This window comes from Triticum urartu, chromosome 2A (assembly GCF_056163025.1).
Source record: "Triticum urartu cultivar PI428250 chromosome 2A, HENAU_Tu73, whole genome shotgun sequence".
Lineage (NCBI taxonomy): Eukaryota > Viridiplantae > Streptophyta > Magnoliopsida > Poales > Poaceae > Triticum > Triticum urartu.
Genome location: NC_141874.1, coordinates 221,379,098 through 221,451,186, shown reverse-complemented (window position 1 = coordinate 221,451,186; position 72,089 = coordinate 221,379,098). Strand labels below are relative to the sequence as shown.

Below are 72,089 nucleotides of genomic sequence, written 5' to 3'. Positions count from 1 at the left end.
GTAGAAACTTTTATTTTTGTTACGATGATTCTCCACTTCACTCTGAAATTCTTTGAACTTTTCAAATGTTTCAGACTTGTGTTTCATTAAACTCATATCTGCTCAAATCATCTGTGAAGATCAGAAAATAATGGTACCTGCCGCGAGCCTCAATATTCACCGGACCACATACATCAGTATGTATGATTTCCAACAAATCTGTTGCTCGCTCCATTGTTCCGGAGAACGGAGTCTTAGTCATCTTGCCCATGTGGCATGGTTCGCAAGCATCAAGTGATTCCAAAAGCCCATCAGCATGGATTTTCTTCATGCGCTTTACACCAATATGACCTAAACAGCAGTGCCACAAATAAGTTGCACTATCATTATTAACTTTGCATCTTTTGGCTTCAATATTATGAAAATATGTATCACCACGATCGAGATCCAACAAACCATTTTCATTGGGTGTATGACCATAGAAGGTTTTATTCATGTAAACAGAACAACAATTATTCTCTAACTTACATGAATAACCGTATTGCAATAAACATGATCCAATCATATTTATGCTCAACGCAAACACTAAATAACATTTATTTTAGGTTTAACACTATCCCGAAAGTATAGGGAGTGTGCGATGATGATCATATCAATCTTGGAACCATTTCCAATACACATCGTCACTTCACCCTTAACTAGTCTCTGTTCATTCTGCAACTCCTGTTTCGAGTTACTACTCTTAGCAACTGAACCAGTATCACATACCAAAGGGTTGCTACGAACACTAGTAAAATACACATCAATAATCTGTATATCAAATATACCTTTGTTCACTTTGCCATCCTTTCTTATCCGCCAAATACTTGGGGCAGTTCCGCTTGCAGTGACCAGTCCCTTTGCAGTAGAAGCACTTAGTCTCAGGCTTAGGTACAGACTTGGTCTTCTTCAATTGAGTAGCAACTTGCTTGTCGTTCTTCTTGAAGTTCCCCTTCTTCCATTTGCCCTTTTCTTGAAACTAGTGGTCTTGTCAACCATCAACACTTGATGCTTTTCTTGATTTCTACCTTCGTCGATTTCATCATCATGAAAAGCTCGGGAATCGTTTTTGTCATCCCTTGCATACTATAGTTCATCACGAAGTTCTACTAACTTGGTGATGGTGACTAGAGAATTCCATCAATCACTATTTTATCTGGAAGATTAACTCCCACTTGATTCAAGCGATTGTAGTACCCAGACAATCTGAGCATATGCTCACTGCTTGAGCTATTCTCCTCCATCTTTTAGCTATAGAACTTTTGTTGGAGACTTCATATCTCTCAACTCGGGTATTTGCTTGAAATATTACCTTCAACTCCTGGAACATCTCATATGTTCCATGACGTTCAAAACGTCTTTGAAGTCCCGATTCTAAGCCGTTAAGCATGGTGCACTAAACTATCAAGTAGTCATCATATTGAGCTAGCCAAACATTCATAACGTCTGCATCTGCTCCTGCAATAGGTCTGTTACCTAGCGGTGCATTAAGGTCATAATTCTTCTGTGCAGCAATGAGGATAGTCCTCAGATCACGGATCCAATCCGCATCATTGCTACTAACATCTTTCAACTCAGTTTTCTCTAGGAACATATCAAAAATAAAACAGGGGAGCTAAACGCGAGCTATTGATTTACAACATAGATATGCTAATACTACCAGGACTAAGTTCATGATAAATTAAAGTTCAATTAATCATATTACTTAAGAACTCCCACTTAGATAGACATCCCTCTAATCATCTAAGTGATCACGTGATCCAAATCAACTAGACCATAACCGATCATCACGTGAAATGGAGTAGCTTTCAATGGTGAACATCATTATGTTGATCAATCTACTATATGATTCACGCTCGACCTTTCGGTCTCAGTGTTCTGAGGCCATATCTGCATATGCTAGGCTCGTCAAGTTTAACCTGAGTATTCTGCGTGTGCAAAACTGACTTGCACCTGTTGTAGATGGACGTAGAGCTTATCACACCCGATCATCACGTGGTGTCTGGGCACGACAAACTTTGGCAACGATGCATACTCAGGGAGAACACTTTTATCTTGAAATTTAGTGAGAGATCATCTTATAATGCTACCGCCGAACTAAGCAAAATAAGATGTATAAAAGACAAACATCACATGCAATCAAAATATGTGACATGATATGGCCATCATCATCTTGTGCCTTTGATCTCCATCTCCAAAGCATCGTCATAATTTCCATCGTCACCGGCATGACACCATGATCTCCATCATCTTGATCTATATCAATGTGTCGTCGCATGGTCGTCTCGCCAACTATTGCTCTTGCAACTATTGCTATCGCATAGCGATAAAGTAAAGCAATTATTTGGCGCTTGCATCTTATGCAATAAAGAGACAACAATAAGGCTTCTGCCAGTTGCCGATAACTTCAACAAAACATGATCATCTTATACAACAACTTATATCTCATCACGTCTTGACCATATCACATCACAACATGCCCTGCAAAAACAAGTTAGGCGTCCTCTACTTTGTTGTTGCAAGTTTTACGTGGCTGCTACGGGCTTAGCAAGAACCGCTCTTACCTACGCATCAAAACCTCAATGATAGTTTGTCAAGTTGGTGCTGTTTTAACCTTCGCAAGGACCGGGCGTAGCCACACTCGGTTCAACTAAAGTTGGAGAAACTGACACCCGCTAGTCACCTGTGTGCATAGCACGGTGGTAAAACCAGTCTCGCGTAAGCGTACGCGTAATGTCGGTCCGGGCCGCTTCATCCAACAATATTGCCGAACCAAAGTATGACATGCTGGTAAGCAGTATGACTTATATCTCCCACAACTCACTTGTGTTCTACTCGTGCATATGACATCTGTGCATAAAACCTGGCTCGGATGCCACTGTTGGGGAACTTGGTAATTTCAAAAAAATTCCTACGCAGTCGCAAGATCATGGTGATGCATAGCAACGAGAGGGGAGAGTGTGTCCACGTACCCTCGTAGACCGAAAGCGGAAGTGTTAGCACAACGCGGTTGATGTAGTCGTACGTCTTCACGATCCGACCGATCAAGTACCGAACACACGGCACCTCCGAGTTTTGCACACGTTCAACTCGATGACGTCCCTCGAACTCCGATCCAGCTGAGTGTTGAGGGAGAGTTTCGTCAGCACGACGGCGTGGTGATGATGATGATGTTCTACTGACGCAGGGCTTCGCCTAAGCACCGCTATGATATGATCAAGGTGGATTATGGTGAAGGGGGGCACCGCACACGGCTAAGAGATCAAGAGATCAATTGTTGTCTCCTTGGGGTGCCCCCTGCCCCTGTATATAAAGGAGTGGAGGAGGGGGAGGGCCGGCCCTCTATGGCGCGCCCTAGGGGAGTCCTACTCCCACCGGGAGTAGGATTTCCCCTTTCCTAGTAGAACTAGGAGCCCTTCCATGTAGTAGGAGTAGGAGGGAAGGAAAGGGAAGGGGAAAGGAGAAGGAAGGAAGGGGGCGCCCCCCCCCCCTAGTCCAATTCGGACCAGCCCATGGGGAGGGGTGCAGCCACCCTTTGAGGCCTTTCTCTCCTTTCCCATATGGCCCACTAAGGCCCAATACGAATTCCCGTAACTCCCCGGTACTCCCGAAAATACCCGAATCACTCGGAACCTTTCCGATGTCCGAATATAGTCATCCAATATATCGATGTTTACGTCTCAACCATTTCGAGACTCCTCGTCATGTCCCCGATCTCATCCGAGACTCCGAACTCCTTCGGTACATCAAAACACATAAACTCATAATATAACCGTCATCGAACTTTAAGCGTGCGGACCCTACGGGTTCGAGAACTATGTAGACATGACCGAGACACGTCTCTGGTCAATAACCAATAGCGGAACCTGGATGCTCATATTGGCTCCTACATATTCTACGAAGATCTTTATCGGTCAAACCGCATAACAACATACGTTGTTCCCTTTGTCATCGGTATGTTACTTGCCCGAGATTCGATCGTCGGTATCTCAATACCTAGTTCAATCTCGTTACCGGCAAGTCTCTTTACTCGTTCCGTAACACATCATCCCGCAACTAACTCATTAGTTGCAAGGCTTGCAAGGCTTATAGTGATGTGCATTACCGAGTGGCCCCAGAGATACCTCTCCGACAATCGGAGTGACAAATCCTAATCTCGAAATACGCCAACCCAACAAGTACCTTTGGAGACACCTGTAGAGCACCTTTATAATCACCCAGTTACCGTTGTGACGTTTGGTAACGGGAGTTGCATAATCTCATAGTCATAGGAACATGTATAAGTCATGAAGAAAGCAATAGCAACAGACTAAATGATCAAGTGCTATGCTAACCGAATGGGTCAAGTCAATCACATCATTCTCCTAATGATGTGATCCCGTTAATCAAATGACAACTCTTTGTCTATGGCTAGGAAACTTAACCATCTTTGATCAACGAGCTAGTCAAGTAGAGGCATAATAGTGACACTCTGTTTGTCTATGTATTCACACATGTATCATGTTTCCGGTTAATACAATTCTTGCATGAATAATAAACATTTATCATGATATAAGGAAATAAATAATAACTTTATTATTGCCTCTAGGGCATATTTCCTTCAGTATCAAGCATCCCCAAGCCTAGTTCCTTCTCGTCCTCGAGTAGGTAAATGATAAAAACAGAATTTTTGATGTAGAATGCTACTTGGCATAATTTTAATGTAATTCTTCTTAATTATAGTATGAATATTCAGATCCGAAAGATTCAAGATAAAAGTTTAGTATTGACATAAAAATAATAATACTTCAAGCATACTAACAAAGCAATCATGTCTTCTCAAAATAACATGGCCAAAGAAAGTTATCCCTACAAAATCATATAGTCTGGCTATGCTCTATCTTCACCACACAAAGTATTTAAGTCATGCACAACCCCGATGACAAGCCAAGCAATTGTTTCATACTTTTGACATTCTCAAAACTTTTTCAATCTTCACGCAATACATGAGCATGAGCCATGGATATAGCACTATAGGTGGAATAGAATGGTGGTTGTGGAGAAGACAAAAAGGGAGAAGATAGTCTCACATCAACTAGGTGTATCAACGGGCTATGGAGATGCCCATCAATAGATATCAATGTGAGTGAGTAGGGATTACCATGCAACGGATGCACTAGAGCTATAAGTATATGAAAGCTCAACAAAAGAGACTAAGTGGGTGTGCATCCAACTTGCTTGCTCATGAAGACCTAGGGCATTTTGAGGAAGCCCATCATTGGAATATACAAGCCAAGTTCTATAATGAAAAATTCCCACTAGTATATGAAAGTGACGAAATGAGAGACTCTCTATCATGAATATCATGGTGCTACTTTGAAGCACAAGTGTGGTAAAAGGATAGTAGCATTGCCCCTTCTCTTTTTTTCTCTCATTTTTTATTATTTGGGCCTTTTCTCTTTTTTATGGCCTCTTTTCTTTTTTTTATTTTTATTTTTCATCCGGAGTCTCATCCCGACTTGTGGGGGAATCATAGTCTCCATCATCCTTTCCTCACTGGGACAATGCTCTAATAATGATGATCATCACACTTTTATTTTCTTACAACTCAACAATTATGACTCGATACTTAGAACAAAATATGACTCTATATGAATGCCTCCAGCGGTGTACCGGGATATGGAATGAATCAAGAGTGACATGTATGAAAGAATTATGAACGGTGGCTTTGCCACAAATATGATGTCAACTACATGATCATGCTAAGCAATATGACAATGATGGAGTGTGTCATAATAAATGGAACGGTGGAAAATTGCATGGCAATATATCTCGGAATGGCTATGGAAATGCCATAATAGGTAGGTATGGTGGCTGTTTTGAGGAAGGTATATGGTGGGTGTATGATACCAGCGAAAGGTGCGCGGTATTAGAGAGGCTAGCAATGGTGGAAGGAAGAAAAGTGTGTATAATCCATGGACTCAACATTAGTCATAAACAACTCATATACTTATTGCAAAAATCTACAAGTTATCAAAGCAAAGTATTACGCGCATGCCCCTAGGGGGATAGATTGGTAGGAAAAGACCATCGCTCGTCCCCGACCGCCACTCATAAGGAAGACAATCAATAAATAAATCATGCTCCGACTTCATCACATAACGGTTCACCATACGTGCATGCCACGGGAATCACAAACTTTAACACAAGTATTTCTCAAATTCACAACTACTCGATTAGCACAACTTTAATATCACCATCTTCATATCTCAAAACAATTATCAAGCATCAAACTTCTCATAGCATTCAACACATTCATAAGAAAGTTTTTACTATTCTTGAGTACCAAGCATATTAGGATTATTTAAGCGAATTACCATGCTATTTAAGACTCTCAAAATAATCTAAGTGAAGCATGAGAGATCAATAGTTTCTATAAAACAAATCAACCACCGTGCTCTAAAAGATATAAGTGAAGTACTAGAGCAAAACTATATAACTCAAAAGACATAAGTGAAGCACATAGAGTATTCTAACAAATTCCAAATCATGTATGGCTCTCTCAAAAGGTGTGTAACACCCAGGATGCGACTATATCTCCCACGTGTCGAGGCACGACTTAGAGGCATAATCGCATTGAAGGCATATGTCGCAAGTTAGGCAATCTTCACAACATCCCATGTAATATAGATAATAAAAGGGGAGATAACATAGTTGGCTTACACTCGCCACGTCAATCAAGTACATAAATAATATTACATCATCCAAACACTCATGGCCCGACTACGGCGCCAAAATAAAAGATAACCCAACATGCAACACGGTCCCGATCACCCCCAACTGGGCACCAGTACTGATCATCAGGAAAGGAAACATAGTATCGTTGAGAGTCCTCGTCGAACTCCCACTTGAGCTCAAGCGCGTCACCTGGAGCGGAATCATCAGGCCCTGCATCTGGTGTAATAGTAATCTGTGAGCCACGGGGACTCAGCAATCTCTCACCCTCGCGATCAAGACTATTTAAGCTTATAGGTAAGGCAAGGTAAATATGTGGAGCTGCAGCAAGCGACTAGCAAATATGGTGGCTATCCTGTTCGCAAAAGAGAGCGAGAAGAGGAGGCAAAACGCGAGCGAGAAACTAAAGAGCAACCTGCACAAGCATTACTCCAACCCCGTGTCCACTTCCCGGACTCCGCCGAGAAGAGGCCATCACGGTAACACACTCAGTTGATTCATTTTAATTAAGTTAAGGTTCAAGTTATCTACAACCGGACATTAACAAATTCCCATCTGCCCATAACCGCGGGCACGGCTTTCGAAATTTCAAATCCCTGCAGGGGAGTCCCAGCTTAGCCCATGACAAGCTCTCACAGTCAACGAAGGAATAGACCTCCTCCCGAGACGTTCCGATCAGACTCGGTATCTTGGTTCTTCAAGACACTTCGACAGGTTAAAACAAGACCAGCAACACCGCCCGAATGTGCCGAAAAATCTCTATGTTAGATGCCTTACCAGAGCGATGAGGAGACTGGGAAGTAAAAAGAATTCCTAAACTCTCCGATATATAATTCCTAAATGACTCAAAACATTTTTCTAGACACAACTCGGCTGCTAAAAACGATCAAGCAATGGGGCTCCTAAGGTCGGGGAAGGCTCTGATTACCAACTTGTAACACTCTCGATGCGACTATATCTCCCACGTGTCGAGGCACGACTTAGAGGCATAATCGCATTGAAGGCATATGTCGCAAGTTAGGCAATCTTCACAACATCCCATGTAATGTAGATAATAAAAGGGGAGATAACATAGTTGGCTTACACTCGCCACGTCAATCAAGTACATAAATAACATTACATCATCCAAACACTCATGGCCCGACTACGGCGCCAAAATAAAAGATAACCCAACATGGGACACGGTCCCGATCACCCCAACTGGGCGCCACTACTGATCATCAGGAAAGGAAACATAGTATCGTTGAGAGTCCTCGTCGAACTCCCACTTGAGCTCAAGCGCGTCACCTGGAGCGGAATCATCAGGCCCTGCATCTGGTGTAATAGTAATCTGTGAGCCACAGGGACTCAGCAATCTCGCACCCTCGCGATCAAGACTATTTAAGCTTATAGGTAAGGCAAGGTAAATATGTGGAGCTGCAGCAAGCGACTAGCAAATATGGTGGCTATCCTGTTCGCAAAAGAGAGCGAGAAGAGGAGGCAAAACGCGAGCGAGAAACTAGAGAGCAACCTGCGCAAGCATTACTCCAACCCTGTGTCCACTTCCCGGACTCCGCCGAGAAGAGGCCATCACGGTAACACACTCAGTTGATTCATTTTAATTAAGTTAAGGTTCAAGTTATCTACAACCGGACATTAACAAATTCCCATCTGCCCATAACCGCGGGCACGGCTTTCGAAAGTTCAAATCCCTGCAGGGGAGTCCCAACTTAGCCCATGACAAGCTCTCACGGTCAACGAAGGAATAGACCTCCTCCCGAGACGTTCCAATCAGACTCGGTATCTTGGTTCTTCAAGACACTTCGACAGGTTAAAACAAGACCAGCAACACCGCCCGAATGTCCCGACAAATCCCGATAGGAGCTGCACATATCTCGTTCTCAGGGCACACTCAGATGAGACATCCTACGAGTAAAACCAACCCTCAAGTTGCCCCGAGGTGGCCCCGCAGTCTACTCGGTCGGACCAACACTCAGAGGGCGGCAAGAGTGGAACAAAACACTAGGCGAGAGGCCGAGCCTTCCACCCTTTACCAAGTATATAGATGCATAAAGATAACATGGCAATATAATGATATCCCAACAAGAAAATAATGTTCCACCAAGGAATAGTCTCCAATCTTCACCTGCAACTAGCAACGCTATAAGAGGGGCTGAGCAAAGCGGTAACATAGCCAATCAACGGTTTGCTATGACATGGTGGGTTAGAGGTTTGACATGGCAATTTGGGAGGCTTAAAATCAAGTGGTAGGCATCGTAGCATTGGCATAGCAAAAGAGCGAGCATCTAGCAAAGCAAAGATAGTAGTGATTTCAAGGGTATGATCATCTTGCCTGCAAAGTGGTCAGAGTTGACTGGATCCTCGAAAGCAAACTCAACGGGTTCCTCGTTAGCGAACTCGTCTCTCGGCTCTACCCAAACAAGACAAACAAGCAACAAGGACACAATCAACCACGTGCAAGGATCAAACAATATGATGCAAGGATGGTATGCTATGCGGGATGCGATGCGGGATGCATATGTAAGATTTGACAAGGGATGCATGAACCTGGCCTCAACTTGGGTATCCAAGTGTGCCACTGGAAAGATGAGATGAAAACTCTTGAAAACGATATAAAGGACGCCGAATCGGAGTTATGGTTTGGAAATGGCAAGCAATTCAAATATGACACCGGTCTGCAATTTACAGCAAGTAGCCATCTAAATGCAAAGATATGAACAAGCTACAGCACTCAAACATGACATAAAAATACATGGCAGGGATGCATTCAAGATGCTTAACAAAAGTCTAGCACTGAGCTACGGCCAAATCATCCATTAACAGGTTCAAGCGAGCATGGCAAAAATGCATATGGCAAACAGATTTCAGACTTTGTGAAATTAGCACTTGTCTGGAATTTCAGCTCAGGTAGCACACTTCAGAGCAACAAACTACATGCTACAGGACCTGAACATGGCAAGGTAAAGCATGGCATGGAGCTACTCAAAGAGCTTAACAAAAGTCCCTTAGTGACCTTGAGCCAAAAGGGATCAGAAAATACAATTGCAAGCATGTGAACATGGCAAAAACATAATCAGTTCTCAGACTTAGTGAAAACTGGAGCATGCTGAAAACAGATATCAAGTAGGCATGTTTACGAGCTCGATGCACTCACCACGGAGCAAGTCGTGATAATCTAAGCATACACCCATCAAGAGTACACAAAATGCAAGCTAGACATGGCAAGAACAATAGCATAGCATGCACGGATCAACTACAACATCATCGGCAAAATCGCTAACAAGTAGACAATCTGCCCAGATTCACGAAGTAGCAAAAGTAGAGCTCGATTGACTCAAGCTAGGGTGCTCCATAATTGCAAACAAAGACATGGATGGATAGAGCACTACAAGATTAACAAAACATCCTTACTGACCATCCTCAAAAGAGGCACGGATCACTAGGAAACAACATGAACATATGGCCATATGAGATAAACAGCTCAAAGACTTAGTGGAAATGCTAAGTCCCTGAAATCAGCTTTACCAAGTGCCTCACTTTGCAAGCTTGTGCTAGTCACCACACACATCACAAAAACACATGGGTTGCACCTCTGGAAAGATGGCAAAACCCTTAACAAAACATATGCAGAGCTCATGGGCATATCATGCACATAATAATCATGGCAAAAAATGACAAATATCTAAATGGAGCAGCAGATCTGGCAATTATCTCAAGTAGCCCTCTTCTAACAGCATTTCGGGCATCAAGATGAACTCAAATGAAAAATATGCAATGGAATGAAATGATGTGTGCTCTGAGCCGAACATTTTGATATGCTATATGCCCAAAATGGAGCTACGGATGCGGAGATATAGCATGATGAACAGGAGCACATGAACTAGGGTTTCGGGCAAAAAGTCAACCCAATCCAATCTTCCAGATCCAGATCCGGCGCATTTTACGAGGTTTGCCGGAGAGGTCCCTGTTCGCCGGAGTGAGACGGGGGCGGCCGGATCCATCGAGGAAGGAGCTCGGGACGTCGCCGGACTTGAGGACTCCGGCCGGAGAAGATTGACGACGGGGCGGCGACCGCGGCAAGCTTGGAGGCGACGGCCGGAGCAGCGCGAGCTCGGCGGGCGGCGGCGAGCGTCGCCGGAGACGAGCGGCGGACGCGGCGAGCTTGAGGCGGAGCGGGGTGGAGGGCAGCGCGGGCGCGCGCCTGAGGCGGCGGCCGGTCGAGGTCGCGGGCCTGGAGGGCCGGCTCCGGGCTCCCGGGCCGCGCGGCGGCGGGGACAGGCGATGTGGGGCGATGGCGGCGCGACCAACGAGAGGACGCCACGTGGTGGCAGACGGCTAGCTGGACATGTCCGGCTCGGCGGATTTTGTCCGGCGGCGGCGGGTGGGGATGGATCTAGGGTTTCGGGAGGAAGGGGAAGGAGATTTTCGGGGATGTCTTTAAATAGGCATAGAGGAAGCTAGGAGTGTCCAAATGAGGTGCGGTTTTCGGCCACGCGATCGTGATCGAACGCTCTAGATGATGGAGAGGGTTTTGGTGGGTTTTGGGCCAAATTGGAGGGGTGTTGGGTTGCAACACACACGAGGCCTTTTCGATCCCTCGGTTAACCGTTAGAGTATCAAACGAAGTCCAAATGGTACGAAACTTGACCGGCGGTCTACCGGTAGTAAACCAAGGCCGCTTGGCAAGTCTCGGTCCAAACCGGAAATGTTTAATCCCCACACACAAAAGAAATCTAGAAATGACCACCGGAGGATAACGGAGCGCCGGAATGCAAAACGGACAACGGGGAAAATGCTCGAATGCATGAGATGAACACGTATGCAAAAGCAATGCATATGATGACATGATATGAGATGCATGACAACGATAACAACACACGAAGACAAAAACCCGAACCCGAGAAAATAAAATAACTTAACGCCGGAAACGGCAAGAGTTGGCGTACAAATTGGGAAAGTTACATCCGGGGTGTTACAGGTGTGTACAGAAAGGATGATTGTGGTAAACTAAAAAATAAAGACTCAAATAATACAAGACGCTCCAAGCAAAACACATATCATGTGGTGAATAAAAATATAGCTCCAAGTAAATTTACCTATAGAAGTAGACGAAAGAGGGGATGCCTTCCGGGGCATCCCCAAGCTTTGGCTTTTAGGTGTCCTTAGATTATCTTGGGGGTGCCATGGGTGTCCCCAAGCCTAGGCTCCTGCAACTCCTTGTTCCATAATCCATCAAATCTTTACCCAAAATTTGAAAATTTCACAACACAAAACTCAAAGTAGAAAATCTCATGAGCTCCGTTAGCGAAAGAAAACAAAAGACCACTTCAAGGTACTGTAATGAACTCATTCTTTATTTATATTGGTGTTAAACCTACTGTATTCCAACTTCTCTATGGTTTATAAACTATTTTACTAGCCATAGATTCATCAAAATAAGCAAACAACACACGAAAAACAGAATCTGTCAAAAACAGAACAGTCTGCAGTAATCTGTAGCTAGCGCAAGATCTGGAACCCCAAAAATTCTAAAATAAATTTCTAGACGTGAGGAATTTATATATTAATCATCTGCAAAAATAATTAAATAAATATGGCAGCAGTTCTCGTGAGCGCTAAAGTTTCTGTTTTTTACAGCAAGATATTAAGACTTTCCCCAAGTCTTCACAACGGTTCTACTTGGCACAAACACTAATTAAACACAAAAAACACAACCAAAACATAGGCTAGGTAAATTATTTATTACTAAACAGGAGCAAAAAGTAAGGAATAAAAAAAATTGGGTTGCCTCCCAACAAGCGCTATCGTTTAACGCCCCTAGCTAGGCATAAAAAGCAAGGATAGATCTAGGTATTGTCATCTTTGGTAGGCAATCCATAAGTGGCTCTCATAATAGATTCATAAGGTAATTTAATTTTCTTTCTAGGAAAGTGTTCCATGCCTTTCCTTAACGGAAATTGGAATCTAATATTTCCTTCCTTCATATCAATAATTGCACCAATCATTCTAAGGAAAGGTCTACCAAGAATAATAGGACATGAAGGATTGCAATCTATGTCAAGAACAATAAAATCTATGGGCACATAATTCCTATTTGCAATAATAAGAACATCATTAATTTTTCCCATAGGTTTCTTAATAGTGGAATCTGCAAGGTGCAAGTTTAAAGAGCAATCATCAAAATCACGGAAACCTAGCAAATCACACAAAGTCTTTGGAATCGTGGAAACACTAGCACCCAAATCAAGCATAGAACTCATGATCTTTAATCTTAATTTTAATAGTTGGTTCTCACTCATCATAAATTTTTCTAGGGATAGAAACTTCCAACTCAAGTTTTTCTTCATAAGATTGCATCAAGGCATCAACAATATGTTTAGTAAACGCTTTATTTTGACTATAAGCATGAGGAGAATTTAGCACGGATTGCAACAAGGAAATACAATCAATCAAAGAGCAATTTTCATAATTAAATTCCTTGAAATCCAAAATAGTGGGTTTCGCAACATCTAGGGTTTTAATTTCTTCAATCCCACTTTCATCAAATTTAGCATCAAGATCTAAAAACTCCGAATTTTTGGAATGTCTTCTAGGTAAAGGTGGATCATATTCAGTCCCATCATTATCAAGATTCATATTGCAAAACAAAGATTTTAGGGGACACATCAATAACTTTTAGATCTTCATCTTTATTTTCATAGGAACTAGAAGAACACGCTCTTATAAATGCATCTTTCTTAGCACGCATCCTAGCGGTTCTTTCTTTGCACTCATCAATGGAAATTCTCATGGATTTGAGAGACTCATTGATATCATGCTTAGGAGGAATAGATCTAAGTTTCAAAGAATCAACATCAAGAGAAATTCTATCAACCTTCCTAGCCATCTCATCAATCTTAAGCAATTTTTCTTCAATCAAAGCATTGAAATTATTTTGCGATGTAATAAATTCTTTAATATTAGATTCAAAATCAGAGGGCATCTTATTCTAATTTCCATAAGAATTGTTGTGGGAATTACCATAATTATTAGAGGGATTACTAGGATAAGGCCTAGGATTAAAATTTCCTATATACGCGTTGTTACCAACATTATTCCTACCAATAAAATTCACATCCATAGATTCATTATTGTTCTCAATCAAAGTAAACAAGAGCATATCATTAGGATCAGAAGAAACACTCTTACTAGCAAATAATTTCATAAGTTCATCTATCTTTCCGCTCAAAACATTAATTTCTTCTATCGCATGCACTTTTTTATTAGTAGATCTTTCAGTATGCCATTGAGAATAATTAACCATAATATTATCTAGGAGTTTAGTAGCTTCTCCTAAAGTGATTTCCATAAAAGTGCCTCCCGCGGCCGAATCTAAAAGATTTCTAGAAGCAAAATTCAATCCGGCATAAATTTTTTGTATAATCATCCACAAATTCAAACCATGAGTAGGGCAATTACGTATCATTAATTTCATCCTCTCCCAAGCTTGTGCAACATGTTCATGATCAAGTTGCTTAAAATTCATAATATCGTTTCTAAGGGAGATGATCTTAGCGGGAGGAAAATACTTAGAGATAAAAGCATCTTTGCACTTGTTCCAAGAATCAATACTATTTTTAGGCAAAGACGAAAACCAAGCTTTAGCACGATCTCTAAGCGAAAAAGGAAATAGCTTCAATTTAACAATATCATTATCCACATCTTTCTTCTTTTGCATATCACACAAATCAACGAAGCTATTTAGATGGGTAGCGGCATCTTCACTAGGAAGGCCGGAGAACAGATCTTTCATGACAAGATTCAGCAAAGCGACATTAATTTCACAAGATTCAGCATCGGTAAGAGGAGCAATTAGAGTGCTAATAAAATCATTGTTGTTGGTATTGGTAAAGTCACGCAATTTGGTGTTATCTTGAGCCATCGTGATAAGCAAGCAATCCAACACACAAGCAAACCAAAAGCAAGCGGGCAAAAAGAGGCAAATAGAGAAAGAGAGGGGGATAGAGAGAGAGAGAGGGTGAATAAAACGGTAAGGGTGAAGTGGGGGAGAGGAAAACAAGAGGCAAATGGCAAAAAATGTAATGCGGGAGATAAGGGTTGTGATGGGTACTTGGTATGTTGACTTTTGCGTAGACTCCCCGACAACGGCGCCAGAAATGGCTCGTTGTCGGGAGTCAAATCTTGACTTGCGCAAACCTCCCCGGCAACGGTGCCGGAAATTCTTCTTGCTACCTCTTAAGCACTGCGTTGGATTTCCTTGAAGAGGAAAGGATGATGCAGCAAAGTAGCATAAGTATTTCCCTCCGTTTTTGAGAACCAAGGTATCAATGCATTAGGAGGTTGCGCGCGCGTCCCTAGTACCTGCACAAAACAAATAACTCCTCGCAACCAACGCGATAAGGGGTTGTCAATCCCTTCACGGTCACTTACGAGAGTGAGATCTGATAGATATGATAAGATAATATTTTTGGTATTTTTGCGATAAAGATGCAAAATAAAATAAAGGAAAAGTAAAAAGCAAAAGAAATAACTAAGTATTGGAAGATTAATATGATGAAGATAGATCCGGGGGCCATAGGTTTCACTAGTGGCTTCTCTCAAGAGCATAAGTATTTTACGATGGGTGAACGAATTACTGTTGAGCAATTGACAGAATTGAGCATAGTTATGAGAATATCTAGGTATGATCATGTATATAGGCATCACGTCCGAGACAAGTAGACCAACTCCTGCCTGCATCTACTACTATTACTCCACTCATCGACCGCTATCCAGCATGCATCTAGAGTATTAAGTTCATGAAAACAGAGTAACGCCTTAAGCAAGATGACATGATGTAGAGGGATAAATTCATGCAATATGATAAAAACCCCATCTTGTTATCCTTGATGGCAACAATACAATACGTGCCTTGCTGCCCCTACTGTCACTGGGAAAGGATACCGCAAGATTGAACCCAAATCTAAGCACTTCTCCCATTGCAAGAAAGATCAATCTAGTAAGCCAAACCAAACTGATAATTCGAAGAGACTTGCAAAGATAACCAATCATACATAAAATAATTCAGAGAAGATTCAAATATTGTTCATAGATAATCTTGATCATAAACCCACAATTCATCGGTCTCAACAAACACACCGAAAAAAGAAGATTACATCGAATAGATCTCCACAAGAGAGGGGGAGAACATTGTATTGAGATCCAAAAAGAGATAAGAAGCCATCTAGCTAATAACTATGGACCCGAAGGTCTGAGATAAACTACTCACACTTCATCGGAGAGGCTATGGTGTTGATGTAGAAGCCCTCCGTGATGGATACCCCCTCCGGCGGAGCTCCGGAACAGGCCCCAAGATGGGATCTCGTGGATACAGAAGGTTGCGGTGGTGGAATTATGTGTTTGGCTCGGTATCTGATTGTTTGGGGGTACGTAGGTATATATAGGAGGAAGGAGTACGTCGGTGGAGCAATAGGGGGCCCACGAGGGTGGAGGGCGCGCCCCCTACCTCGTGGCCTCCTCCTTTGTTTCTTTACGTAGGGTCCAAGTCTCCTGAATCGTGTTCGGTGAGAAAATCACGTTCCCGAAGGTTTTATTCCGTTTGGACTTCGTTTGACATTCCTTTTCTTCGTAACCCTAAAATAGGCAAAAACATCAATTCTGGACTGGGCCTCCGGTTAATATGTTAGTCCTAAAAATAATATAAAAGTGGATAATAAAGCCCAATAATGTCCAAAACAGTAGATAATATAGCATGGAGCAATAAAAAATTATAGATACGTTGAGGACGTATCAGCTGGTATGTTCATCTATTATCAGGAACTCCTCTTCACATCTGAATTTTGGTGGAACAACAATTCTACTGAGACCCTGGCATTAAAAGCAGCACGGCAAAGACCGGAAAACAAATTTTGTCAGATAATAGAAATTTAGAATCATTGAGGGACATAATACCACTCTGCTATCAAATGGAGCATAATTGCATCACAAAATATTTGAGCTAGCATGTCTTCTTTTCCCAATCAAATATATGTATTTATTTTCTCAAAGCTAGTCTTTGCTGTAAAAATAACTTTATACTTTTTCTTTGCAGTTTGAATATGGTTAGCTCTTCTGCTACTTTACAGATTATGTGGTTCTATTCTATCTATGTAGCTATGGGATACTGCTGGACTGAAAAGGTCAAGAGTATTGGTGTTGCATAACAGCAGAGTATGATTATTTGTCAGTCTCACCTACAAATCTAGCTTGTGTAGGATACAGTAATTCTGATACCCAGAGACCAAAAAGTGGTGCCTGAATAATACTATGAAAAGGATGGCCTAAACAAAATTTTGCTCATAAGATTGCATGCGTAGCAGATTGCTGACAGGAAATAAATTGCACTAAAAGGATGAACAAATCCGACTTTATGGGAAGAGAGTGCAAAAGTCATGAAGAGTGAAGTATATTATACCTAATATGTGTTGTCAAAGGTAACGACTTCAAGATGAATTATCAAACTGATACTCAAGGTTGTATTATTGACGTGAAGTACCAATACATGGGAGCAATGAACATGGGGATAGTGGTCGACGACTGCACAAAGGCGACCGCCATTCAAATGAATAACACACCTGTTACAGAGACCTCTTATCGCCATCTAGAGGAGAATCATTTGGAGGAAACATAGACTGGAGGGCCGGAGGGGAGGGAGAAGGCTGGCCGTCGCCTGTCGCCAGCCGCCCTCGTTGCCGCACACGGAGGCCTGCCTTCTCACCGGATCGGGGCGGAGCAGCGTCTCGAGAGAGAAGATGCACACGGTGTCCGCCCCCTCGATCTACCTCTCCTAGCACGGCCCGTCTCGACGAGATGTGGCCGTGATGGATCTGGCCGCGCCCCGCTGACTTCCTCGACTCGATCTGGAGCCTCCCCGCTTTAAGAAAAGAAGGTGAGTGGATGGCGGCGCCGGTGGGGAAGAGGGTGGCTTTGGGTGGGTGGGCGGAGGGGGGGGGGAACAGGGCGGTTGTGCACGGGCGTTCGAGGGGGCCTCGTTCGCCTGATGAGATTTCTTTATTATGATTTACACATTAATTTTCTTAAAATCCGTTATTTGTTTCCTAATTAATGTGATTCAGTGATTTTTCTTAAAATCAATTATTTGTTTTTTAATTAATGTGATTGAGCGATTTAAGATAATATTAATTAATTTAGATTTGATTTTTAGAGATTGATCGTAATTGATTCTACATTATTAAATAATTTGCGCCAGTATGGAAAATTCTGATATGTTCAGATTTCTTTTATTGTGTAAAAGGGTGACGTGAAAATAAATCGGTGAAGTGGGAAAGGGAACGAAAAATATCTATGAATAAAAACCTGCGAAAAAACCCAATGAAAATGGAAGGTGAGAAAAAAAACCCTAAAATGATTGCGCCGATTAATTTGCCAGCCCAATCTTCTACTACTACCTCCGTTCACTTTTATAAGTTATTTCAAGCAGTTCAAAATAGGTTGTTTTGTATATTGTGTAAAATGTCTTTAAGGTCTTATAAAAGTGAACAGTTCAACAAAACCTCTTCCGCAGCCTAAACCTCGGAAAAGCCCAACCCAAACCCTAAAGCAACCTCCATGGACTTCGCTCGCCGGAAAGCGGCGGCGCTGGCCGCGCTCTCCTCGCCGGCGCCGGACAAGTCACCGAAAGGCGGCGTAGACGCCCCCATCGCCCCGCTCCTCGACGCGCTGAACTCCCACGCGGATCTCTTCACCACGTCCTCCTGCTCCGGCCGCATCTCAGTTCTCGCGCAGCCCTCGCCGCAGTCCCAAGCGGCCGACCCCAAGCCCAAGAAGAAGGCCCGGGGCGGCGGGTGGTTGTACATCTCGCACGACCCCGCTGACCCGGACGCAGTTGTGGAGCTCCTGTTCGGTGGGACTGGATGCGGAGAGAGGGGTGGAGGGGACGAGCTCGTGTTCAGGTTCGAGCCGATGATCGTGGCGGTGGAGTGCAGGGATGCTGCGGCAGCCGCGGCGTTCGTGGCCGCTGCAATCGGGGCGGGGTTCCGGGAGTCAGGTGAGCCGGTTTGTACATCTCGGGTTTACATAGTAGAGTTCAGGTGGCGTGCTTGATTGACTTATTGTGTTCCATTTGCTTGCAATGTTGATGCCTTTTTTAGGTATCACAAGCTTGCAAAGACGGGCAATGGTAGCAATAAGATGTTCAATTCGCATGGAGGTGCCTCTTGGTCTGACAAATGAACTTGTTGTTTCTCCTGAGTACATCCGGTACCTTGTTAGAATTGCCAACTGTAAGATGGAGGCAAACAAGAAACGAATGGATGGCTTTCTAGACGTTTTGCAGTCAAAGGTATGTTTGTTTCTGCATCCTAGCAGATATTATCGTTTTCTTTTACTCTTACTGGCATTATTACTCCCTTGTTTGTTTAACCATTTGTCCATTACCATGCGCTTAGGCAAGTGTTATCACGTGAAGTTTGAACATGTATTTACTGACATATATATTAGTGCATATCAAGTTTAAATGGATTTTCAGTTGTCTTTTCCCAGACAGACTAGCCATGTTATTTTTAGTCAAGTAAACTCAATTAAGGAGTTATGATATACTCAACTTGTGAACAAAGACACGGATGCACTAGGAAGAACGAGCTCACATTGTCACAGTAATGGTGCAAATAGTATGGTGCTTATCTCATGCATTGAAACAAACTGACCACAGTTATGTTAAACTTCTTATTATGAGCAACTACCATGGTTCTGCCAACAGTAATGCAATCAACTCCTCAAACCAGGTCGATGCAGACTACACTCAACCAGCTTGCAGTGTTTACACGTGAGCACTCTTATGTGCATGCGCCACAACCTCACCTTATGCATGGACTCGATGCAACTCCCCGACCAAACCCACCGGTTCCTGACCGTTGCGCCTGGGATCTAGACTGGTCCCACATACCAAGTACCAACACTAGTCTTTCCTGCACACTTTTTCCTTACTCGTGCGCACCCAGAATCAACTTCCCAGTTGGTCACCCATCCTCAAATTGCTCCAAGCCAAGCACGCTTAACTTTGGGTTTCTTTTGGTTGGGCTCCCGGAAAAGAAGACGCACCTTGTTTATATGAATAGTATATCATTCCTATTAAACTGGGATGTCACATACCCCCCCCCCCCCCTCTGAAAGGAACTGACGTCCCTGTCGGCCCAGCAGGAATGTTATTCCAGCATCCACATGTGCCCCATGTATGCATCACTGACCCGCACACACCCGTGTAACCGCGAGGGTCGGCTCTGATACCAATTGTAACGCCTCGACAAAACCCACTGGTTCCTGGCCGTTGTGCGTGGGATTTAGACTGGCCCCACATACCAACACTAGTCTTTCCTGCGCACTTTGTCCTCACTCGTGCGCACCTGGGTCAATCACCCATCCTCAAATTGCTCCAAGCCAAACAAGCTTAACTTTGAGGTTCCTTCCGGTTGGGCTCCCAGAAAAGAAGGCACACCTTGTTTATATGAGTAGTCTATCATTCCTATTAAGCTGGGATGTCACACTCAATTACTCATGCATGGCTAGTTTAAACATACCTAGAAATACTTGTGACAAGGTCACCCCCTTAATCTTGTTCTTGTTTGATCACCTCCTCTCTCTGCATCTTAGCATTGCCGATTCGTCGTCAATGAAATTAGCATGCCCCTTTTCCATCTTCGGGTTGCAGAACTTCTAAATGAAGCCTCTTTAGTCCTGGCGGTTATAGCAGCAAGCCTTTGCCTTGTCAAAGGTGCAATTTTCTTGTCGGGGTCATGTCTGCGTATTCCCATCTCTGCCCTGGAACCTCACTTGGCGCGTGCGGGTGGTAGGTGCTCACCTTCCTCCTTATTGGGTTTTCCTTGAACGCCTTTAGCTGCTAAATACTCATTTGCGCAATATCACACCCAAGTCGCTGAATTGGTTGAGGGTGCAGAGGATTTTCACTAGCATTGGTGTCAAGGCTTGCAACATGTTACCAACTATATACAATTCTTTTGTCTTCTCTTCTAGGCATGTAGCATTTACATCTTGCTTATAACAGGGATGACTCACGTAGACCCATCAAGTGACCAGCCTTCGTGCATGCAGATGTTGTAGAATTCATCCTTGGTGGTCTGCGGCTTGGTTTTCATCACTAGGTTGACGCGCACATAGATTGTCAATGAGATGCAAATGTATGTGGAGCTTGCTATATGGGATGCTGTAGTCATTCCTCAAAGGAGTCAATCATTGATTATGTCGCCTTGGCCAGCCCAAATCTTTTTTAGGGTCGCCGTATGAATTGAGCTAAATGCAGTTGAAGCGGATGCAGTTAGAATCTTTAGGACAGTCATACAGTAACTTTAAGAGGAATAATTGTTCAAAATTTCAGAAGCTATACACTACTGGGTTTGTTTCTTGTAACATATTGTTTCCTTTCAAACTGCCAGGGTCTGCCAGGTATATCTAGGTTGCAAGTTCATACCAAAAAAGACGATCGATCTTTGGGCTCTGAAGTTCAGGCATCACTCAATCAGAGTGTACAAACACATGATGAACTGTTAGTTACGGAAAAGAGACGTGGCAGCTATAATTGTGACGCTGGTACCAAAGGTGATTGTGAAATTGGTGAGAATTCAATAGAAGGGTCATATTATGAAAATCGAGATGCTGTACGCAACAACATTGCGAAGCATGGTTTTGGTAATGCTGAACGGCATGTTCTTATAACTCTCCTTTTCTCCATCTGTTCTATTTTTATTATTTCCATATAGTGACATTTTTTTGGCTCTTTGGATCCTTTAATGCATATTTGACATCATTTTGATATTGAGAAAATTATTGCAAGTACATGCTGGGTATGTATGCTTGGCCTGTCACGGCAATATTCTTTTGGTAAATATTGGCTTAATTAAGAAAAACATCAGTGCAAGGTTTTGCCGTTGTGTTTTAGCTCGCCAGCGAGTCAATTGGTTACCTGTCAGAGTATGTTACTAAGCCATGGTTGTTTTCCTGCACCAAATCATAAATATTCTATTGCTTCCCTAAAAGATAAATATTCTATCGCACAAGTGACAAGTCCTCATTCTACCAGTGGGCATCAGTTTTATTTGTATGTTTGTACTCATGACACAGCCGCTATATCACTAACCCTTTTTGTTCCTTCTGTTGTATACTGTAGATTAATGCATGAGGGAAGACTATCAGCATCATCGGGAAATAGAAGTTCCCATCTTTCTATTACTGAGTTGAAGATCAGTGGTGAACCAGTTGAGAAGCTCTTCTTATGGGGCCAATCTGCTTGTGCGTTTACTGTTGGAGGAGAGCAGCAGGTCCTAACTTTCGGTGGTTTTGGAGGACCAGGAAGACATTCAAGAAGAAATTATTCCCTTCTGCTTGATCCCACATCTGGTTTGTTGAAGGAAATAAACGTTAAAGGTTCACCTTCACCACGGATGGGTCATACAACTACTGCAGTAGGCAACCATATTTATGCTGTTGGAGGTAGGGCTGGTCCTTCAGAAATTCTTGATGATGTCTGGGTTTTGCAAAGCACAGAAAATAGATGGTCAAGAGTAGAGTGCAGTGGGGATATTTTCCATCCAAGGTACTGAAATTCCTGATGACTACACAAAATTAGGGTAGTACATAATGATAATAATATTATAAAGACATTCATTTCATGGAAGTCTTTCGTCCTGTATGCAGGCACCGACATGCTGCTGCAGCAGCAGCTTTGAAAATATATGTATTTGGTGGACTCAGTAATGAAGGCATATATTCTTGTCTGAATATATTGGACACAGAAAGCATGCGATGGAATGTGATTTCTGCTGCTGGTGAATGGCCATGTGCTCGACATTCACATTCTCTGGTGTCTTATGGGTCAACACTGTTCATGTTTGGGGGTCATGATGGTCAGCGGGCACTGAATGATTTTTATAGTTTTGATACAACAACACTTAGTTGGAACAAAGAAATCACTAGCGGAAGAACTCCCTCTCCTAGATTTTCACATTGCATGTTCATCTATAAACACTATATTGGGATACTTGGTGGTTGCCCAATCAGAGAAAACAACCAAGAAATAGCATTGCTACACTTAAAGCATAGAGTCTGGTTCCATGTCTCCATTCCAGCTCTAGGTCAATGCCTTTGTGTGCGTAGCTCATCTGTTGTCACCGATGATGATCTTGTTGTTATTGGCGGTGGTGCATCTTGCTATGCATTTGGAACAAAATTCTGTCAACCAGTAAAAATTGATCTTCATTTGCTGGAGTCAGTATTTGAACTTGCTTACAAGAAGAACGACAATGCCGTACAGAGTTGGGATGCAACATATACAATGGATTTACAAGAACGTGAGCAAAATGGCACCTTTATTAGTCATAACGTGAAGTCAATGGTTGATGCTGCCACTAATGGTATTGCTGGTTCAGATCCTCTGGTTTTCCAATTGGAAAAGAAATATGCCAAATTAGCAAAGGATATTCTAAAAAAGTTTGGATGGTTGGACCTTGCTAGAAAAGTTCAAGTGAGCCAGGATAATGTCCTTGTTCTTTTTCCTGTTAGTAGAAACTTCCACACCTTACTCACTGATCAACATTCCAAGCTGCTAGATGATGATTCATGTATCTCTAAAGGACTACTGGGATGTCCGGAAAAGAAGCTTATCGGTGCTAGCATTGCTCTTCATGAAGCATTGGAAATATTATCATCGTTTCATGGTTCTTTTTTGAAAGATGAACTAGCTCTCAGCCGAAAAGCTTATAAATCTCCTCAAATCATCATGAGAGAACTTATATCTTCTCTACTGGAAAGAAAAGGAATGCCCTCTCGGTTGTTAGAGCAGCTGCCAACTAGGTCTGTTCTCACTGACCTGCTTAGAATAGGTGAACTTATTATTCTGAAAACTAGAAGTACAAGTAGTATGGAAACATACTTGTTAAAATAAAAATATATGTCTTGTTCAGACATCTTACTTGCTGAATTTTTAATTTTTTGATGCCCAGGTGGGAAACCTTGGGTGATATCACCGTGCTTCCAAAGACTTGTTTTAAGGACCTGCTGTGGGAATCAGTTAGAGAAGAACTTTGGCAACTAGTTGCCAAGTCGCTTGGGGCGCAACGTCTTGCACGCCAAGTAAGTTACTATGAGTTTCCACTCTCTAAGTGGCAGTAAAATACTTGGAATCTGAAACTAAAACAGTTGTCCTGTCATATTATAGATTATAATATGTCGTGTCCACTTTAAGCACATACTTCCTGATGTAAGGTGCTGCTTATTGAATAACTTATAACATCTATGTGTTTCCATTAGCAGGTTAAAAGCAGTTCCTTCTTTTGAGGATGTGAATATGTGATTGACTTGGTCTTCCTGTTTTGCAGGGGAAAATCATGCCAAATGGCACAAGAGATAGTACATTAGAACTTCTTGTGGGTGATAATGGGTGGGTAACCCATTATGAAAATGGCATCTCTTATTCACTCGATGCAACAAAATGCATGTTTTCTTCTGGTAATCGCTCTGAGAAGCTTCGAATGGGACAGCTTGATTGTAGAGATGAAGTGGTTGTGGACTTGTTTTCCGGAATTGGATACTTTGTGCTCCCATTTCTTGTGAAGTATATTCTCGATGACATCCTTGGTCTTAGTTCTAAGTGATTTTCTTCCGCTGCAAAATATAATCCTTATTTCTTTGCAGGGCTAATGCGAAGTTGGTTTATGCATGTGAATGGAATCCACATGCTCTGGAGGCTCTTCAGCGGAATGTAATGGACAACCATGTAGCAGATCGATGCGTTATACTTGAAGGAGATAACCGTTTGACAGCACCAAAAGTATGCGGTGAACACATTTCATTTGTTGAGCTAAATACCTGCACTATGATTGCTGCTTACTGTTTTCCTTCCTTTAATTAGGGGGTTGCTGATCGTGTTTGTCTTGGGCTGATACCCTGCAGTGAATGTAGCTGGGCTACTGCTGTTAGGGCTTTGAGGTAATTTCTCTTCACCACCACCACGGTGCTAACTACTTTGGGAGCTTCTCGTTGACTGATTCCTTGCTGTTAGTGCTTGCAAGCTTAGTTTGGCCTACTCCATGGGACCAGCTGGGATTACATTTTAGGTCATAAAGATTAATTCAATAATGTTATTTTTCGAGAAAACGCAAATGGCCTTTGCGTTTCATTGCATTGGAAAGATAGGGAATTTACATCCTCCTAGGAGGCAGGTTTACGCAGTTGTCAGGTGATCAGTGGACATCCCATGATGATGACAAAACGACCCTGAGCCCTTGAGCCCCGGCCTTTGCCCAACATCGGGCCTCATCCTTGATCCTGTCGACAAGCTCATTGAGCGATGGGCTCACATGGTCAAAAACGCACGCATTCCTGTGTTTCCAGATCATCCACGGCACCAAAAGCGCCACGGATTTCAGCGCCTTACAGATCGCTGGCGGTGTGGAGTCCTTCGCGCGCAGCCACCAGTCCATGAGCGAGTCGTCGTGCTCGGGCGTCGGCACCGGTAAGCGCAGCCAAGCTAGGATCTCGTGCCATGTGTGAGCGAAGGGGCACGCGAGCATCAGGTGTCTGATCGTCTCCGGCTCTTGGCCGCATAGAAGGCATCGCGGGTGGTGCTGCAGGCCACGGCGTGCAAGCCGCTCCGCTGTCCAACAGCGATCTTGGCAAGCCAGCCAGTGGAAAAATTTCACTCTTGGCGGTGCCCAGCTCCTCCAAATGAGCTTCCAGGAGTGGCAGCCCGTCGCGCCTTGGAAGGTTGCCCGGTAGCAGGACTGAGCAGTGTACACGCCGTTAGCGGTCCAGCTCCAGAGCAGCTTGTCCGGCTCGTTGGACAGCTCGACGTGCTGCACAAGGTGCCAAAGCTTCAGGTACTGTCCAATCTCGGGAAGGCCAAGCAGCCCATGGATGTCGCGCACCCAGCTGTTGCCGGCCAAGGCCTCCGCCACCGTTCTCGATTTCCGGCGATGCTTGGGGATGCACTGGAAGAGCATGGGTGCAAGCTCGCGAACGGACTGGCCTCCGAGCCAGCGGTCCTCCCAGAAGAGGGCGGTCGAGCCGTCCCCAATGGCCATGGTCGTGGAAGCGTGAAAGAGGGCGCGCTCTTCCAACGAAAACTGCAGGTCCAGCCCCTGCCATGCGCGCTCAGTGTCTGTACGCGCAAGCCATAGCCAACGTAGCCGGAGCGCGAGCCCCGTGCGCTCGAGATCCCGGACACCTAGGCCACCATATTCGAGCGGGCGTCAGACCCGGCGCCAATTCACGTGACAGTGACCACCGTGGGCATCCGCGCGGCCGGCCCAAAGAAAACCTCGTTGAATCTTCTCAAGTTGCTTCAGGGTTTTCTTGGGGGTGCGAGCGCGAGCAATTGGTGAATTGGGATCGCGCTGAGCACCGACTTGACAAGCGCCAGCCGACCAGCCTTGTTCATCAGCCATGCCTTCCAGGTAGGGAGCCGGCCCGCCACCGTGTCGACGAGAGGTTGCAGCTGGGCGACGGGTGGTGAGCGGGATGCCTAAATAGGTGATCGGCAGCGTCGCCACGGGGCACCCGAGCAGCTCAAACAGTCCCGCGTCAGAATCATCGCCGTGGAGAACCGTGGCAGAACTCTTGGTGTAGTTCACCTGGAGCCCAGAAGCCGTGCCAAACACGTCCAGGATGCCTTTGACAGCGGAGACCTCGATGGTGGCGTGACAGAAGAGCATCACGTCGTCGGCGTAGAGGGAGATCGCTGTTATTGCCACGATCCTTATAAAATTTGTAAATTATGTGACTCCCTGCATGTTAAAAAACGGGCAGCCCGGTGCACGTAGCTCCCGCTTGTGCAGGGTCCAGGGAAGGGTCCGACCACCTTGGGTCTATAGTACGCAACCTTTCCGTACATTTCTGTAAGAGGCTGTTTCCAGGACTCGAACCCGTGACCTCATGGTCACAAGGCAACAGCTTTACCGCTGCGCCAAGGCTCCCCTTCACTCCCTGCATGTTAAAATCAAAAGAAAACTATTTTTCTTAACTTTGCTTCTCACTGGACCCACAGACCCGCTCAGCCCATCTGCTTTAGAGTCTGGATACGCTTGAGATGCCCAATGATGCGGCACTACCGCGTATGTGTTGTCCTGGTTCAATGGGGCCATCAACAGCTATCGTGGATACAAACGACTGAGCGCAGAAGCATCATAACATGTATCATTCCATCTATATTATGGATAACAGGAACACAAAAGTAAATACACCACCGTAAGCAGAACTCTGTAATTATGCCTTTAATCCAGCAAATTAATACAACACGAAGCACTAGATAATAAGGGTTCATTCAGTTTGGAGGAAACCAAAACGTCAAAATTAGAAGTAGTATATGAATGTGATAGGATGGCATTTCCCAATTGCCATCGTAAGGAATTGCATTGCCTCGTTCCCATGCAAAACATGAGCTTTGGGTGGATGTGTAGTTTCCTCCAAAAACACAGGAATTAGAAGTAGTATAGGGAATGTGATAGGATGGCACTTGCCATCGTAAGAAATTGCATTGCCTCATTCCTATGCAAAACATGAGCTTTGGGGGATGTGTAGTTTCCTCCAAAAACACAGGAAAAGAATAGTATTCCTGAGGAATTCCTGTACTCGTTTCCTACAAACCGAATGCGTCTATAGGAAACTTTCCTCTGGAATCCTCATTCCTGTGTTTTTCCTACGGAAATCCTCCAAATCGAATGAGGCCTAAAGAATGTAGAGCAAAACTAGCAGAGAGAGGTACCTTGTTTGCCATTTCAACATTACAGCTTACAGGTGCAAAAAATAATTCATAGAGTCTAGCAGTTTGGTGTGACCTATAATAACATCTATTTCTAGATTGTTTTTACACGACAAAAATGCCTTCATGAATATTTTTTCAATGTGCCTAGACAAAAAAAGGAAGGCTGAGCTCGGTTTTTTTTGGAGTAAAGGCAGTGCCACATATCAGAAGTGTTCTCTTTTATTACAATCAGAAGTAGTGTTGTTTTTTATTGGAGTGAACTACTGGGAAAAGTGAATGCCCCATTAATTACATCATCATCACATCTTTCGCGCAAGTGTGTAGTCTGTTATAGACAGGTTTGCCAGCGAATGGGCTGTATGGTTACATTCTTCTGCAAATGTATACTACAGAGTTTTGTCAAGTTTGTTAGTGCAGAATGAATATCTTAAGTCCTGATTCTATTATGTTCTCTACATGTACTAGGGTTGGCGGAGGCGTATTACATATACATGGGAACGTCAACGACTCAGACGAGGCGCGCTGGTTGGACAATGTTGTCGAATCTATCAGTAGCATTGCGACAGCTCATGGTACAGTGTCTTTAGTTTTCAGCTAGCAAGCATTTGTTATTCCTGTCGAAACACATAACTCTTGTCCTTACACGCCATGGGCATAACTCTTGTCTGTGTCTCAGGACTGTCTTGGAAAGTCTCTCTGGAGCATGTCGAACGAGTCAAATGGTATGGGCCGCACATTCGACATGTTGTAGCTGATGTCAGATGCGGGTCAAACTGACAAAACGAAAGCAGCTGAAGATGGTCCGTTTTATGCTTGGGGACTCTGGACTTAAGTGTAACATGCTCTCCCTTTTTGCTGTTCTTAAGGGAGGAATTTTTGTTATCCATCAGAGAATAAAACCATGTATATTGTACCCTAGAAAAGAAAAGAAGGAAGCATGTTCTGCTACTTTTTTCCCCCTTAAATCAGCATGTTCTGGTACTTAAATATACAATAAAATATCCAGTTGTGTGTACATAGAGTTACTAGCAAAAGTGCTTATGGGTTGCAACGGATCCAAAATAGACTAATATATGTTCACAAACTTGAAAAAACACACTTCAGTCTTGGTACATATATCATTCAAACTATATTAGGTTTCACCCAAAGTTTATTCCTCTAATGGTCCAGAGAGGCTTACTTTTTTTTGGTAAATACGGAGTACAGTGGTGGGGTCTTTGTAAAAAAAGTCATAGCTTACCTCATGGGCGTTAGTTGTATTGAATGATTAGAAATGATGAATTATATTGAATGGTCAGAAATGATGAATGATAGACACACACTCACCAATTGTATCATTTAATGGATGACACACTGAATCACCACCAATTGAATCTTTTATATAAGTTGTGATGATGAACTACTGTGTCTTCTATAGAAGTTGAGAGGATAACCTAAATGGTTTCAATATCCTTTGTTCATGTGCAATGGTATTTAACAATTGTTCATGGGAAATATCTAGTGTCAGGGGATCTTTCCTGCCTGGGAGCTCCCAGCTGTTGGACCATGGATCCAACGGCCCACGGGTGGATAGTTTGAGTGCATAATGGAACTATTAGCCTTCGGTTGAGAGGACATCTTATATGCTATCGTTGTGACAGGGAGGTATATGTCGATACTACTCCACTCAGTTCCGATCGCTTCTTCCTTTTAAGAGCACTAGTGGACTCGTTGCGCAAAATGACGCAGAGGCACGCTAAAGCCATGTCCGTGATGAAAAAAAAATCCATGATTTGATCCTCTCTAATTGGAAACACGCTGAAATATTCTGTATAATGATATGAATATACACGGCTTATCTTAATAGTATAGATGTCTTTCTCGGTAAAAATAGGTTTTAGCAACCACTTAGATGTAGAGTCTCATTTTAAACTATGATCGTTTTGAAAATCGATATGTGTGTGTGTATGCATGTATTATCATTACTCCTTTATTAATTAGCTAAATAAATGTGTGACAACTTGGCAATACTGAGAGCCTTTTGAATAATTAAACCTAATGTGATTTGAAAATGTTTCCCATTGTTGGTAAAATTAGAAACAATACCAAGGTAGACTCAGGGAAAACCAAAGAAGAATACTTCCCAAGTAGCAGAGAAGATTAGAAAGAAAACCAACGATTTTCAACTACCTATGCATATTGAACATATAAAGGATGAGCCCCTGCGCCCAACTAGCGGCCGTGGCCACGTCTCCTTTTTGCTTTTTGCGCGTGAATTACTGTAGCAGCGCGGAGATGGGGCGCTCGGGACTCATTCCCCTCCTCTCGCCTCCGCCATTGCCTCCTCCCCTCTCCTCTCTCCCGTCTCCTCCCTCTCAACCCTAGCTGCCACCACCCACCCTCTACTGCTCCACCACGCACCCTCCTCCCCTCTGGATCAGGTGCAGGCCAGCCGGTGCGCGCAGGCGGCGGCGCTCCACTCGAGGGCAAAGGGAGGCAACGGCGGCGATGGCCGCCGTGGACACCCGCGGCTATGGTGAGCCCCTGCGCCACCGCCCTCTCTCCTCTCCTCCCCTACTCCCTCACCATCTCTCTCCCCCGCAGACGAACCCCGCCGCCAGGAGGCCGCCATGGAGGCCCGTCCCGAGCTCGCCTCGCCGCTCCTCCGGTGACCCTCGTTGCGCCTGGATCCGGGCGGATCCGACGATTCCCCGACGCGCAGGCGGGCCAGCACGCGGCGCTAGGCGGAGGAGCCCTCCCATGGCGGTGTCAATGTACGTGTGTGTGGATAAATTTCGACGGGATATGCAACCAATCTAATTGTGGATATGTCGTATATGGAAATGATGCTATAAATCTGCTTATAATAATTTTGTGATGCTCAGATTTGTTCAGATAGGCTCATTTTTTCAGTAAAAAGTTGCTTCCCCCATTTCATTGCAGATATTTTGGGTTGCACAATAATAACCTTCAAAATAGTAATTTCTACTATAGAGTCTTCTCATGATGATTTCAGATTAATTATTAATAGATGTTGTTTGGTCATTTCATAGAATGCTTCTGGTATTAATCATATTGTCACTCGGATTGATTCATTCATTTTTAGGCAATACTCAGCTGTTCATGGCAAGATACTTTTAGGAATAAATTCAGTCGTACTGCGCACTTTTTGTATTTCATGTCTATTGAGTAACACTATGACAATAAGCTAATCTGGCACGGAAGGAGCATTTCTTACTTTTGTTTTCGCTGCCCAGTTAATGTTTATGGGTAAATCTTACCAAATTATTTTATGAGATTGCCAAACGAAACAGAACCCCAATAATATGCATGTCTTTTCGCTGTGACATAATGTTCTGATTAGCCTGTAGTTACCTGTTGCATTCCCTTCTGTGATAGATATCCCATATTTGCAATGGTACAACTCAAGGCATTATATAATCATGTGTTATTCTAGAATATAACCAAGGTGAACTTTTTCGGTTTTAGACCAAAGATCAACTTCATCTCTTCTAGAGAAAGAAGCTATTTTGTTCATATATATATATATATATATATATATATATATATATATATATATAGTGTTACTATTCATCATCCAGGGTGCATAATAAGTTATTCTTCACCCGAGGTAATCTTACGATCATTTCATAATTAAATTTCATATATAAATGATCTGCATAAATGGATGTCTCTTTTTTTAAGTATTTTCATATTTTGATTCCTGCCAATTTGATGTATCAACAAGTACTCTCAGCACAAATCAGTATACGCACCACATGAATAGGTTTTAAAAACTTTCAGACTGAATGAAGAATGAATGTGGAGCAACTCACCATGTTAACTTTGTAGGGTGGTGGGTTTGCCATAGGATATGCACTGGCCAGTGTGCGCATGCCGGTGTACGCGCACATGATGTACCTCAAGATCTCAATTCTCACTATGACCATAGGTATGCTCAATGGTTTGGCCTGAACTTTAAATTAGTCATGTGTTGCATTTGTGGTCATGCAGGTGCATCTAACAACAGAAATCCAATTGATGATTGTTGATTATGCTATTGCTTATGGGGCCTTTCTTAAGAGTTGAGAAGGTAGTTAAATTCCTTTTTTTTACCGAACCTATGATAATTGGCTCTAGACATCACACAGACTGGTTCTCAAGTGCTATGTACAAAAGGCTAGAATAGTTGTATCCCAATCTGCTTGAGCTGGAACAATACCTAAACAAAAGAACTAGAAGTACGGTTGTACAAACAATTGTCCTATTTATTCTGTTATGTTCCGCCATGGTACAAGTGGTGAGCAAAATCTGAAGTTAAAGGAGGCATTGACGGCTCTTTGTTACCATGTTCATTTTTGGTTTCAATGATTTCGATGATGAATTCGCACGTCTCAATGTCTTTCTCTGGCTTAGCATGCAATTCCAATGTTAGATACTTATTTGTACAGAAGATAAGCATATAATCCTCTGTAGTGAATAGGCAGAGCAACAGCAAAGGCCTGCCGGTGTGAATTTCTCAGAATGGGAATTGCTACAGTGGCGGCGACGACACATCAGCAGCGGCGGTGTAGCAGTATGGTACCCTGCCTCCACCTTGCCACCAGCCTCCTCTACCTCGCAATGGCGGTGTCTCCGACCTCCAACTCTGGTAACCCCATCCTCCTCTGCGACCCATGTGATATTTTTCTTGCTACGACCCACATTGTCTGCTACTTTTTACTCTTCAGTTATGTTATGTTCTGCGCTTTTGTGGCTACCTGACCACCAATTGTTAAATTAGTAATACTTGGAAACTGGTTCTTACAATGATATTTACTAGAGTAGATGAACAAGTTGTACCAGCATTGCCGTTCTGTGTACACCGCATGAGTTTTGTTAGTTGCATATTTTTTTATGCTAACGTTAGGAAGTCCAATGATGACAATATTCCCCTTAACACGATCATCTTTACAGATATCTGAATAGAACAATATTTTTATCGGCACGGAAAAGAAAAGGTTGATTTCTGCAGTCAGCTAGCTTCTTTTGTGAAGTTCCTTACCCATGCTTCATACGGCTCACTATTTGCTTTCCATTTTTGGATAGACCATCAACCAAGTTCAAATAAACAAAAACATGTGCAATGCGTTGATGAAACTGATATTCACCTTTGTTGCTGTAGGCATTCAAGACCTGGCAGGGCTGGGTCAACCGGCCCTTCGTGTTCAAGACCCGGCTCTGATGAGCCTTGGCAGCCGTGCTACCTGCTTGGCATATTCATCCTGAGCTGTGTCCGGAACCAGACCAGTAGGGGCACCCTGAGCGAGCACTCGAGGTATGCTGTCAAGTTGGACGAGTGCAACCAGGCCAGCTACAGTGTGTGTCCACGGTTCATACAGCAAGGTGTTCGCTCATCTTTGGCTAGAACGAGCACTACAAGAGGAACCCCCCCCCCCCCTACATATTTTTCATTCCTTGATAGATGGTTACATTGTTGTATGTTGGTTAAAGACAATGTTTTTCTTCTTGAATTATGAAACCTCAAACAACACTAAGATATAACCGTTTTGTTCGTTTTGCAATCAAAGCTTCCATCGAATAATGTTTTAGAATTGTGCTCCGTCTTATTCATAAAGTGTGGCTATTTTGTAGATTCATACAAGATACGGCTTTGTGTGCATTGAAATAGCAACAAGTTGGCCTCTCGGTCTCATTTCTGTATACATTTGATTCATACACGCAGCCAGCGTGTCCATGTGGTCTGAATGAATTTCTCTATCCTGTTTTATGTTGTGATGTCTTTGATTTTTGTCTCTTCCAGATTTACATATAGATGCCTCGATGAATACTCAGGAATTTTGTGTGTTCTTTTCTATTTACGGCCTTTAGGTTTTTTTATAATGATTCTAAAACGAGGTCACTCCTACTAATCTTGCTCTCCAGGCCTGGTGGCAGGATGCTTGGTCAAGAATGCAGGGTGAGCAAAAGAAAACTAGGAACACTTTTATCTCTCTGGTCATCTAGAGCATATGGAAGGAGCAAGATAGCGGGCTTTGATAGTGTCTTCACACCGCCCTAGAGGGGGTGCCACTAAGGGCTTTCTCATGGAACGCGGTGCAATGTGGTTTTATGCACGCCTATGAGCAGGCTACGCTGCACGCTGGTCTTCTACTGCTTTCTCAGGCCTATTACTCCCCCTTGAGATGCTTCCAAGGGTTCTATTATGCTCCATTGTATTTTTTTTCCTTTTTTGATTGCATTTCCTTCTCTGTTTCTTTTTTTATATGCAAGGCCATAAATTTTTACCATGCATTCTTACTCACACAGAAAATTACTTCAAAATACACATGCTTCTAAAAATGCACATCCTTTTCAAGACTATGTATATCTTATTATCAAAGGTTATAAGGCAAAATGTGTTTGCCCACGACTAAAAGAAGTAATACATTGTACTTTTTTTCAAAGCACGCGTGGAATTAGCGGGCTCCTTCAGGTATTTCAAGGGAAAAAACAGAATCTGTTTAACTAATTTTCTATATTGCTTATTTATGCATTTGTGACCATAGCTTTCCACTTTAGCTCATAAACTGGATGGCAAAATAGAGTTTGACCATTTCATATCTATGTTGTCTTATTATGAAAATAAAGTTTGTTTTATAGTTGATGCTTAATATGTTTTATCGACCGGTGAATGCTCAACTTTAGCTCATAAACTGGATGGCAAATGCTAATTCTGATGAGCCTTTTGCCACTTATTGTTTTATGGTTGTCTAGACAGCTGATGGCATGCTTCTTTCTTGCTAATTGTCAATTCTTTTGTACATGGTCCTTCAGCTACTTATGCTTTGCTAGACAATGAGAGTATGTAGATAGCATGTATGGTTTTTACATTGTTTTGCGCAGGTTGAGATGCATCACATGATATTTTCCTTTTACATTTATGAGTATTACAGAATCCTTTTTTTCCACAAGGGGCAGTAGCAGTAGCTGTGCCATTTGATTCGAAGGACAAAGAGTTGATCACAAAGGGGTGGCATTCAAGATATATACACACAAAAGAGTATAGAACCAAATTATATGATGTAATTGACCACTATTTATATTAACTTCTCATGTACACAATGTTCACAAGTTCATGTATTAAGTACATTTATTTGTGTTTACTTTTCTTCAATGCAAGTTTACAGCTACTCGGAGTTCTTAATTGTAGACTCAACAATCTTGGCCTACCGATGATCTAATTTGTGGCATTATTACCTCAAGAAAATATTTGCATTTAATTTCTTTTATATATAAGGGGTATAAGTTCTTACCAAATGTACTCAAATATACGGTTATTGAAAAAATGCAAACATTTTCAATACAAACATGGTTTTAAACGGGTCTTTGCGCCATTTGGCGCAACTGGTCATCTAATGACTACAAAGGTCATCGCCATAGCTAAAATGCAGAGGCCTTCACAAAATATCAACGTTTCATATTTTATTATGGAAGTTACTCTTTTAAAAGATTACAAAGTTTGGTATTGGTGGTAACCAGGAAATTTAAAGGTTCAAAGAAAGCACAAAATCGGGAAAAGTCGTATTCCAAATAAGTTAATAGAAAAGTCACTTGATTATCCTATATAAGTGCATGACATGCCACATATAAAAAATCATATTTAAAGACAAAGGTATATTGTCCCCACATAAATTAAAAATCCACCAAGTTCTTTATCGGCCATTACAATCAAATACATATTAAACAGTGAACACGTGGATAAGGCAGATATAAGATCAATTTAGCAATAACACAATATACATGCCTTACAGAGTTACATGAGAGAACAGGCAACTTAGTTGTCGATTTGCATTGATTAAAATTTAGAGTTGCAAATACAGTTCACTTCTTTACAAATGTATGTGCCACACAAATGAGAGAACCCAAAGTTATGTGATGGATAAGACTGAGAAAACATTTCCTTGAATCCTTCAAATTCTTTGTAGCGATCCTTTGTAATGCTCCTTAAACTATTATCAATCAGAATAATATACTTCTCAACATTTACACCTCGATGTAAAAAACAAAGGCAATATAATGTGTTTTTTTGGCTAACATGTAACCTGACCTACATCTGAACCAGCACTACAAAGAGTCAACCTGCTATATAATCTCATCTGACTTCAGAAACTCATTTGCTCTCTCACCTTTATTCCCTATACAATGGAAAATTTTAATATGGGTTACTAGGCCATGTCACTTCTTTACAAATGTATCCACACAAACAAAAGAACCCGAAGTTACAGAATAGACCGACTCAAAATAATTTACTTCTCAACATCTACATCTTTATGTAAAAACAAAGGCAATATAATGTGTTTTTTTGGATAACAGAAAAACGTAACCTATATCTGACTGATTGCAGGTGCATGCTAAATAAATGAGAATACTTTCCTCAGATCTGTATAGGAATCTATGATCGGTACATTTATCCACTATCCAGATATAGTACATCTATCCATTATGCAGAAAACATTTTACTTTGTCAAGTAATTTGCATGAATCGTAGTAATTTCAATTCATTTTTGGAAGAAAATCAAAGCCAAGTTCTTGGGGCACTGGAAAAAAACTTTCCGATGAACAAAACGGAGTCTATAAAGTGACAAATAATTTGTCAATCTACACGCAATATTATAGTTTTGATCTGAACAACTAAACCTGAATCAATAATATAACCTAAATGCAAAGACTCTGGGTGACAAAAATGTGTGCATATCTGAACAAACATGGGGTTCTTCATAACTTCAAATCCAGATAGGACTTGAAGAGAAGTTATGTAAATTAGGATTACATTATATATACATTTGCTATATTTCTACATATATACTAAAAAATTCCAAGCAATGTCATTCATTATTGATACATGCCTTTCCAATCTATTTGTTCCATTAATTCAAGAGAACTACTAAAATGATGATATATTAATTCATGAGAAGTAGGCAACTCTTGTTCCATACAAACATGAGGCAGCTGTCATTTAAATCGCAAGAAACTGTATCAACAACTATATACAGTTCTTATTTCATTCACATATTTTTCTTAAGACTAACACCATAATTCAAGCATATGTTTCATTCTTGCCTCTGATCATGATATTATATATGTTAGAATAAATCCGAGACATACCTAGATCATCCGAGAATCAAACAATCACACGAGCACGACACCGAGATTTGTTAACGAGGTTCATCGATATGGCTACATCCCCGGGTCCTGACTATGGGCGCTCCTTCCCATGACACCGCTACAATACCGCACCTGGTCGCCCTGGACATCGGCACATGCCGCCGGCTTCCCCTGCGTTCCGGTGCTATTATGTTGGCATAGGTTACAACAAGTGTCTATCCCCGCTATATATAAGAGGCCTAGGATACAAGTGTCCTACTAGAACACGATTCCATATTCTATCTAAACACAATACAACTACAAGTCCAACTGTAACCTACATTGTACACTATATTCGACACAATGGCGAATATTCTCCACCACCTTGAATTCGTCCATGCGTCAAACTTCCATGTACATTGGACTTGAGCTTATCCCATGAGTACCGCTGTTACTCCAAAGACTCCATATGACTCCACCTGCAACTTGTAGTCCCTTTTTTTCTTGACCATAGTCAACACTCGAGCAAAATTAAGTTACTCTTTACTCTAGTCTGTGCTCCCAACTTCCAGAGTATCCGTCCAACACCATCACACACTAATCATGGACCTGCGTGAAAGTGAACAACTCACATATTGGGTGTCACACGTAAGAGTTACCTGAACTCAACATCACTGCTCCTTTCTTGACCGTTTGTCTGAAACTTGAAGGAATTTCACCGTTGCTTGTAGTCATCCCGAGTCAAATTCGCAGTTGTCTCACCATATGTATGACCACCAGAGCCCTGGCCCGTCTCCATGTTCCGTGCGCGCCGCACGCCTCGCCGCTATTACCGCGTCGAGCCTCCACTGTCCTGATCGAGTCTCAGGGTCACGAACCCACACCACTCAACCCCCACTGCAGAGTACCATCGGTCATCACCGACCGCTGACGAGTTTCACGCTTCCATCAAACCACTGGGCTCCAGTCCGAATTACGTGTCACTCGCTTTTCTCCAGCTGAATAGGCTTCGACTCCCTGTGCACTTACGCCGTAGCCTCTCAATCCAGCTCCACCTTCAACGAGACTCCATGGTGGTTGTATGTGCCACCCCGCACCCCGTCGACTCTAAGATCTCATGTGCACTGTCTTGAATCAACTCCGCGCCATAGCCTTGTTGAAGCCACACAAGCACTCGAGCCTGCGCCACGTGTTTCCACGCCCCAGAAGTCATCTTTCAATCTCGCCGACTCCGAATCCAACTCGACGCTGCTCCATGCAATTGCATTGCCGCACGTATTTTCCGATTGCATCGCCGACGCCTGATCCTTCCGCGGTCTCCACCTCATCTAGATCAACCAGACAGTCACCTCACAACCTAGCTCATGATACCACTTGTTAGAATAAATCCGAGGCATACCTAGATCATCCGAGGACCAAACAATCACACGAGCACGACACCGAGATTTGTTAACGAGGTTCACCGATATGGCTACATCCCCGGAGCCTGACTATGGGCGCTCCTCCCCATGACACCGCTACAATATCGCACCCGGTCGCCCTGGACACCGGCACATGCCGCCGGCTTCCCCTGCGTTCCAGTGCTATTATGTTGGCATAGGTTACAACGTGTGTCTATCCCCGCTATATATGAGAGGCCTAGGATACAAGTGTCCTACTAGGACACGACTCCATATCCTATCTAAACACGATACAACTACAAGTCCAACTGTAACCTACATTGTACACTATATTCGACACAACTCTAACAATATAAAGGATAACTGAGAGACACGTTCCAATGGAAATAGTAGTAGAGCTATAGGAAATAGAGAAACTCATTGAGGTATGACTATGGACAAAGAAATGGGGGAATAAAGTAATCATCTCGCTTCAGAATCATCGGAATGAGAAAACACTGATACCGACTACTACACACTGATGTGGTTGCTTCTCTTCTTGGAACAATAATATTAGTCCTCTGTCCACATGAAATGAAGTGATTAATGGTCATCTAGCCTCAAATAGTGTATTTTTGAAACTAAAACACAGAAAGGCAAGTGCTGAGGTTGAAACAGAATCACCTATGTTATCACAAAGATTTGAGAAAGTAAGGAAACATCCAACATGGGAAACTTGCCATCCATCCTAAAATTCCTAAAATCTGAGTGGCATCAGATGCATGAATAACATCAGATTCAGCGTAAGGCAAAGAAAGTATAGATTGCAATCCTATAGAACCAAAAAGGAAAAACAATAAAAGTGGGGACATTGCATATATGACGAAATAGAAGTTATTGTTCATTTTTACAATTGCTGCTTTGGATTCTAATTCATACTCTAACATAGGACGGCTATATTCCTGTATTTATATGCTATAAATAAAGTATATAAGATAAGAATGAAACTATGCGCAGAAAGCTGCAAGATCGACATCCTTGCTAGCAAAAAATATGGCCTTTTCTTCTCGCTGAAAGTACATCTCTGTAAGAATCGCAAGTTAAGCACAAGTCTAACTAACAATTTATCACAGGAGCAACAACAGAATGCTGGCTACACTAAAAAAGAATGCACCTTAACCAAAGCTCTAATCAGCAACAGAAACAAAAGATGTCAGTTCCTAGACCCTAAATCCTTGCAACTCATAGACCATGTGGAATAGAGGGCAACCACAGTACGCAAAACAACCTAGAAGAGGTAAAAAATCAGACGCAGGCGGATCGAAAAGAACATAGATTACCACATGTTATGCCTTCACCTAGGCTTAAAACCTGAGAAGAGCATCATACGAACACACAACTACTTTAACTTCAAAAGAACCAACTCCATAACACAGATGAACATTAGAGCATCACTTTTCAGTACCGCCATAATGACCTCACCTAGGCACGAAACAAACAACCTAGTACTCAATCTGGGCAGAGTTGCACATAATGAAAATCCTAAATCATGTTTAAAGGCAATGTTACATGGGTTGACAAAATATATCCACATGCAGTCACGGATGCTTTAACTTCCACACCACTTCTACACTATATAAAAATTGAATATCGTGTGTGCATGGACAGCCATATACAATTTTTTTTCAAACAAAATCCACACAGAAATATCACTATTTAAGGTATTCATGAAGTTCTCAGTACGTCCGGCAACAGCAACAAATCAACAAGTAGTATAGCACCAAAATGTTTGGCAAGTGCCTTCATCAATGTTTCCTAATAAATCTCAGAACCTGATACATAATGAGATGGATAATTATAAGTAATGGTGTTCACAAAAAGCATATAAGCTGACATGGCTCAAGGACACAAATTTCATTCAACAGAGACAATATGCAATGACAAAAAATAATTTACCTGATGGACCAGATGATAAATTCGCTGGTTTATTGAAGAAATTTCGGAGAACTGCTCAATGAATCCCTTCTTTTCCAAATGTAAGAATGAACATGATAGGAGCACATCCTTCGTATTCTCGCTGCATAAATGGACATCAATAAATATATAAAGGTATAAATACGTGACAGAACATTAGTCAAGCATACAAAGAAGCTAAAAAACAGCATAAGACGTCAAGCAAATCAAAGGAACATTAAGTCAAAGCATCACCTGAGGTAGTAGGGAAAATTCTCAAATGTAACTTCAATATCACTTGGACTAATAATTATGGCCCTTCCATTTAATAGGAGCAAGCCCTTGTCTCATATAGCCTCTAACTCGCACAGACCTCCTTGCTGAATAAAAACGATAACCGATGATTATTATATACTTCCTCCGTTCCTAAATATAAGTCTTTTTAGACATTTCAAATGGAATACAATATACGGATGTATGTAGACATATTTTAGAGTGTAGATTCATTTATTTTGCTCTGTATGTAGTCACTTGGTGAAATCTCTAGAAAGAATTATATTTGGGAACGGAGGGAGTACATCAGTGAGCAACTGACAGTGCTCCTGCGCTTCTCGCATCGGAAAATCAGCAAGAAAATACAAGGATGTACCTCAACGTGCCGCAGTTTGCAAAGTATTTTGCGGACAAGTTGGTCTTTCAACGATAGATTGCGTCTTTTGTTTTGGCCAATAGAAAATTGAGGGACACAGATAGGGAGATGAGGACTCTGGTTCATAAATAAATATTTAATATCCTTGTTATGCAGTAATAAAATAAAAAATATCCTGAAGGTCACAACAACACATACTTTAACCAACAACTCGTAATGTGACATATTTGGAACAACGATTGCAATAATTTCTAGTCATCCTTTCCTTGTTCTTTTTGCTTTTAGGAAAAAGAGGGGAGAAGCCTTGTTAGCTGGGTAGAAGAAAAGAGGGAAGGGTGTCTGAACGCGCCGATGAATCGGGGCCGAGCGGAGGAGGCCGCATGGGGAGAGAAGGAACGGGTGAATCTCACCTCGGTGTGTCGGCGTCGGATGCGCTCGCCGTCGCTCGACGTGTGCGCAGCTCCCCAAACAACTCAGCCAGGTCCAGCCGCCGCCGCCATCTATCTTTTCCCCTCCCTCCCTCCCTCCCTAATAAGCAGCAGCCGGCAGGGAGATGTTAGAGGAAGAAGAGGACAAGACAAGTCGTCTCAGGCCTTGGTCCTTCCTTCGAGGTGCGCCGGAATCCTTGGGCATGCATCGGGTTGGGAAGTACGGGTTGGAGGACGGCGTCGGGCGCGGCCGTTCCTCGACGTAGACCACCTCGGCCAGCTTATGGTGTCCAGCCGCTTCCGCTGCTCTCATGCTCACCGCTGCCGCTGTCAGAAGGAGGAAGAGGCGGTGCGCAGGCAGGGGTGGGGAGCCGCCGCCGGGTGAGGGGAGGAGGAGCAGGAAGGTCTTGTTTTACCGCTTGGCTCTAGGTTTTTTTATCTGTTCCCCAATTTGTACGGTGCGACCCTACCTATCTGTTTAGGGTAAAACGGACAAACAGAGCGGCCCAGCGGCAGACTTATTTTACTTTTTCGTCCGTTTCGTGTCCGTTTCACCTTATTTTTGGATCAAAATTGGTCTCGTCTTGAGGCAAAAGCGGACACAAACGGACACTCTCTGGCCACTCCTCGTCCGCCTCGATCCGCTTGCATGTGTTGTGTGGTCCGCCTGTCATAGAAATAAAAAAGGGCCCATCTGCCCACCCATTTCCTTACTCCTCCTTTTTCTCTTTTTCCACGGCCATGGATTCATGCGTACATGCAGGCGGGGCGCGGGAGCAGGCGCAGCGGCGGCGGGGCGGGCAAGGCGCGGTGAGGCAGGCGCGAGCGAGGGCGGGGCGAGCCGAGGCAGGCGCGGGCGAGGCGCGGCCGGCGGCGAGGCAGGCGCGGGAGAGGCGAGGGCGGGAGCGAGCGGGGGCGCGGCGAGGCAGGGCGTGGGCGCGCGCGGGGCGCGGCGTGGCGCGGGAGGTGGTGATACGTCCATTTTGCATCATGCTTTTATATCAATATTTATTGCATTATGGGCTGTTATTACACATTATGTCACAATACTTATGCCTATTCTCTCTTATTTTACAAGGTTTACATAAAAAGGGAAAATGCCGGCAGCTGGGATTCTGGGCTGGAAAAGGAGCAAATATTAGAGACCTATTCTGAACAGCTCCAAAAGTCCTGAAACTCCACGGAAGACGTTTTCCAAATATATAAAAAATACTGAGAGCAAGAACTTCACCAGGGGGGCCACATCCTACCCACGAGGGTGGGGGCGCGCCCTACCCCCTGGGCACGCTCCCTACCTCGTGGGCCCCCTGGTGGCCCTCCGGTGGCCATTTTCTGCTATATGGAGTCTTTCGATGGGAAAAAAATCATAAGCCATTTTCTCGGACAAAACTCCGCCGCCACGAGGCGGAATCTTGGCGGAACCAATTTAGGGCTCTGGCGGAGCTGTTCTGCCGGGGAAACTTCCCTCCCGGAGGGGGAAATCATCGCCATCGTCATCACCAACGCTCCTCTCATCGGGAGAGGGCAATCTTCATCAACATCTTCATCAGCACCATCTCATCTCAAAACCCTAGTTCATCTCTTGTATCCAATTCTTGTCTCAAGTTCGGGATTGGTGCTAGTAGGTTGCTAGTAGTGTTCATTACTCCTTGTAGTTGATGCTAGTTGGTTTAATTGGTGGAAGATCATATGTTCAGATCCTATATGCGTATTAATACCCCTCTGATTATGAACATGTTTATGCTTTGTGAGTAGTTACTTTTGTTTCTGAGGACATGGGAGAAGTCTTGCTATTAGTAGTCATGCAAATTTGGTATTCGTTTGATATTTTGATGAGATGTATGTTGTCTCTCCTCTAGTGGTGTTATGTGAACATCGACTACATGACACTTCACCATTATTTGGGCCTAGAGGAAGGCATCGAGAAGTAATAAGTAGATGATGGGTTGCTAGAGTGATAGAAGCTTAAACCCTAGTTTATGCGTTGCTTCGTAAGGGGCTGATTTGGATCCATATGTTTCGTGCTATGGTTAGGTTTACCTTAATACTTTTGTTGTAGTTGCGCATGCTTACAATAGAGGTTAAGCATAAGTGGGATGCTTGTTCAAGTAAGAGCAGTACCCAAGCACCGGTCCACCCATATACCAAATTATCAAAGTACCGAACGCGAATCATATGAACGTGATGAAAACTAGCTTGACGATATTCCGATGTGTCCTCGAGAGCACTTTACATCATATAAGAGTTTGTCCAGACTTGTCCTTTGCTACAAAAAGGATTGGGCCACCTTGCTACACCTTATTTACTTTTATTACTTGTTGCTCATTACAAATTATCTTATCACAAAACTATCTGTTACCACTTATTTCAGTACTTGCACAGAATATCTTGCTGGAAACCGCTTATCATTTCCTTCTGCTCCTCGTTGGGTTCGACACTCTTACTTATCGAAAGGACTACGATAGATCCCCTATACTTGTGGGTCATCAAGACTCTTTTCTGACGCCGTTGCCAGGGAGTGAAGCGCCTTTGGTAGGTGGAATTTGGTAAGGAAAAATTTATATAGTGTGCTGAAATTTACTGTCACTTGTTACCATGGAAAGTAATCCTCTGAGGGGCTTGTTCGGGGTATCTTCACCCCGACCAGTAGAGTAAAGACTTGCTCCTCAACCTACTGAACCTACTGAAAATGAAAATGAAAATGCTTGCTTTGAAGTTCCTTCGGGTATAATAGAAAAACTGCTAGCTAATCCTTTTTTAGAGATGGAACAGAACATCCTGATGAACATCTGATATATGTGGATGAAGTTTGTGGATTATTTAAGCTTGCAGGTGTATCCGGAGATGTTGTTAAGAAGAAGGTCTTCCCTTTATCTTTGAGGGGAGATGCATTGACATGGTATAGGCTATGTGATGATATGGGGTCTTGGAATTATAAACGATTGAAATTGGAATTTCATCAGAAGTTTTATTCTATGCATCTTGTTCATCGTGATCGCAATTATATATATAATGTTTGGCCTCGCGAAGGAGAAAGCATCACTCAAACTTGGGGGAGGCTTAAATCAATGTTATATTCATGCCCCAATCATGAGCTCTCAAGAGAAATGATTATTGAAAAATTTTATACTCGGCTTTCTGATAACAATCGCACCATGCTTGATACTTCTTGTGTTGGCTCTTTTATGATGAAGACTATTGAACTCAAATGGGATTTATTGGAAAGAATTAAACGCAACTCTGAAGATTGGGACCTCGACAATGGTAAGGAGTCAGGTATGACACCTAGTTTTGATTGTGTTAATCTTTTATGGATATCGATATTTTTCGTAAATTTAGCACTAAATATGGACTTGACTCTGAGATAGTAGCTTTTTTCTGTGAATCTTTTGCTGCCTATGTTGATCTCCCCAAGGAGAAGTGGTTTAAATATCATCATCACATAGAAGTAAAAGTAGTTGCACCTATTAAAGTTGAAGAAAAGACTATCACTTATAATGATCCTATTGTTCCTACTTCTTATGTTGAGAAACCACCTTTTCCTGTTAGGATAAAGGATCATGCTAAAGCTTCAACTGTGGTTCGTAAAAGCAATATTAAAACATATACACCTCCTGAGCAAGTTAAAATTGAACCTAATATTGCTATCATTAAAGATCTCTTGTCTGATAATATTGATGGGCATGTTATTTATTTCTGTGATGAAACTGCTAGAATTGCTAAACCCCGTGATAAAGATAAACCTAGACATGTGGTACGCATGCATGTTATTTCTTTTAAAATAGGAGATCATTGTTATCATGGCTTATGTGATATGGGTGCTAGTGCTAGTGCAATACATTATTCCTTATACAAAGAAGTTATGCATGATATTGCAGCTGCTGAGATGGAAGATATTGATGTCACAATTAAACTTGCCAATAGAGATACTATCTCACCAATGGGAATTGTTAGAGATGTTGAAGTCTTGTGTGGGAAAACTAAATATCCTGCTGATTTTCTTGTTCTTGGTTCCCCACAAGATACCTTTTGTCCCATTATATTTGGTAGACCCTTCTTAAATACTGTTAATGCTACCATAGATTGCAAAAGAGATGTTGTTACTATCGGTTTAGATGATATGACTCATGAATTTAATTTTTCTAAATTTAGTAGACAACACCGTGAAGAAGAATTACCTAGTAAGGATGAAATTATTGGTCTTGCTTCTATTGTTGTACCTCCTAGTGATCCTTTAGAACAATACTTGCTAGACCATGAAAATGATATGTTTATGAATGAAAGAAGGAAATTAGATGAAGTATTCTTTAAACAGGAACCTATTCTGAAAAATAATTAACCTGTTGAAATCCTAGGGGATCCTCCTCCACCCAAGTGTGACCCCATGTTTGAGCTTAAACGTTACCTGATACTCTTAAATATGCTTATCTTGATGAGAAAAAGATATATCCTGTTATTATTAGTGCTAACCTTTCAGAGCATGAGGAAGAGAGATTATTGAAAACTCTGAAGAAGCACCGCGTTGCTATTGGGTATACTCTTGATGATCTTAAGGGCATTAGTCCTACTCTATGTCAACATAAAATTAATTTGGAAGAAGATGCTAAACCAGTTCGTGATCATCAACGCCGGTTGAATCCTAAAATGAAAGAAGTGGTAAGAAAGGAGATACTAAAGCTCCTTGAGGCGGGTATAATTTATCACGTTGCTGATAGTCAATGGGTAAGCCCTGTCCATTGTGTCCCTAAGAAGGGAGGTATTACTGCTGTTCCTAATGATAAAGATGAATTGATTCCTCAAAGAATTATTACAGGTTATAGGATGGTAATTGATTTTCGCAAATTAAATAAGGCTACTAAAAAGGATCATTACCCCTTATCTTTTATCGATCAAATGCTAGAAAGATTGTCCAAACATACACATTTTTGCTTTCTAGATGGTTATTCTGGTTTCTCTCAAATACCTGTGTCAGCCAAAGATCAATCAAAGACTACCTTTACATGCCCTTTTGGTACTTTTGCTTATAGACATATGCCTTTTGGTTTATGTAATGCACCTGCTACCTTTCAAAGATGCATGATGGCTATATTCTCTGACTTTTTTGAAAAGATTTATGAGGTTTTCATGAACGACTTTTCCGTCTATGGATCTTCTTTTGATGATTGCTTAAGCAACCTTGATCGAGTTTTGCAGAGATGTGAAGAAACTAATCTTATCTTGAATTGGGAAAAGTGCCACTTTATGGTTAATGAAGGTATTGTCTTGGGTCATAAAGTTTCTGAAAGAGGTATTGAAGTTGATAAAGCCAAGGTTGATGCTATTGAAAAGATGCCATGTCCCAAGGACATCAAAGGTATAAAAAGTTTCCTTGGTCATGCCGGTTTTTATAGGAGGTTCATTAAGGACTTTTCAAAAATTTCTCGGCCTCTGACTAATTTATTACAAAAAGATATACCATTTGTCCTTGATAATGATTGTGCAGAAGCATTTGAAATACTTAAGAAAGCATTGATTTCTGCACCTATTGTTCAGCCACCTGATTGGAATTTACCCTTTGAAATTATGTGTGATGCTAGTGAGTATGCTGTAGGTGCTGTTCTAGGACAAAGAGTTGATAAGAAACTAAATGTTATTCAATATGCTAGTAAAACTCTAGACAATGCTCAAAGAAATTATGCTACTACTGAAAAAGAATTCTTAGCAGTTGTATTTGCTTGTGATAAGTTTAGACCTTATATTGTTGATTCTAAAGTAACTATTCACACTGATCATGCTGCTGTTAAATATCTTATGGAAAAGAAAGATGCTAAACCTAGACTTATTAGATGGGTTCTCTTGCTACAAGAATTTGATTTGCATATTGTTGATAGAAAAGGAGCTGACAACCCCGTTGCAGATAACTTGTCTAGGTTAGAAAATGTGCTTGATGACCCACTACCTATTGATGATAGCTTTCCTGATGAGCAATTAAATGTCATAGATGCTTCTCATATTGCTCCATGGTATGCTGATTACGCTAATTACATTGTTGCTAAGTTTATACCACCTAGTTTCACATACCAGCAAAAGAAAAAGTTCTTTTATGATTTGAGGCATTACTTTTGGGATGACCCACATCTTTATAAAGAAGGAGTAGATGGTGTTATTAGACGTTGTGTACCTGAGCATGAACAGGAACAGATCCTACGCAAGTGTCACTCCGAAATTTATGGAGGACACCATGCTGGAGATACAACTGCACATAAGGTACTGCAATCTGGTTTTTATTGGCCCACTCTTTTCAAGGATGCCCGTAAGTTTGTCTTATCTTATGATGAATGTTAAAGAATTGGTAATATTATTAGACGTCAAGAAATGCCTATGAATTATTCACTTGTTATTGAACCATTTGATGTTTGGGGCTTTGACTATGTGGGACATTTTTCTTCCTCTAATGGTTATACACATATTTTAGTTGATGTTGATTACGTTACTAAGTGGGTAGAAGCTATTCCAACTATTAGTGTTGATCATAACACTTCTATTAAAATGCTTAAAGAAGTTATTTTTCCAAGATTTGGAGTCTCTAGATATTTAATGACTGATGGTGGTTCACATTTTATTCATGGTGCTTTCCGTAAAATGCTTGCTAAATATGATGTTAATCATAGAATTGCATCTCCTTATCACCCTCGATCTAGTGGTCAAGTAGAATTGAGTAATAGATAACTCAAATTAATTTTGCAAAAGACTGTTAATAGGTCTAGAAAGAATTGGTCCAAGAAACTTGATGATGCATTATGGGCCTATAGAACTGCATATAAAAATCCTATGGGCATGTCTTCGTATAAAATGGTCTATGGAAAAGCATGTCACTTACCTCTCGAACTAGATCACAAGGCTTATTGGGCTATTAAAGAACTTAATTATGATTTTAAACTTGCCGGTGAGAAGAGGTTATTTGATATTAGCTCACTTGATGAATGGAGAACCCAAGCCTACGAAAATGCCAAGTTGTTTAAAGAAAAAGTTAAAAGATGGCATGACAAAAGGATATAAAAGTGTGAGTTTAATGTAGGTGATTATGTATTGCTATACAACTCTCGTTTAAGATTTTTTGCAGGAAAACTTCTCTCTAAATGGGAAGGTCCTTACGTTATCGAGGAGGTCTACTGTTCCGGTGCCATAAAAATCAACAACTTCGAAGGCATAAATCCGAAGGTGGTGAACGGTCAAAGAATCAAACACTATATCTCAGGTAATCCCATAAATGTTGAAACCAATGTTATTGAAACCGTAACCCCGGAGGAATACATAAGGGACACTTTTCGGAACATTTCAGACTCCGAAAAGGAATAGGTATGTGGTACGGTAAGTAAACCGACTCCAAAATAGTTTTTAAGGCAATATTTCTCCATTTTGGAATATTTAGAAAAATAGAAAATAAGCAGTAGTCCGGGAAGGACACGAGGGCTCCACGAGGGTGGAGGGCACGCCCTACCCTACTGGGCGCCCCCTACCTCGTGGGCACCTCGTGTGCTCTCCGGACTCCGTTTTCGTACACGACATGTATTTTGGTCGATACAAATTCATTATATAACCTCCCGGGGGTCTTGACTCCCGTATCACGCAGAAATCTCCTGTTTGTGTTTCGAGCTGTTGCTGTTGCAGATTAGAGCAGGATGTCTTCGCAAGAGTCAGTCGGGGAGAGCCGGGTGTCTCATCCGGCACCGAGATCAACGACAAACAATCATGTTGACCCCTTTGGGCCAGCAACGGAGGAAGAGATGGAGGCTGATTTGAAGAGGATAGATGCCATGGAAGAGGATCAAGAAGTCACTTCCCGCCTCCAAGATGGAATCACAATGGGAGAACTGCAGAGCTCATCTATTCCAAACTCGGTTATCCCTTCCAATGTTAGATTTCTTTCTTATGAGATTATGAAAAAGAGTGTCACTGGTTCTCCCGCAGCTATGCAGCACCCTTGGGTGCAGGGAGCTTTGGCTGTTACAGGAAAACTCCGCAAGGAAATAATGAACCTCAAGCAGCAAGTCAACAAGCTTGAGGAGGAAAATCATATCTTGAGGGGCATCATCGCCAAGAACATCACATCACCATCCCCGAAAAGAGTGACATAATCACATGGTATGGGCACTCCACTTGGCAACTGCCAAGCTTGGGGGAGTGCCCCGGTATCGTATCACCATCACTTTATCTTTACCGTTTTTCTTAGTTCGATCCTTTTGGTAATATCTTGATCTAGTAGAATAAAAGTTCTTAGTATGATCTAGTTGTGAGTTTTGCTTTATCATCCTTCTATGTAATCGAGTCCGTGAGCTATATAATAAAGATTAGTGTTGAGTCAAGGGCTTGATTATTTTGCCATGATCCTAAGTGAATAAAAGAAAAGAGGAAGAAATAGAAAGAAATAAAGAGATCATGTGAGTCTTATGGAGAGTAATGAGCTCACATAGAAAGAGTATGATGAATAAAAGTTGTTGAGGGTTGAAAAACACAGTTTTGGTCATCGTTGCAATTAATAGGAAGTAATAAAGAAAGTGAAGGAAATATGCCCTAGAGGCAATAATAAAGTTATTATTTATTTCCTTATATCATGATAAATGTTTATTATTCATGCTAGAATTGTATTAACCGGAAACATAATGCATGTGTGAATACATAGACAAACAGAGTGTCACTAGTATGCCTCTACTAGACTAGCTCATTAATCAAAGATGGTTATGTTTCCTAACCATAGACAAAATAGTTGTTATTTGATTAATGGGATCACATCATTAGTTGAATGATCTGATTGACATGACCCATTCCATTAGCTTAGCACCCGATCGTTTAGTATGTTGCTATTGCTTTCTTCATAACTTATACATGTTCCTATGACTATGAGATTATGCAACTCCCGTTTACCGGAGGAACACTTTGGGTACTACCAAACGTCACAACGTAACTGGGTGATTATAAAGGAGTACTACAGGTGTCTCCAAAGGTAGATGTTGGGTTGGCGTATTTCGAGATTAGGATTTGTCACTCCGATTGTCGGAGAGGTATCTCTGGGCCCTCTCGGTAATGCACATCACATAAGCCTTGCAAGCATTACAACTAATATGTTAGTTGTGAGATGATGTATTACGGAACGAGTAAAGAGACTTGCCGGTAACGAGATTGAACTGGGTATTGGATACCGACGATCGAATCTCGGGCAAGTAACATACCGATGACAAAGGGAACAACGTATGTTGTTATGCGGTCTGACCGATAAAGATCTTCGTAGAATATGTAGGAGCCAATATGGGCATCCAGGTCCCGCTATTGGTTATTGACCGGAGATGTGTCTCGGTCATGTCTACGTTGTTCTTGAACCGTAGGGTCCGCACGCTTAACGTTACGATGACAGTTATTATGAGTTTTATGCATTTTGATGTACCGAAGTTAGTTCGGAGTCCCGGATGTGATCACGGACATGACGAGGAGTCTCGAAATGGTCGAGACATAAAGATTGATATATTGGATGACTATATTCGGACACCGGAAGTGTTCCGGATGAATTTCGGATAAAACCGGAGCACCGGGGGGTTACCGGAACCCCCCGGGGGGTTAATGGGCCTTATGGGCCTAATGTGGAGAAGAGGAAGGGGCTGCCAGGGCAGGCCGCGCGCCCCCTCTTCCCCTAGTCCGAATTGGAGAAGGAGGGAGGGGCGGCGCCCCCCCCTTTCCTTCTCTCCCCCCTCTCTCCTACTTGGACAAGGAAAAGGGGGAGGAGTCCTACTCCCGGTAGGAGTAGGACTCCTCCTGCGCCCACCTCCTGGCCGGCCGCACCCCTCCCCCTTGCTCCTTTATATACGGGGGCAAGGGGGGCACCCTAGAACACACAAGTTGATCCTCGTGATCGTTCCTTAGCCGTGTGCGGTGCCCCCTGCCACCATATTCCACCTCGGTCATACAGTTGTAGTGCTTAGGCGAAGCCCTGCGTCGGTAGAACATCATCATCATCACCACGCCGTCATGCTGACGGAACTCATCCCCGAAGCTTTGCTGGATCGGAGCCCGGGGAGCGTCATCGAGCTGTACGTGTGCTAAGAACTCGGAGGTGCCGGAGTAACGGTGCTTGGATCGGTCGGATCGGGAAGAAGACATACGACTACTTCCTCTACGTTGTGTCAACGCTTCCGTTGCGATCTACAAGGGTACGTAGATCATACTCTCCCCTCTCGTTGCTATGCATCACCATGATCTTGCGTGTGCGTAGGAAAATTTTGAAATTACTACGTTCCCCAACAGAAAGAGAGGTCTTCACATATAAATATAATATCTTGGACATCTTTTATGATTGTGAGCACTCATTAAAATATGACATGCTAAAAGAGTTGACATCGGACAAGGAAGACAATGTAATGGGTTATGTTTTCTTACATCCGAGATGAATTATATTGTCTTGAATCTTCCAACATGATGAGCTTGCCTTTCCCCCTCATGCTAGCCAAATTCACTTCACCAAGTAGAAATACTACTTGTGCTTCCAAATACCCTTAAACCAGTCTTGCCATAAGAGTCCACCATATCTACCTATGGGTTGAGTAAGATCCATCAAGTAAGTTGTCATCGGTGCAAGCAATAAAAATTGCTCTTTAGATATGTATGATTGATTGGTGTGGAGGAAATAAGCTTTATACGATCGTGTGATATGGAAGTAATAAAAGCGACAGACTGCATAATAAAGGTCCATATCACAAGTGGCAATATAAAGTGACGTTCTTTCACATTAAGATTTTGTGCATCAAACCATAAAAGCGCATGACAACCTCTGCTTCCCTCTGCGAAGGGCCTATCTTTTACTTTTATCTCCTACCTTGCATAAGATTCATGGTGATCTTCACCCTTCGTTTTTACATTTTATCCTTTGGCAAGCACAATATGTTGGAAAGATCCTGGTATATATGGCTAATTGGATGTGAGTTTTCATGAACTATTACTATTGACATTACCCTTGAGGTAAAACGTTGGGAGGCAAAACTATAAGCCCCTATCTTTCTCTGTGTCCGATTAAAACTCCATACCCATAAGTATTGCGTGAGTGTCAGCAACTGTGAAAGATTATATGATAGTTGAGTATGTGGACTTGCTGAAAAGCTCTTATACATTGACTCTTTCCTATGTTATGATAAATTGCAATTGCTTCAATGACTGAGATTATAGTTTGTTAGTTTTCAATGAAGTTTAAGATTCATACTTAATATTGTGATTGAATTATTACTCTAGCATTAGAGATTATATGACAAGAATATAAGTTGCTGTTCTAAGAATGGTCATGATGCCCTCATGTCCGTATTTTATTTTTATCGACACCTCTATCTCTAAACATGTGGACATATTTTTCGATTTCGGCTTTTCGCTTGAGGACAAGCAAGGTCTAAGCTAAGGGGAGTTGATACGTCCATTTTGCATCATGCTTTCATATCAATATTTATTGCATTATGGGTTGTTATTACACATTATGTCACAATACTTATGCCTATTCTCTCTTATTTTACAAGGTTTATATAAAGAGGGAGAATGCCGGCAGCTGGGATTCTGGGCTGGAAAAGGAGCAAATATTAGAGACCTATTCTGCACAGCTCCAAAAGTCCTGAAACTCTACGGAAGACGTTTTCCAAATATATAAAAAATACTCAGAGCAAGAACTTCACCAGGGGGGCCACACCCTGCCCACGAGGGTGGGGGCACGCCCTACCCCCTGGGCACGCCCCCTACCTCGTGGGCCCCCTGGTGGCCCTCCGGTGGCCATCTTCTGCTATATGGAGTCTTTCGATGGGAAAAAAATCATAAGCCATCTTCTTGGACGAAACTCCACCGCCACGAGGCGCAACCTTGGCGGAACCAATCTAGGGCTCTGGCGGAGCTGTTTTGCCGGGGAAACTTCCCTCCCGGAGGGGGAAATCATCGCCATCATCATCACCAACGCTCCTCTCATCGGGAGAGGGCAATCTCCATCAACATCTTCATCAGCACCATCTCATCTCAAAACCCTAGTTCATCTCTTGTATCCAATTCTTGTCTCCAAGTCCGGGATTGGTGCTAGTAGGTTGCTAGTAGTGTTAATTACTTCTTGTAGTTGATGCTAGTTGGTTTAATTGGTGGAAGATCATATGTTCAGATCCTATATGCATATTAATACCCCTCTGATTATGAATATGTTTATGCTTTGTGAGTAGTTACTTTAATTCCCGAGGACATGGGAGAAGTCTTGCTATTAGTAGTCATGTGAATTTGGTATTCGTTTGATATTTTGATGAGATGTATGTTGTCTCTACTCTAGTGGTGTTATGTGAACGTCGACTACATGACACTTCACCATTATTTGGGCCTAGAGGAAGGCATTGGGAAGTAATAAGTAGATGATGGGTTGCTAGAGTGACAGAAGCTTAAACCCTAGTTTATGCGTTGCTTCGTAAGGGGCTGATTTGGATCCATATGTTTCATGCTATGGTTAGGTTTACCTTAATACTTTTGTTGTAGTTGCGGATTCTTGCAATAGAGGTTAATCATAAGTGGGATGCTTGTCCAAGTAAGGGCAGTACCCAAGCACCGGTCCACCCACATACCAAATTATCAAAGTACCAAACGCGAATCATATGAACGTGATGAAAACTAGCTTGACGATATTCCCATGTGTCCTCGGAAGCGCTTTACATCATATAAGAGTTTGTCCAGGCTTGTCCTTTGCTACAAAAAGGATTGGGCCACCTCGCTGCACCTTATTTACTTTTGTTACTTGTTGCTTATTACAAATTATCTTATCACAAAATTATCTGTTACCACTTATTTCAGTACTTGCAGAGAATACCTTACTGGAAACCGCTTATCATTTCCTTCTGCTCCTTGTTGGGTTCGACACTCTTACTTATCGAAAGGACTATGATAGATCCCCTATACTTGTGGGTCATCAGGTGGCGCACGGGGCGAGCGGCGGACGCGTCGGGGAGCTCCGGGCGCGCAGTGGCTGCCGGGGGCGAGTGCGAGCGCCGCGAGCGCGGCAGGTCCGCGGCAGCTACGGGGCCGAGCAGGCCCGGCGCGGCGGCTGCAGCAGCGAGCGCCTCGCCTGCCTCGCCGAGCGACGCGCGCAGGGGGCGACGGGCGGTGGGGCGGCCAGGTCGCGGGCGCGCACACAGGGGGCGACGGGCGCGGGCGCGAGGCGCGTCGACGGGCGGCGAGGCGCGCGTGAGAGCTGGGCGCAGCGCGGCGGTGCGCGGCTGCGAGCAGGGCGACGAGCGGGGCGCGGCTGCGAGCAGGCCCGACGCGGCGACGAGCGGGGCACGGCGCAGGCAGTGCACGGCTGCAGGCGGTGGCTGCTGGCGCGGCGAGCTCATGCGGGCGTGCTGGGATGCGGCGTGTGCTAGCTAGCTATGCTACCCAGCCAGCCACCTGCGCGAGCCGCTGCATGTGCTGCATCTTCTTTGCGTGGACGAGTGCACCGGCTGGGCGCGGCTGGAGAGCGTGTGAGCTGCGGTGCCGGCAAGCGCGGGCGGACATTTTGGGGTGATTTGCCGCGGTGGGCATTTCCAACAGTAGCCGGACAAGCATGTCCCTTTTTCTACCCATTGCCATCCCAAACGGACAAAATCCGGACAAAGCAGACGTCCGTTTGGGGTTGTGCGGTGGAATTGGCCTAACGAACTGTGCGCGGAGACGCTTTCGCTCCGCGGTGGGACAACAATTGCACGGGGTCCATTGGCAATCACCTAGTACGAAAGAAAACAAACAGTTATAAAATCTAGTCAGCCAGGGCCTGTAACATTCCAAAATTCTAAATTTTGGAATGTTATAATAAATAGATAGATTTGATTGATTGTTCGATCGATTGTGTGAAATTGAGTGAAATTCGAAACCTTTTTGAAAGTTAAATGAGAGGGAATAAAAGGACTTTCCCAAACTTTCATTTTGCATTCGTGATCTCCGTGAATTCAAATTCTTTTCACCACGAAACCCTGAAGAGAAGATGACATGACTTCTTCCATTTATTTAAATGACAAGGGGTGTTGAAAATATTTGAATTTCATTTGGAAAATATTTCCAATTCTGAAACTTTATACAACTCAATGATTTTCACGAGAGGAGATAAAATGACTTCTTCAAATCATATGCAATATGAGTTGGGAGTTTCAAAGGATCAAATTCAAAAGTCTTTTTGGAATTATTTTTTCAATTTAGAGTTATTTGGATTTTATTTAAATTATTTTTCTCCAAAAATAAATACATGAAAAATAGGGTAACATGATTCCCTACAACAGAAAATTGAAAAAAAATAAATTTGATTTCATTTTGGTATTTTTAAAATGATTTTGTTGGATCTTATTAGAGCAGGAGCACTGTTGGAATTATTAGAATTTGTGTTTATTTTATTTAATGCTAGAAAAATGTTCATGTCGTAGAAAATATTTTTCTGAAATTTTTGATATATAATATGCTTATATAAAATTTTTATTTTATTTTGTTATTCGGTTTTCCTTCTGTTTCTATTTTAAAAGAAATTGTACATGCGGCCCATATGTACTTATCGCCTACATACGCAGTATAGTAGCTTCTGGCGCCCATTGTTTTTTTCTCTTAAATAGGTCAGGCCCAGCCAGCCTTTTCCTTTTCAGATTTTATTTTCCTTTGGCAAAAAAAAGAATGTAGCACGTACGCGCGCGGCCGGCCGATGGGCTTTAGGCCGTGCGGGGCGCTTAGCTCTTCTCCTCTGTTTTGTTTATTTAGGTCTTACATTTAGTCCCACATTATCTAGCCTTTGACCTCTAAGCCTCTTTTCCACCAATAAATATAGATTCATAGAGCCTCAAAAATCATCTGATTCGGGTTAAATCAATATTTTGGTTTGACTAGACTAGATTCATTTAAGAAAAATATATATCTCTTCTCCGGCGCGACTTCTGAAAATTGTCTCTTCTCTCCAAAGTGGTCTTTTCTCTGCCTTATAAAGGTATCTTTCTTTGTTTTTTTCTTCTTATACTTCCGTAGTTTATTATTTTTAGACTAATATAATAATAATAATTAGATTATCAATTAGTCTACATATTTATACGTTAGACCTTAACCGTAGCTATTTTTCTTTTGTAAAACAGTTTAGCCCTAATTTTTCAAATAGCCATAACTTTTCACTCGTTTATCCAAATTAGATGAAACCAGCGCCTATAGCTTCGTCTTGTTTCCACCTATCCAGTGAACCTATCACATCAACCTTTTGAAATTTTCAATTTTCGAATTTTGTTCAGATTTATATTCAAACTTCTTTTGAACATAACTTGAGTTTCGTAACTCCGATTTAGTTGATTCTTTTTGCAAATCGAAGCTCTTGACCTAAACTTTCTGATAAGGCCAAATTCACTTAATTTTGGTACTGTTAGAAATTGTTTTATGTTGCAAGAGTTATTTGCTTGGTTTTGATGTTTTCTAAATTGTTTTCTTTATTCTCTCCGATCTTTGAGTGATTGCTTATGTGTGGTTACTATTGCTTGCTTACGATAGATTGACCGGAGTGTGATGAGTAGAACTATCAAGAGTTATGAGTGCGAATCATCTTCATCAACATTGCAGGCAAGTTCACACTTTAATCATATTCCTTTCATACCCAGTTTTTATGCATTAGTTTCACCCTCAAACATTGCATGAGTAGGTTTGATAACATGTGGGTATTGGGAAGTAGTTGATGAGGTAGGAACCTATTGCCCTGCATTCAAACCTTGGGAGATACTATTACGTTATGTTTATACTACTATGCTATGCTCGTAGACGTGGATTGGGTTTGAGAGTATTCATGACAGATATGAGATTGTTAATTAATGGTTTACTTAAGGTGGCAACTTTAACACACATCTTGGTGATTTGAGGCACCTGGATACTCCAGTGATTGCCTGTTTAGGCACCTGGGTATTCCAGCAATTGCCTGTTTTTTATGGACCGCCACCCAGGCTCAAAGGGATCATGAGATTATTCATACTAGAAACTTCCGTGTGCAGCCACAAGCTATTATGGGCTCTAGCATAGTTGATTAAGTCGTGTGAACTCTTACAGTGGTAGACTAGCAGATGTAGGGGTAGCAGGTGGTACAGTCTACCCATCGTAAGGTGCAAACGCTTCTGAAAGACCATGTCTCGGTCATCCATTTCTCAAACACCATGTAGTGCGAGAAATCCAACGGAGGAGATCGAGTCTTGTGGGGAAAAGTGCGCAAACCTCTGCAGAGTGTATAAACTAATCATGATTAGCCGTGTCCCCGGTTATGGACATCTTGAGTATCTGGTTCTTGGATTATCATATTGGTCTCATCACGTTACTTAAATAATTTGTTGGGTTGTTAATGAATACTTTTAATTGGGATTGAGAGGGTGTCTACACTCTCAATGTTTAACAACCACCATGATAGTTAATTAAAATGTATTCCTTTGCAGTAGGGAAAAATTGGCTTTTCGCAAAAACATATAACCATAGAGTTTTTCCACCAGCCATATATGCATGTAGTGATAGCCATTGTTCATCATTCTCTATGGTGTGAATTTGCTGTACATTCAATGTACTGACCCTTGTGGCTGCAACGTCTCATGTTGCAGGATTTTCTTACGACGAGTAAGTGATACGTTAGGGTTACGATTTCTACACTCAACTTTGCTGTTGGTGTTGATGGGAATCCACAACCTTGTTACTTCCGCTATTTGGATTGAGGTAATAGTATTTGCGTTACTTTTACATGTGATTTACCTCTGTTATAAATCCTCGAGTACTGTGTGTGTCAGTATACCGATCCAGGGATGACACTTAAGCACAGAGACTTGATCCATTCGGGTCGGGTCGCTACAAGATGGTATCAGAGCACATGTTGACTGTAGAACGCGACCCTAGAAATTGGCAAGCCCATAGGAAAGATTTTCTCTACAACTTCATTTTCAAAAGATCTTTTACTTCTCTTCTCTTCTCTTCTGAGCTTATTCAAAAATTCCTTTTTAGTGAGACTATACCCTTTTCCCCTTTTGACCACTCGAAGATTCGACTGATGAGGCCACTCCAAGAAGTACAAGATATCAGACAACTGAGACCATTCGGAATGAAGAGGATTTTACCATACATTATAATAATGGAAACTACAACGGTTGAAGACTCCGAAGACTAGGAGAATTGGAAGGCTCTGAAGAATTTCCAGATTTGTATGACCTAGGGAGGCTACCCTTATGGAACTTGGCAGACTATGGAAGTTGTCAATACCCGAGATCAAGGAGTATCGGAGAAAGACCGGAACATGGAGCATTAGAACTCAAAGTTTTGTCAAGAAAACCCTAAGGCAGGAGATATCAACTATGGAATGATAGCTCATGGAAATGACAAGAGCAGAAACACGACTATCTATGGTGTTATCGCCTATTTATGCTATTGTCACCGTGCTGAGTTAAGCATGCATATGCCTGGAAGAATTGGATGGTAGAAGGCTGAAGGAGCACTGTCGGTGTTCTGGGAACGGGGGTCCCCAGACTTGCCTGCCTGCGGCCTTCGGCGTGGCTCAAAGGGGGGCCCAGCGCGGCCCATCTTCATCAACACAGACCCAAGACCCTCGCGGGGCGGATGACACGGAGCTTCCTCAGGCACGACCTCATCAGGCTGGCTCGCGAGGAGGCGGAGAGATCAAGGCGGGGTACCTCACGAGGTGCTCGTGACGCAAGCCATGACGACCAAGGGCGCCAGGCGGGCGCCAGCCCGCGCAGTGTCCTCCTTTCCTCTTTGGTGCAAAGGGAGCAAGCGCAGGCAAGAGCATCAAGCAAAGGCACCCGTTTCGGTGCAACGAGACCAAGACCAGCCCAACGGCAGGGAGGAAGTCATTGTGGAGCCCAAGCCGGCGTCACCACCTGAGCCTTTGGCAGGCGAGGACCAACTTTAGTCAGGATAAATGTACCAGATGTTCCCCTTCAAAATGGCCAATTGTTGGCGCCCTTCCCGCTCAATATTTGGGAAGAGGCCCAGGGCCTTTGCCTATAAATAGGACTAGCCACCCCAAGGTAGAGGGGATCGCCCAACCCAGAAACAAGATGGGATCAGATCAGAGAGAGAGAGAAGGGTGACTGAACTCCTCCTAGCAGTTCATCCCCCAGCCAAGAAGAGACCCTCGCGAGGCTGTTCTTCCTTGTATTGCTCATCATCATCAGCCCAAGAGGCAATCCACCACACCACAAACTAGAGTAGGGTATTACACCACAATGGTGGCCCGAACTAGTATAAACCCTGTGTCTCTTGTGTTGTTCTTTCCATAGCCTAGATCTTAGCAAGGCGGTGGGGTGCAGGTAGGTAGAAGGCGAAATCTCCGCGCGCACCCCAGTGTTTGAACCTCAAGGGTCTGCCGGAACCCGAAATCCGACATTTGGCGCGCCAGGTAGGGGTGCGCCGGAATCCACCTTCTACCGTTTCGTGTCCCGGCGCGTCATCATCACCATGTCCGGCGACCAGGCGGGCAACCCAGATCCTTGGGCGGCGTGGCCCGCCCACGTAGAGTCGCTCGCCTCGGGCGACCCCGTGCCCCAGGCAGCTGCGGTCCGCAGGGCGCTGCGGGCCATGGGCGACGCGGACAGGCTTCGACAGCTCTCACACCGCGGTAGGCGCGGTCGGCAGCAAGGGCCTCCAATCGCGCCGCGACCACGACGCCGTACACCCGCCGGGAGCAGGCGAACTCGAGGGCCGCGCTCATGGTGGCCCGAGAGATGCTGCAGTGCAGGCTGCTGGAGGGCGGCCGCGACGTGCTGCTGGAGCGGGTGGCAGAGCTCCTGGGCTTTGCCGCCTCGGGGGCTCACCCCTTCTGCACCCAGCTCCCATCTCAAGCCCAGGGCGGCCCGCGCGGGGGCTCTGCGCGCGCCCGCAGGCTCCAAGGCTACTCCAACGCCAGCGAAGCTGTCGGCACCAGACCGGCAGTGGCGCTGCCCCCGCTCCCGGTCCGCGAAGAAGAAGGACTTGACGCGACCCACGGCCCCAGTGGACGGCCGCGCTACCACCCCACGGTGGGCGCGTCAAGCAGAGCCGCATGGCACGCGGAGCACTACGACGTGGCCTTCGGGATGACGGCACCAGAAGAATACGTGCCCCACATGGTGGACCAAGGGCACCCTCACGAGGGCGAACAAGGCTCGCTCCTCAGCCCAAGCTGGGGGGACGAGGTGCCAGAAGCTGAGCTCTTCCAGGAGCCCCGGGACGGTCCTGCTGGCCATGCTGGAGGCAACGATTATCGGGTACCGCTAATTCCTCAGGAGCAGGCATACGCTAATCATGGATCATAGGAGGTGCAGGTCGCCACGGCGAGCAGCTGCCCCGCTCCCACAGTCTCCTACCCTTCGGGAGGAGGGCGCAGGGGGCTGCAGGAGAGGGGCCAAGATCCGACATCACCACCACGGCATTCGGAGCAAGGTGTTCTCAGGAGGTAGGCCCTCTGCTGGGGAGGTGCCTCAGGGCCTGCCCCTGGCAGAGGACTCGTGGTCGTCGGGGGAACCGCTGGCGACCGCTCTACCCCATCGGCGGCGTCCTGGTTTCCGGTCGTCGTTGATGGCACTAGAGTGTGGCGCAAGGCGGGGCCCTCGTCTGGCGATATGAAGCAAGGCCGGTACCTGTGAAGAAGGCCCAGTGCCTGTGAAGCTCGCCGCCCTGTGACACTCTCACGTAATAATGAGTGGGGCTGTACACGCCCCAGAGTCTCAGGGGTGCTGGCCTCAGGCCCTGGGGCTCCCTCCCATGCCCAGTGGCAGCACTTAGCTCCGCGCTGGTGAGAAGACGTCCAAGACTAGATTAGGTGTCAGACGCGGCCTTTTGTCTGCTTTCATTGCTTTTCCCTTTGGTTGTCACTTCCCCCGCTGGATTTAAGTTGGATTCGAATTTGAGATTTGCGTGTGTTCGGGGAAGGGGTGCTTAGTCTCATTCGAGCAATTTCTCGCGTTTTGATTACCACTCCGCCTCAGCTGCCTCCCCTCGTGAGCCCCTCGCGAGCCGGGTCAGGCCTAGCTTGCGCGCAGCCCAGACTGCCACCGCCGCGTCCTCTCAGGAGGTTTTTTTACTGCAGATCCTACGGATTCGATCAGGGAACACTCGGGACACCACAACCTCCCACAGGCTACCTCAGGGCCCGCACGGAACAAAGGTAAAACTAGACAACCAGCACGTCGCTTAGCCAACCACTTGGCGCGGGCGCATGGGCAATGTAAACATCTACTAATACGATGAACACAAGTTTTACATGAGGGGCTCCCCCTCCCAAAATGCTCTCACGGCCATCAGGCCAAGACCTGAGTTCTATTCATGCAGGGTAAGGAAACAGGAATGATGCATAATCAGTCGGATAAATCCCCCAATGCGTCCTCAGGAGCGCCTCCCGAACCGTTGCTGGCGTCGCTGGACTCGCCATCGCTGTCTGCGTTGCCGCCAGCGGCGTCAAGGCCGTTCACCACACCGCCCTCGTCGGCGGCCACGATCACGCCGTCGTTGTCCGAAGCGAAGGCCCTGATGAGAGCATCCACATTGTCTTCCACCCAGTGCGCCAGGTCGTCTCGGACGGCCTGGGGGACTGGGGAGATGGCGGCGTCGAAATCGAAGTGGGGATCCATGTTCGGGAGATGGCTGAAGACGCAAGAAAAGGCGCGCCCGAGCAGGGCGCGGCTCCTCTCCTCCACCAACCTGTCGGCCCTGACCGACCGCGCCTCCAGCTACGTCACCCCGTCGGTGAAGAACTGAAGGTTGCCGGCGTAGTTGACTGCGTGCGGGTCGCCAACAGCCGCCTCGCAGATGTTGCCCAAGGCTGTGTTGGCTCTCTCCCGGAGCGTGGTGAGCATGGGGCCATGCTCATGCTCCAGGATCCGCCGCTGGCGTATCTCGTCCGCATTCTGGCGCGCGACGGCCTCAGCCTCCTCCACCCGATGGCGAAGAAGGAGCACCTCGGCCTGGGAGGTGGTTGACTCCCCTTGCGCTACCTCAAGGGCGGCCCGAAAAGCATCGGCCCGCCGCGTCGCTTCCTTCAGCTTGGCCCTCAAGGCAGCAGTCCTACCTTCAGCCTCGGCCCAGATCAACCCCAGCCTCTCCTCGAACTCGCGCTCGAGGTTCAAGCGCGCCATCGCCACCCGACGTCCTACCTCCTTCAGGACACGGGCTTCCCGTGCAGCGACATCATCCTCCGCCTGCGTCACCAAGCGCTCCCTCGTCTCCAGACGCTCGTACTCGCGTGCATGTTCGGCGGCTTCCAGCGTCAGCGCCTCCTCACGCTTCTGGAGCTCCGCTAGGTCGCCAGAGGCCACCTTCATCGACGTGAGGGCTGCCTTGCGCAGCTCCACTTGCTCCTCCAGTGAGTGGCACCGGGCCAGGAGCTCCCGAGCCCGCTCCTTCGCCGCCTCTCGCCGCCGATCAGCTTCCCGGGCCTCCTCAGCGGCCAGAGATCGGGCCTCCCGAGAGGCCACCAGTGACGCCTTGGCCTCTTCGTCATCAAGATCGCGCTGATGGCGCGCAAGGGCGATGGCACTCTCCAGCTCGCGCCTCTCTACAGCCAGGCGCAGGCCCTCGGCCTTAAGGCGCGCGTCTTCATCAGCAAGCTCCTCACCGAGCAGGTTCACCGCGTCAGCCGCCCTTCGAAGGAATCCTTGGCGAAGAGCGCGATGCTCCCGGGCGCGCTCGAGCACGTCTTCCACACCATCATCTGCCCCAAGCAAGCGCCGGGGGCCACGAATCAGCACGCCCCCTCTGGGCAGGGGGCTGGGGGCTGGCACCCTCGCGACGGCCGGGCACGCCACGCCAGAAGCCCGGCCTGGAGCCAGCCCGTCCCCAGATGAAGAGGGCAGGGAGCGCCTCAGCCAATTGCAGTCCACGACCAGGCGAGAAGCCCACGGCAGGCTGGCTATGCCACGAGAAGGCCCGCGAGGGAGGATCGCGAGGTGCGCAGGGCCTCGATGCGCCTCGGGACAGTTCGCCTCTCCGATCGCCCTCACCACAAGGGCTCTACTGCTCGGAGCGCTTGAGGACAGTAGAGGGGGCGAAGCCAAGGGGGGCGGCACCTCAGCCATCTCCGCGAGCTCGGCTCGAAGGGGCCTGCGGAGCAAGGATCAGTAAAAGCAACAGAAGGATCGGGAGCTGGAAAAGGAGAAGGCTTACTCATCAGTGGCGAAGTACTTCCTACGCTTCAGCAGGTGACAAGGGTAATCATCGCCCAGGGCCTCCCTTCTCTTCCGGAGGGCCTCAAAGTCCATGCGGAAGCGGCCCAAGAGTTGAGCGCAGGGATCAACCTGCGACGAGGACGAAGCCTGAAGGCGATCCGCGTCAGGGGCGCCTACCTGATGCGCACTACCAGTCGCCTCGCCAAGAGAAGCGGCTGGAGCCTCAGGGGCCTCAACCGCTAGCGCTGAGGGCAGCTGCTTGCCGCCCTCAGCCTCAGCAGCACGGGCCCCAAGAGCTGCTCCCTCATGAGCGTCGCCCGGCGCCGTCACCCCGCCGGGAGCCCCCTCAGCCTCTGGCGCCTCATGCCTCCCTGCTCCGCCACTTGAGGAAGAGTCGTCTTGGCCGACTGGAAGGGCAGTCACCGTCACTGGGTTCTCGCGAGGCCCCTGGAGGCCGGCGGGTAGGGCTGGACTAAAAGCTCGTAGCTCGTGAGCTTAATGAGCGCTCGATAGTTCGGCTCGTTAAGCTCATAGCTCGCTTCTTAATGAACAGAGCCAATCATTGATTATAGCTCGTTAAGCTTAACGAGCTTAACGAGTTTCACGAGTAGCTCGTTAAGCTCGTTAGCAACAACACAACACATATTTTTATCTTATGTGACAAACTTTTTGTAGCATCTCAGCCCATCTATTTAATCTAATCGACATATGAGGCAACAAACTACTTCATTTCTTTTTGTAGTCACCATATTTCATCTTGAAAACCATACCTACACATTCATCATGTATATCATAACATATTATAATCTGTTAACGAGCGCTCGCGAGCACTCACGAGTTTAACGAGCTTCAAACGAGCCGAGCCGAGCAGGGTTTTTTGCTCGTTAATCTTAACGAGCTTAACGAGCCGAGCCTTAACGAGCACGAGCTTAATGAGCCGAGCTGCTCATTAGTCCACCCCTACCGGCGGGGCGCGGCCCCCACTCATCAAAGATAGGCATCTGATTCACAAAATCGCCCCTGTTCTGGCAGAGGTACAGCAAGGCCCCTCCTTGCTGGACGCTACCAGGGTTGGGGGCCCCAGTCAGGATCAAGAGCATTGTCCTCAGCACTTCAGGCGTCAGGTCCTCTTCCTGGAGCCTCATACGATCATCACGCCCGCTGAAGGCCCACATCCGGCGGGAGTGGCGTTGGAGAGGAGCAATGCGGCGTAGCAGGAACTCCTTCACCACCTTGGGTGCTGTCACGCCAAGCGACCTCAAGAACGCGAAGCAGTGCCAGACGAAGACGAGCTGGGGGCTCTCGAGCGTCTCCTGGCCCCAGCCCGAATTGGGGACAGCAGGCGAAGTTGGCTCCAATAGCAGGGGGCTGGGCACCCCTACATCCACATACATCCACCGCTCACGGAACCCAGCCGCAGGCGGAGGGAGCCTGAAGTCAATCCCTGAGGCCGCTGTCTCAGACGCGGCAGCAAAGCTCACGCACGCCGAGCATTGGGTAGGGTCGACAAGGCGCAGAGAGAAGAAGTGGCGCAGCAAGGCAACTGAAGGAAGGATGCCCATCATTGCCTCGCAAACAAAGGTGAAGACCAAAAGAAGGGTGATGGATTCAGGACCCAGATGCATCATGTGGATCTGATAGTGGGAAAGCACGACATTGAAGAAATCAGAAAAGGGGGGAACCAGACCCGCCCACAGGGCGTCGGCAAAATACTGGACCTCGGTGACTATCCTGTCGATGGAGAAGTGAGACGCGGGCCAGGCCGTCGTCCTCCCGCATTCGTTGAAGATAGTGGCCAGAGCCGAGCTGACCTTTCCCAAGCCCTCTCGATTGATTATGATCGACCGGTCGACGGCGGGGGCCGCCAACAGCGGCGAGCGAGGCGGAGGCATGGGTTTCTTCCCTCTTCCCTTCTTCGTCGGAGCCATAGCAATGGGAAGGGGGGGGGAAGGTTCGAGATTGGGTTGAAAACATAAGCTGGAGTTCGAGAGGAGGAAGGACAGAGGGCGCTCAAGCAACAGAAAGGGGAGCGGCTGTGTACGACTACGAGTCTGCCTAGCATGGTGCAAAATAAGGGGGGCGTGGGGGAACAGTGCAGCCCACGCCCAACCAACCGCCACGCAGCGCCCAAGGCCGCAGGCTGTTAGGGCCCGCGGCGCTTCGCCCTTGCCCTTTCGCCTCCCTGCGCGGCCAAGTCCGGGCGCACCTTGGGCCCGGGGGCTACTGTCGGCGTTCTGGGAACGGGGGTCCCCAGACTTGCCTGCCTGCGGCCTGCAGCGTGGCTCAAAGGGGGCCCCAGCGCGGCCCATCTTCATCAACACAGACCCAAGACCCTCGCGAGGGGCCAAGCCTCGCGGGGCGGACGACACGGAGCTCCTCAGGCACGGCCTCATCAGGCTGGCTCGCGAGGAGGCGGAGAGATCAAGGCGGGGTACCTCACGAGGTGCCCGTGACGCAAGCCATGACGACCAAGGGCGCCAGGCGGGCGCCAGCCCACGCAGTGTCCTCCTTTCCTCTTTGGTGCAAAGGGAGCAAGCGCAGGCGAGAGCATCAAGCAAAGGCACCCGTTTCGGTGCAACGAGACCAAGACCAGCCCAACGGCAGGGAGGAAGTCATTGTGGAGCCCAAGCCGGCGTCACCACCCGAGCCTTTGGCAGGCGAGGACCAACTTTAGTCAGGATAAGTGTACCAAATGTTCCCCTTCAAAATGGCCAATTGTTGGCGCCCTTCCCGCTCAATATTTGGGAAGAGGCCTAGGGCCTTTGCCTATAAATAGGACTAGCCACCCCCAGGGTAGAGGGGATCGGCCAACCCAGAAACAAGATGGGATCAGATCAGAGAGAGAGAGAAGGGTGACTGAACTCCTCCTAGCAGTTCATCCCGCAGCCAAGAAGAGACCCTCGCGAGGCTGTTCTTCCTTGTATTGCTCATCATCATTAGCCCAAGAGGCAATCCACCACACCACAAACTAGAGTAGGGTATTACACCACAATGGTGGCCCGAACTAGTATAAACCCTGTGTCTCTTGTGCTGTTCTTTCCATAGCCTAGATCTTAGCGAGGTGGTGGGGTGCAGGTAGGTAGAAGGCAAAATCTCCGCGCGCACCCCAGTGTTCGAACCTCAAGGGTCTGGCGGAACCCGAAATCCGACAAGCACCTATCAGCAAGATGAAGTTTTAACCTTAGCCGGTGTATCACCAGGATCTGGAGTAGTACATCAAGAAGTTTAAGGTGGAGCTCCATGAAGCCGTATTAGACAAGGAAGCATTTCGTGAAGAACTCAGGAACCAAAAGCTGAAAGTAGCCAAGCTGGAGGAGCTACAACCTCGAGATACCGGAGATTGCCAGGAACTGAAGGACAGTAGGACCATGGTTCATGCCAAGGAGATTGAAATCCAGAAGTTTGGAACGCAACTCTTAAAGGACGTCATGAGAGACTTCGCATTAACAGGGATGATCTGACAAAAGAAACTTGAGAAGGACAAGCATGATCGGAAGAAGCCGTAGGAGACATGAATAAGACTTGAAGAGTTTGGTGACTTTGAAGATTTTATTGACCTTTAGGAGACCAAACCCCGGTTATATACCTACGTTAGATGCGACGTTTGTGAGCTGTCATTTGTTTGATGTTTTTCCCGACAGCCACAAATAAAATCTGTCTTTTCAAAACTTTTGTTTGGATTGTGTGCATCCCCCTTTGTCTCTCTCATCTCACCCCAAACCCATGGACCCAATAGAGGACGAATGGAGATAAACTCATGTTTCCCTGGACCGATAAGTCCATTGGAGACGGACCGATGGATTCAGAACATGGAGGATCACATGAAGAATAACCCTATAGTCGGAAAGGATATGACCCAGCATGCTCTTCAGTGCTTTGAAAGAGGTGCTGCTACTTGGTGGAGGATGTACCAAAACATCAATGGATGGCAAGGAGTAACCACTTGGAAAGAATTTAAGTTGACTCTGCCAAAGTCTCGGCTTGTGTCCCAGAAGTTGAAGCCTTATGGAAAGGATATGAAGAAACCTTGTGCATGCAAGATTTGTGGAGAAATAGGACACACCCATAAAGAACACAAGGATGAATGCCCTAATTGTGAAGGAAGTCACCCAATTGAAGAATGCCCAACTAGGCAGATTACTTGTTTCTTGTGTGAAGGGACTACCCACTATCCTACTCAGTGTCACATTTACCCCATGGTACAACGAACCATCCAGCAGAAGAAAGAAGTAATGAAAGGAGCCCTCATGGAAATTTTAGAAGAAGATGTGATGAAGGGATGGAGGACACACCTAAAGAAGACCCGAGTAAACCCTGCACTAAGTCTTGCTATTCATGTGAAGAAGAAGGACACATCTCCCAAAATTGTTTGAATGGGGATCTAGTAGAATTCTCGACAGAGGAAGTAGAATATGACCCACAGGAAATAGAAGCCCTGAGTGGAATGGAAAAGTCCAGGAAGAGAAACCGATTGGAGCCCAGGAGGGACCTGAGTCATATCACCTGTTACAGGTGCAAGGAGTCAGGGCACTACCTCAACAGTTGCCTAAAAAGGAAACCTCGATACTTGTTAGAAGTAATATGTTTTAGTTGTAATGGAGCAGGGCACTTTGCCAGAGAATGCCCCAAGGAGAAGGAAACTTGTGCTAGATAGTTGAGTTTGCAACAAAAGAAATGGAGTAGTAGAAGTGAGAACATTTTCTTTTATATTGAGGTGTTGAGTTGAGACATGTAATGGAAAAGCGAGAGATTGTAATCACTTGAGAATGAATAAAGTTAGCATCGTTGGTACTGATATAGATTTTATGAGTTGTTACTCTATGAAAAAGAATTTTGGCCATTCTGAGGATATGAGAAATATGGTCTATGGAAGATTTGTGCATTTTAAGGGTGGTAGTACCCTGTAAGAACCGTTGACCCCTGTGAAAGATAAGGATACTCCACTGAGTGGATTTTGGACAAAATGAATACGAATTTTGTCTCGATATGTGTGATACCCCAAGAGTGTGTGGGATGAAGTTGGAGACCGTCAGTTGTTTGGACCAAATATGATCAAGGAGTCAGAAGATAATGTTAATTTTATTCGAGATAGACTGAAGGTAGCTCAGTCTAGGCAGAAGAGTTATGTAGACTCAAAAACTCAAGGAGGTAGTCTATGAAATTGGAGACAGAGCATGTCTTCGTGTGTCCCCTCTGCGAGGAGTTAAACGATTTGGAGTTAAGGGATAGTTAGCCCCGAGATTTGTAGTACCATACCGAGTTTTGGAGCGTATGGGAGAAGTGGCCAACAAGTTGGAGTCATCCGAAGGACTGTCAGGAGTTCATGATGTGTTTCACGTTTCCCAGTTGAAGAAGTGCCATCCAGAGATGGCCAATATTCCCCTGTAAGGATGCTTGACCCTGGAAAGGATAATGATGTTCCACGAAGTGGAATATGGACTTCATAAGTATAAGTTTTTATCTCGGTATGAGGGATATCCAACGAGGATGAATAGATAAATTGCTATTGGATATAAAGGAGGTATGATGTCGGAAATATGGATCAATGGAAACTCCATGATGAGTCTGAGTAATCATGTCCTAGTTTGGTGCCAATAGAAGGAAGGAAGACAGTACAATTGGATGCATTTAAGAATACTAGGAAGTTGGAAGTTGGAATAATGATCAGTTGCTCGATGATAAGTTCAAGGACTACAAGTGATGAGATGGGCCATAACCCACATGCCCCAGGACCTGCCAAGAAGCAAGCACGTTCTTGCTGAAGGAAAAACCCTGGAGGAAGATACGATGTTTATCGGCAGACAATTTTATAGGAGTAACGCAAAACCTGAGAGTTGTGAAGGAATGATAGATGTTTGTTTGGCTTGCAGAATCAATGGATTATTCCCAACGCAGTTCATGGACAAGAGAAATTATGCAATGCTTGTAAGGATGACCGAGTGTTAGAATGCGAGATTCGCTAAACCGTATACAAGGTAATGATTTGGGTGCAGGATGGATTGATCACCATACCGACTTACTCTTATTGTTTGCCTTGATATATGGGATGGTAAATCTGAGTGACTTACCTATAGTAGATCACCGACGATCAAAACCTTGTTTAAGCCTTAGAATGGTATAGGTATTTTTCCCTTGTACAAGGCAGCTTTGCCAACCGTAGGTTATACAGTGAGGATCAACCCAGACCCATTTCTTGCAGGAGAAACCCTAAATTGTTGACCACCATGAGATATCGATAGTTGTTTAGTATTGGCGCCAGACCCGTCAGCTAAGAAGACCCAGTCATGGAAGAACCTTACCAAGATGAAAGGACTGAAGAATTGTGGTAAAGGTTATGCCACTACCGGAAGAGCCCGGATAAGGAATTATCCCGAAGATCCAAGAAGACCGACACTGTTAACAATAAAAATGGAGTATATGAGTTTTGATGGAACCGTAACCATGCTTCTAAGGGTGGTAGCACCCCAGACCCCGGAGACGATTGATGAAATTTTGAAGAGACCCCGAACCTAACCTATTTATTTCTAGCCTCTCCGAATCTCGAGGACGAGATTCCTTTTAAGGGTGGTAGGTTTGTAACATCCCAAAATTCTAAATTTTGGAATGTTATAATAAATAGATAGATTTGATTGATTGATTGATTGTGTGAAATTGAGTGAAATTTGAAACCTTTTTGAAAGTTAAATGAGAGGGAATAAAAGGACTTTCCCAAACTTTCATTTTGCATTCGTGATCTCCGTGAATTCAAATTCTTTTCACCACGAAACCCTGGAGAGAAGATGACATGACTTCTTCCATTTATTTAAATGACAAGGGGTATTGAAAATATTTGAATTTCATTTGGAAAATATTTCCAATTCTGAAACTTTATGCAACTCAATGATTTTCAAGAGAGGAGATAAAATGACTTCTTCAAATTATATGAAATATGAGTTGGGAGTTTCAAAGGATCAAATTCAAAGTCTTTTTGAAATTATTTTTTCAATTTGGAGTTATTTGGATTTTATTCAAATTATTTTTCTCCAAAAATAAAATACATGAAAAATAGGGTAACATGATTCCCTACAACAGAAAATTGGAGAGAAATAAATTTGATTTCATTTTGGTATTTTTAAAATGATTTTGTTGGATCTTATTAGAGCAGGAGCACTGTTGGAATTATTAGAATTTGTGTGTATTTTATTTAATGCTAGAAAAATGTTCATGTCGTAGAAAATCTTTTACTGAAATTTTTGATATATAATATGCCTATATAAAAATTTTATTTTATTTTGTTATTCGGTTTTCCTTCTGTTTCTATTTAAAAAAACTGTACGTGCGGCCCATATGTATTTATCGCCTACATGCGCAGTATAGTAGCTTCTGGCGCCCCATTGTTTTTTTCTCTCTTAAATAGGCCAGGCCCAGCTAGCCTTTTCTTTTTCAGATTTTATTTTCCTTTGGCAAAAAAAAATGTAGCACGTACGCGCGGCCGGCCGATGGGCTTTAGGTCGTGCGAGGCGCTTAGCTCTTCTCCTCTGTTTCGTTTATTTTGGTCTTACATTTAGTCCCACATTGCCTAGCCTTTGACCTCTAAGCCTCTTTTCCACCAATAAATATAGATCCATAGAGCCTCCAAAAATCATCCGATTCGGGTTAAATCAATATTTTGGTTTGACTAGACTAGATTTATTTAAGAAAAATATATTTCTCCTCTCCGGCGCGACTTCTCGAAATTGTCTCTTCTCTCCAAAGTCGTCTTTTCTCTGCCTTATAAAGGTATCTTTTTTTTTCTTATACTTCCGTAGTTTATTATTTGTAGACTAATACGATAGTAATTAGATTATCAATTAGTCTATGTATTTATATGTTAGACCTTAACCGTAGCTATTTTTTTCGTAAAACAGCTTAGCCCTGATTTTTAAAATAGCCACAACTTTTCACTCGTTTATCCAAATTAGATGAAACCAACGCCTATAGCTTCGTCTTGTTTCCACCTATCCAGTGAACCTGTCACATCAACTTTTTGAAATTTTCAATTTTCGAATTTTGTTCAGATTTATATTCAAACTTCTTTTGAACATAACTTGAGTTTCGTAACTCCGATTTAGTTGATTCTTTTTGCAAATCGAAGCTCTTGACCTAAACTTTTTGATAAGGCCAAATTCACTTAATTTTGGTACTGTTAGAAATTGTTTTATGTTGCAAGAGTTATTTGATTGGTTTTGACATTTTCCAAATTGTTTTCTTTGTTCTCTCCGATCTTTGAGTGATTGCTTATGTGTGGTTACTATTGCTTGCTTACGATAGATTGGCCGAAGTGTGACGAGTAGAACTATCAAGAGTTATGAGTGCGAATCATCTTCATCAACATTGCAGGCAAGTTCACACTTTGATCATATTCCTTTCATACCCAGTTTTTATGCATTAGTTTCACCCTCAAACATTGCATGAGTAGGTTTGATAACATGTGGGTATTAGGAAGTAGTTGATGAGGTAGGAACCTATTGCCCTGCATTCAAACCTTGGGAGTTACTATTACGTTATGTTTATACTACTATGCTTTGCTCATAGACGTGGATTGGGTTTGAGAGTATTCATGATAGATATGAGATTGTTAATTAATGGTTTACTTAAGATGGCAACTTTAACACACATCTGGGTGGATTGAGGCACCTGGATACTCCAGCGATTGCCTATTTAGGCACCTGGGTATTCTAGCGATTGCCTGTTTTTTATGGACCGCCACCCAGGCTCAAAGGGATCATGAGATTATTCATACTAGAAACTTCCGTGTGCAGCCACAAGCTATTATGGGCTCTAGCATAGTTGATTAAGTCGTGTGAACTCGTACAGTGGTAGACTAGCAGATGTAGGGGTAGTAGGTGGTACGGTCAGGGCCGGTCCTGAGATTTTGGGGGCCCGGGGCGAAACTAAAACTCGGGGCCCTTA

The 72,089-nt window shown here is 44.2% G+C and overlaps 3 protein-coding genes and 1 long non-coding RNA gene across 5 annotated transcripts; 2 read left to right on the top strand and 2 right to left on the bottom strand.

Annotated features, from left to right (window-relative positions):
* Window positions 1-18,279: 18,279 nt before the first annotated feature.
* On the top strand, window positions 18,280-28,514 carry LOC125537130 (Met-10+ like family protein / kelch repeat-containing protein). Its single transcript, XM_048700425.2, has 11 exons — window positions 18,280-18,778; window positions 18,882-19,072; window positions 21,180-21,445; window positions 21,911-22,336; window positions 22,438-23,592; window positions 23,742-23,871; window positions 24,117-24,352; window positions 24,433-24,568; window positions 24,650-24,726; window positions 27,965-28,071; window positions 28,176-28,514. The coding sequence occupies exons 1-11, from the start codon at window positions 18,340-18,342 to the stop codon at window positions 28,274-28,276; spliced, it is 3,264 nt and encodes a 1,087-aa protein (XP_048556382.1). The 5' UTR covers window positions 18,280-18,339; the 3' UTR covers window positions 28,277-28,514.
* Window positions 24,734-25,835, bottom strand: LOC147984643 (uncharacterized). The gene has a single exon (XM_087543678.1). It carries the CDS (start codon window positions 25,818-25,820, stop codon window positions 24,981-24,983), a length of 840 nt encoding a protein of 279 aa, XP_087399804.1. The 5' UTR covers window positions 25,821-25,835; the 3' UTR covers window positions 24,734-24,980.
* Window positions 28,515-29,728: 1,214 nt separating the features above from the next.
* On the top strand, window positions 29,729-33,958 carry LOC147984642 (uncharacterized). Its single transcript, XM_087539788.1, has 5 exons — window positions 29,729-30,014; window positions 30,083-30,252; window positions 31,331-31,430; window positions 31,962-32,129; window positions 32,643-33,958. Exons 3-5 carry the CDS (start codon window positions 31,373-31,375, stop codon window positions 32,744-32,746), a joined length of 330 nt encoding a protein of 109 aa, XP_087395914.1. The 5' UTR covers window positions 29,729-30,014; window positions 30,083-30,252; window positions 31,331-31,372; the 3' UTR covers window positions 32,747-33,958.
* Window positions 33,959-35,278: 1,320 nt separating this feature from the next.
* On the bottom strand, window positions 35,279-41,510 carry LOC125537131 (uncharacterized). 2 transcript variants are annotated; one of them, XR_015616150.1, is made up of 4 exons: window positions 40,996-41,510; window positions 40,192-40,316; window positions 39,940-40,060; window positions 35,279-39,815 (listed from the first exon to the last, which is right to left on the bottom strand). It is a non-coding gene; the product is annotated as an uncharacterized LOC125537131 (long non-coding RNA). The 2 variants fall into 2 exon arrangements; XR_015616149.1 differs by having other exon boundaries at window positions 35,279-40,060; window positions 40,996-41,502.
* Between the last annotated feature and the right edge of the window lie 30,579 nt (window positions 41,511-72,089).

What these genes read in the sequence shown, in the direction of transcription:
- LOC147984643 (XM_087543678.1), bottom strand. Translation starts at nt 25,820, where the DNA reads ATGGCCATTGGGGACGGCTCGACCGCCCTCTTCTGGGAGGACCGCTGG.
- LOC147984642 (XM_087539788.1), top strand. Translation starts at nt 31,373, where the DNA reads ATGCCGGTGTACGCGCACATGATGTACCTCAAGATCTCAATTCTCACT. An exon ending in AATTCTCACTATGACCATAG is followed by an intron (nt 31,431 to 31,961) that starts GTATGCTCAATG and finishes TGTAGTGAATAG; the next exon opens with GCAGAGCAACAGCAAAGGCC. An exon ending in GTCTCCGACCTCCAACTCTG is followed by an intron (nt 32,130 to 32,642) that starts GTAACCCCATCC and finishes TTGTTGCTGTAG; the next exon opens with GCATTCAAGACCTGGCAGGG.
- LOC125537130 (XM_048700425.2), top strand. Translation starts at nt 18,340, where the DNA reads ATGGACTTCGCTCGCCGGAAAGCGGCGGCGCTGGCCGCGCTCTCCTCG. An exon ending in GGTTTTGGTAATGCTGAACG is followed by an intron (nt 21,446 to 21,910) that starts GCATGTTCTTAT and finishes TGTATACTGTAG; the next exon opens with ATTAATGCATGAGGGAAGAC. An exon ending in TAGCATTGCGACAGCTCATG is followed by an intron (nt 28,072 to 28,175) that starts GTACAGTGTCTT and finishes TCTGTGTCTCAG; the next exon opens with GACTGTCTTGGAAAGTCTCT.